This window comes from Gadus morhua, chromosome 23, assembly GCF_902167405.1.
Source record: "Gadus morhua chromosome 23, gadMor3.0, whole genome shotgun sequence".
In the NCBI taxonomy this organism is placed as follows: Eukaryota; Metazoa; Chordata; class Actinopteri; order Gadiformes; family Gadidae; genus Gadus; species Gadus morhua.
This window is the reverse complement of record NC_044070.1, coordinates 12,935,259-13,005,820: the sequence shown is the minus strand read 5'-3', so window position 1 is coordinate 13,005,820 and position 70,562 is coordinate 12,935,259. Positions and strand designations below refer to the sequence as shown.

The 70,562-nt window shown below is 47.0% G+C and overlaps 4 protein-coding genes across 7 annotated transcripts in view; 3 read left to right on the top strand and 1 right to left on the bottom strand.

Moving 5' to 3' along the window:
* map3k8 (mitogen-activated protein kinase kinase kinase 8) overlaps window positions 1–5,735 on the bottom strand; it is a 7,176-nt gene extending 1,441 nt beyond the window's left edge. Inside the window, exons 1-8 of one of the 2 annotated variants that reach the window (XM_030349103.1) lie at window positions 5,699–5,735; window positions 5,304–5,402; window positions 4,378–4,782; window positions 4,055–4,225; window positions 3,316–3,577; window positions 2,226–2,332; window positions 1,296–1,448; window positions 103–349 (exon numbers count right to left, since the gene is read on the bottom strand). In XM_030349103.1, the coding sequence (XP_030204963.1) occupies window positions 103–349; window positions 1,296–1,448; window positions 2,226–2,332; window positions 3,316–3,577; window positions 4,055–4,225; window positions 4,378–4,782; window positions 5,304–5,336 (1,378 nt within the window). In that variant the 5' untranslated portion in view covers window positions 5,337–5,402; window positions 5,699–5,735. Of the gene's footprint in view, window positions 1–102; window positions 350–1,295; window positions 1,449–2,225; window positions 2,333–3,315; window positions 3,578–4,054; window positions 4,226–4,377; window positions 4,783–5,303; window positions 5,630–5,698 lie in introns of those variants that run through there. The other variant, XM_030349102.1, reaches the window with a different exon arrangement.
* Window positions 5,736–5,744: 9 nt separating this feature from the next.
* Window positions 5,745–16,747, top strand: mtpap (mitochondrial poly(A) polymerase). 2 transcript variants are annotated; one of them, XM_030349100.1, is made up of 9 exons: window positions 5,745–5,992; window positions 6,378–6,544; window positions 6,696–6,929; window positions 7,234–7,458; window positions 9,032–9,243; window positions 11,448–11,674; window positions 13,513–13,605; window positions 13,712–13,785; window positions 16,018–16,747. In XM_030349100.1, the coding sequence occupies exons 1-9, from the start codon at window positions 5,845–5,847 to the stop codon at window positions 16,333–16,335; spliced, it is 1,698 nt and encodes a 565-aa protein (XP_030204960.1). In that variant the 5' UTR covers window positions 5,745–5,844; the 3' UTR covers window positions 16,336–16,747. The 2 variants fall into 2 exon arrangements, with proteins under 2 accessions (XP_030204960.1, XP_030204961.1); XM_030349101.1 differs by lacking the exon at window positions 6,378–6,544 and having other exon boundaries at window positions 5,852–5,992.
* A 13,960-nt stretch (window positions 16,748–30,707) lies between these two features.
* On the top strand, window positions 30,708–61,525 carry jcada (junctional cadherin 5 associated a). Its single transcript, XM_030348694.1, is given in 6 exon segments — window positions 30,708–30,840; window positions 49,780–50,366; window positions 52,518–53,429; window positions 54,638–56,776; window positions 56,778–58,828; window positions 59,111–61,525. Coding segments are annotated over 5 exon segments (5,568 nt in total). The 5' UTR covers window positions 30,708–30,840; window positions 49,780–49,935; the 3' UTR covers window positions 59,146–61,525.
* Window positions 61,526–62,249: 724 nt separating this feature from the next.
* LOC115537072 (uncharacterized) lies at window positions 62,250–68,639 on the top strand. 2 transcript variants are annotated; one of them, XM_030348695.1, is made up of 6 exons: window positions 62,250–62,351; window positions 63,288–63,460; window positions 64,098–64,374; window positions 64,844–65,021; window positions 65,429–65,606; window positions 65,961–68,639. In XM_030348695.1, exons 2-6 carry the CDS (start codon window positions 63,317–63,319, stop codon window positions 66,396–66,398), a joined length of 1,215 nt encoding a protein of 404 aa, XP_030204555.1. In that variant the 5' UTR covers window positions 62,250–62,351; window positions 63,288–63,316; the 3' UTR covers window positions 66,399–68,639. The 2 variants fall into 2 exon arrangements, with proteins under 2 accessions (XP_030204555.1, XP_030204556.1); XM_030348696.1 differs by having other exon boundaries at window positions 62,251–62,351; window positions 64,098–64,350.
* Window positions 68,640–70,562: the final 1,923 nt, after the last annotated feature.

Here is a 70,562-nt window from a genome sequence, read left to right as displayed (position 1 = left end):
CCTTTAAAATAACATACATAAAAATATACACGGAGCAGCCTATCCATTCATCCATCCCTCTGTTCTGCAATTCATTCATCTACACGTCTATTGTCCCCTCACCCAGGAGGGTGTCGCTGTGCTGGCTGTGCTGCCGGTGCATGAGCTGGTGGGCCTCCTCCATGGCCGAGTCCAGGCTCCAGCAGCGGGGCTGGTCCTCCCTGGGGGGGTGCAGCGCCTCGTGGGTCAGCAGCTCCGGGGCCGAGGCGCGCAGGGTGGGGTTCCTCTCCATCGCACGGCCCAGGAAGGAGCGCATGGCCGGGCTGCAGTCCTCCGCCACGTCCTCCATGGGCGGAGCCAGCTTGTGGATCTGGGGGGTGTGAGGAGGGGTTTGTTGTGTTATAGGGAGGGTCTCGACTCAGGACTGGAGAGGGGAGGGGAGGGCAGTGGTTAAGAGCGAGTTGAAGAAGCTACAGCAAGCAGGACTGAAAAACCTCCAAGCAAAGAAAATAAGATTTCCCAGAATGCATTGCTTATCATCCTATTTTATTTGATTATATTATTTAATCTCAAAAGCACATTATGGAACCATGCTCGTTCACGTCTGTACATGGTGTATGTGCGTACTGTGTCGCGGTTTACCGTTTTTAAAATTAAAAGGAACCAGCTTGAGGGGAAACAGACACATTGGTTTCATGTGGAAGTGAGCTGCTCTTTCAATCGCAATTCAGATAAGAGCGATAAAGCAGAAACATAGAGTGTCTGAACATTAATGACCCGTGTCATGGAAATCACAAAGCAGAACGGGAAGTTGTGAGGCTGTGTGACAAGCAGTGGCACCGTGTGCTGCAAGCTCACACTCTATCCTGCTGATCTCGGCTGGAAGGGGAAAAATGCGCTCATGGAAAATGTACCTGGCTGTTATTGTTAGATTGATGAATGAAAAAGGAAAAAAATACAGAAAATCCATGTTGAGCATAGCAAAAAAAGAAAAGGGGAAATCCTAAAATAATATTACTGTAAAAAGCTGAATGAAGATGCATGGTAAAGGGTACAAGTTAGAGTGACCAAAAGGTCAATACTGTTTAATGCAAATCACAGAAAAACGAATAATAAAGACGGCAAAATAACCTGCCACACTTCCAGCCCACAAACAAGTATTTTTGGTTGTTGAAATATTAAGTGTATGCTTGCCCTGTAAAAACTAACCAATTAGGACTCTAATCCTTAGTTGACAAAACTGTCAATTAACGAATCAGCTGCCACAGGTCTTAGGAGGCGTTGTGTGCAGGCAGCAGCCCGGCGTGTGTACTCACAATGTAAAGGTAGGAGGGGTAGGCCGTGCGGGGGAACCTGGTGGCCCAGGGCGGGCTGCCCGTCTGCATGTGTATGATGGTGGTGCCCAGGCTGTAGATGTCGATCTTGGTGTCGTGACCGCGACACAGCACCACCTCTGGGCTCATGTACATCTGGAAGAGGTGGAGGAGGGGTGGGTGGGGTGGAGTGTGTTATTGAAGTACTTGAAAGAAGTGAAAAGATAATGATCAAAGAAAAGAAAGATACTCAGATTGATGTGTTTTATTAGGTAGACTAGATTAGATAGATGATTCATCAAATTGTTCGTGAGAAAAAGAGGGCCTGAAGATTTATTTATTCTTTTAAGTGCAAAAGAGCAGTATTGTTCCAACACTGGAAACTCCAGCCTCTTCTGTCAATATTGGACGTGCAGTCTCTCTCTCATTCTATCTCTCTTTCCCGTTTACCCTGGGGGTTTCCACCGGCCCAGCCAAGGCATGTGTGTGTGTGTGTGTGTGTGTGTGTGTGTGTGTGTGTGTGTGTGTGTGTGTGTGTGTGTGTGTGTGTGTGTGTGTGTGTGTGTGTGTGTGTGTGTGTGTGTGTGTGTGTGTGTGTGTGCACAGAGTTAGGCTAGTTAGTAAGAAAGGCCCATTTTGAAGTCCTTGTAATTTTGGTACATTTTCAGGAGGTACACTGGGAGACATGAAAAAGCACGTTGGAAATTCGAAGCAGAAATGAAATACAAAATCTCAAATGTATTCTCGTAAATCTCGAGTCTTGCGTAAGTCATTCTGTTTCCCAGTGATATAAATCAAAATGTGCTGACGATGTTGCCAACCAAAAGATGTGAATGTTTGAAAGTATGTGTGTGTGCATATGTGTGTGTGTCTTTGGGTGTGTCTGTGTGTGTGTGTCTGTTTGTTTAGTGTGCGTGTAGGTGTGTTTCTCACCTCGGTTCCTCTCAGGTCTCTGGGAGTGTACATCTCCTCAGTCATCTGCACCGTCAGGCCAAAGTCCACCAGTACCGCCTTGTCCGACATCAGAACTATGTTGCTCGCTTTAATTAGAAAGGAATGAACACATTATAGAACAACAAACAGTATAAAACAAATGTCTGTTATAGGTTTCAGTTCAGAGAATGCAACAAAGTCAGAGTATTTGGAACTTGCATTTTCTAAGTGACTTCTTTAAAACTAGAAACCAAGTTCTGCAATATACCAACGATTTAGCCAACTCTCCAGTGAAACCCCAAAATGCCTTCGGATTCAATACAACGAGCTTGTGACATTCAAGTACGATTTGGAAGAAAATATGAAGTCAGGATTCCTGGCAGCAGTGTTTGCTTCATTACTTCACCGCGGATGCCAAAATAATTGCATCTCTTGACTTTTCAGACAGGAAGGGCCGGGCGCCCACAGGCACACCACACCACAGAGCAGATACAAAATGGTCGCCCTCGCACAACAGTGCACTTGACTCTTAGTACCATGCATTTAACCCTTCCTCGTGGGGGAACCGACCGAGCACAAAGCTGGAATTTCCAGACATCCAACCCGGGTTTAAGGTCATGGAAAGCTTAGTGAAGCCTTGAAAGGAATGCTTTGATCCCATGATGGGGATCTTTACACGGACTAGCTGAGTTAATTCTGCCACAATATCTCATCACATAATTATCATCCTGTGTGCCAAGAATCTGTGCGGCAGTCACTAGTTGTGACCTAGATACTTGTGAACCCTCAGGTTCCTCCCCGTCAACGGTCTATTGCCCATACTTACACCAGGAATAGTGTCACGCCTCACAGTTATTAATCTTTTTGTTCTTCGCTGCCTTTTTTTGTTTGTCTGTGGTTGGGTTGTTGACTGATTCATCTGCTACCCTAGCCCAAGAAGCTTCAAACTTCAAAACATTGCGGCAGCCAATTTCTTGAAATGTGTCAGCAAACGGACATCCCGGAACAGGAATCACTATATAAGGGCATGCAAGGGAAACCACCTGCCATGTGTTTTTGCTCATTATTTTCGAGGGCAGCGGCGGCTTACGTTTGATGTCGTGGTGGATGACTTTGTTGGCGTGGAGGTACTCCAGCCCCCGGAGGACCTGCCTGGTCACCCAGATGATCTCAAACTCCCTCATGGGCCCGCAGCTGTCCACCTTTTCCAGCACCGAGCCGCCCTCGCCCGCCTCCATGAAGAGGTGGATCTTCTGGTCCCAGAGCAAGGCGCCGTACAGCTCCGCTATGTTCTCGTGGCGGAACTTGGCCTGGATCTCCACGTCGGCCGCTCGGAAGTTCTCCATCGGAATCTACGGCCCGGGGAGGGAAGGAATGTTGGCGATGGTGAGGTGTGAACGTGGAATCCATTTTGACTCCCCCACACACACATATTATATGTTCTCAGATAGAAGAGAGTTGGAGACGAGACTGAATAACTAAGCGGAAGTTCAATCGCAACTTCAATGCATGCATATTGGTAATATGATATGCAACAAGTGAGATAAACCTACATGAGGAAAGGAAATCACGGTCTGACCGTCCCTTTTACACAAAAGGATCATCAGTTCAAAGACTTTTGCACACTCACAAGGATTGAAATAATAGTTTTTTTAAACGGCTCCTAAATTGGCAGAATATATGTTGTGCATTAGTCATGAGTTATTACCGGGATTACTAGAGCTCGGGGCTGATAGCTACGTCAAGAGAAGCTGCGTTATAGTGAGTCTCACATTCTCTTTTGCTCTCATTTCCTGACTGAATTCCGATCATTGCTTGGCAGGACTCACCAGTTTGCATGCCATTCTTTTTCGGGTCTTCGTGTCCTGTGCCAGATGGACTTTCCCAAAGGAGCCATTGGGCACAAGGCCAGTCCGGGGATTCTTATAAGTCAACTTCCAAGGAAACAGGACAAACTCTCTATTGATCTGATAACGGCCCTTTTGAACAGCCATCTCTTTCTGTAAACATGCAAACACAAAACGAAAATTAAAAAAAACACTACATGCAAAACACAAATTACCAAGAAAAATCTGTCGACGAATTGGAGGGGAGCAAGCAATAAAACAAGGACAATTAGGACCTGTTTAAACAATGGCATTCGGGCTCTCACCTTGTTGAGCACGACTCCCATCTCCTCCGGCAGGTGCTGCCGTTCGGCCAGGGCCATATCCGAGACGAGGTTGATGAAGTCCAGCAGATCCGTCGCTTTCCCGTACTTGACTCCGCCGGCGCCTCCGTCCACACCTTCCCCGCTCTCCTCCTCCGCCACCCCCCCCTCGCTGCGGCCCCCCGGCTCGCTCCCTGACTCCCCTGCCTCCTCGCTGTCATCCATCTCCTCGTTATCTCCTTCTCCGAATCCCAAGCCTTCCTTGCTTGCCTCCTCGGCCACTCCAACCTTGCTCTCGATCTGATAGAGACTCTCCACCGCATCGATGATGTCTTCAATGTTCATGTGATTGAGTAGAAGTTCTATTCCGTCATCATATTTGTAGTCCATCTTCTTGTCCTCCTTGACCTGTGTTGGTACATTGGAGGTTGGTTTGTTATGTGATTAACGTGTGATTGTTGTTCTGGACTGGGACAACCTCGCTAGAGCGGGGCAGAAATGCATACTGACACCAAAGCCTGTCAGTGGAGGATTATACAGAAGGGGAAGAGAGTCATCGTGGGCAAAACAGGGGGGGGGGGGAGAGAGTGAGAGAGGATGAGCGAGAGAGAGCGAGCGAGAGAGCGAGGGAGAGAGAGAGAGAGAGAGAGATGTGGGAGTGTACTAAGGTTATTTTTTCCAACAAGGAAGTTTTAACAGTATTCCGGGAAGCCCCTGGAAAGTTGTTACACAAATGACTATTGGTAAATGCAAAAAAACAAAAAAATCATGCTGACTTTGACCACCTGCATGCGAATTTTTTTTTTACCAATTGTGCAGAAATATTGCAACATCCAGGCACCAGACATAAACAGAAAGAGAGAAAGACAGACAGATAAAAAAAACAAACAGATAGTGGGACAGATGTTCAGACGAGTATTCCGTCATACCTGTGTCGATGTCAGTGTGCTCCTTTCATGCATAGACACTCTCTGTGTTACAACAAGTCATAGCGCTGAGCCCTTACACCCTGTAGGACAGTGATCCGTCTGTGGAAACATACAGGCAGGACTGACGCAGAGGAAGTAAACAGGGGAGGTTTTGTGCTGTGAGGTGAAGCGTAGGTGTATACTTGTACTACCCACATATCCCATTCGCCATCTAGCCTACGTCCACGGCTTTACGTAACGTTACGTTTCACTTTTACTTTCCACTTGGCTTTCATATGTGATAAAAAACCAAACCATACTTAAATCGAAAATGAGTTTTGGCTTTCTGGATTAAACTGTTCGTTTGCTCGGGTATGATGCTAGTATTACCAATAAATGCATTAAGACCTAATTACCATAGCATGTTGTCACAATTGATGGTGTCACTCACAACTTATGATGTATTCATGATATTTATATAACTTGTGTTTTCTATTTTGGCTTCACGTACTTGCCGTAGAATACTCATACGCGCCTGCGCAATTCATTGTTTAAAACAAGTATGGCGTCCTCCTTCAGGGTGTGTAGAATGCATATGAGGGGAACGGGCAGCCTTTTAAAGCGTATTCAAATTATTGATACGTGTCTACAGAGAAGAATTGTGACCAACGTGGTTGAACCGTCTAATGTGTTGAAGAATGAAGAGAACGGTTGGTGATAAAGCTATATTCGTCAGCATCAAGATCCTTGCCGGGCTACATGCTAGCAAGCCTATTCATTTCACTGACAGGCTAAAGTCAGAGATTTATGTTCGCTGAATACCCACTGTGTGACATTATGTAGCCATCACAATAAATAAACACAACAGTTTGGCGTTGCTTAAATATAACCTTACGTCTACAAACCAGTTCAGTTGCTTGATTTGAAATGACGTCACCTTAGACTAGCTGTGTACAACCTAACTTATTTTGATCAGCTGTCAAGGTTAAATGTATTATTTATAACCCAATATCAAGTCAAAGAGCTGAGATGGGTCAACTATTTCTTGACCGATGCACAAACTCGGTCAGCACTGAGAAGTTTTATTGTGTCCAGGTGAACAGGAAGGATGGAAGGCATTTGATGCTATTCAGCTAGAGAGACAAGAACAGGCTGAGAGATCTGTCCTCATCAGCTGTCATTCCAAGACAAATGAGAAAAAGTTTCTCAAGTATTTATCAATACACGGGGACATCAAGAACAGTTTCTTTTATGAAAGCTATGTAAGTAATAAAGAAAAAAATTCAATACAGTGTTTTGTCTTGTATCACACACACATTTCCATTACAATGACGGATCTGCACTTCACAATCTGCATTATCCCAGTTAAAAAGCACACACTGATCAATTATAAACACTGTTTTGAATCTGCAGGGCACATATGCGGTGGTGGAGTTTGCCAATCAGGAAAGCATCGCCTCTTTACATGAAGCGGTTAACCTCCCTGTGGTCAGCAATGAATCTGTGGTGCCTTTCAAGTCCAGACTGTTGTCACTGAGGAGCCTAGGGGCTGCAGTTGTGCCAAACAGTCAGACTGGCCCAAAGTGCAAACCACAGGCCACCATACCTCTCACCGAGCTCATCCAGAGACTGTCCAAAGAAGAGAGTGTAAGTTTTACCAAAGATGCTTTTCTAATGCTACACATGTTGCAAATAGTTGTATTACAAGGCTACAGTAGTAGATGGTCTCTAGTCTTATTGTCTAGTTTTGCCTTTAATATGTCCTAGTACTTGTCAGTAGTGGCTTTACTGTTTATATATTGTTTTCGGTGAATGCTATTAATGCTACAACAGTTTCTTTCTAATCATGTCTGTTTTCTAATTTCAGTGCTTGAACAATTTTGTGCTTAAAATGTATGCTTAAAATGCCTGTGTAAGTAAATGTTGTTGTCCATGAATATTTCCTTCTCAGATAGACCACCAGGTAACGTCTCTCATGAAAGCCTACCAGGTCACGGAGGAGAACACACGCCTGCGCTTCCTGGTCTGCTCCCTGCTGAAGGACATTGCTGCTGCCTATTTCCCAGAATGCAACGTCAGGCCCTTTGGTTCATCTGTGAACGGTTTTGGGAAGCTTGGCTGTGACCTGGACATGTTCTTGGACCTGGACGGTATCAGTGGGAGGAACGTTGCAATGGTACTACTCCCAAAAATCTCATTCTGTTCTATTCCGACCGTTGTTGATAGGTCTGTCACTGTACTAGCTAGCCTCTTTAGTGGGAACAACTAATGCTATGTGGTAAAGCATCGCTGCTTTGGATAGAGGAGAAACTCTGTTTCTAACCCTGCTTTTCAATGTGAGTACTGTGGGGCAGTACTGATGTTTCTAGAGCTGAGGTTGTGTTTCGCCTTGTGCTTGCTAACTGTCCCATATTTGGGAGATGTGTACAATGAGATATTCTGCATTCATCATATTTTTCACGTCTTCACAGCTTTCAAACTATATTATGTTTTTCCGTAGAAACTGCATATTTTTTGTGGAAGTGAGAAAGAATGAAACAAAGATGGATGTGTGGCTCAAGAGGTAGAGCGAAAGATAGGCAAGCACTTGAAGTGGCCACTGGTTAGAAAAGCGCTCTATAAATGCAGTCCATTTACCAATCTGATTTGCTGTACCAGCACATTTTGATGAGGCTGTTGCCACAGACACTCGATCACCTCGACATTCCATTGCCCATCATTAACACAATTTGAGACAATAATGACTGTGCAGAAAAACTTTAGCTAAACCTCTTTAGTACACCAAATGGTGGACAGTAGAGGAGTTGTATTACTTGTATTACATCATTTTGAAGATACATTTATTGAAAGAAAGAGGCGTTGGTCACCTGGATTGGGCCTAAAAAAATTTTTTGTTTGGTTCCGATTTCCGACCGAACCTGTCAATTTGTGTGCGACCCAAATTATTTTATGAGCTTTATAAAAAAAAAAAAAATAATAATAATAATAATTTTTTTTTTTGATGCAAACTATAATTACGTTCTGGTACAGCACCTCTTCATTCTGTACAAGGATGAGCGAATTTTCTCGTTTTTAAATGAAAACAACCTACCTATCATTCGCTGCCGCTGGAAAAAATAAAATAAAAAAATAAAATAAATTCCCTACCTACCCATGACCTCAACTGACCACCAACAGGAACCAAACTTTTTTTTTTTTTAGGCCTTGGAAACGGGAATAACGGTCATGGGGTGTCTTTTGTAGACCCTTGCTCGTAATCAACGAAATTCTTTGAACCCAATTGACGTACTTCAACTTGTGATGCTGAGCCACAGCGAACCTTAGGTTGAACCCCGGTTGAATTCTGGGTCAAATAACGCGTGTTGACTCAACACCATGTATAGTACTAGTGCCTTGCTGGGAAAGTTGTTAGCTATAGTTTATTGAGGACTGTGATTTGGAGTTATTTGTTGACGTCTACCAAATTGCATGTGTATTCTGGCATGTGCATGTTTAAACTTAGAAGTTTATGTTTGGTGACGGTTATCGAATCACCAAGCAGCAATGTTGATTAGGATTTTAGCCTTGCCAGTCGTTAGTTTAGTTATGCTCGTCAATTTCCATTGAAGTAATTACATAAAACTGTCTGTGGTGGGGGGGGTGGTATTTATATGCTGCAAGAAGAAAGGCATTTGTAATCCTTTATTTAGACCCATTCTTGTACCCCAGAACAGAACCTAAAGCTATGTATTCTTATTCTCTGTGATCAGCCAAAGGCAGGCCTGGTGCTGGAATACCAGATGAAGAGGTCCAACTCTGAGCGGGCCGTCACCCAGAGCATTCTCTCCGTGGTCGGGGAGTGCGTGGACCGCTTCGGGCCCGGCTGCGTTGGGGTGCAGAAGATCCTGAACGCCCGGTGCCCCCTGGTCCGGTTTTCCCACCAGCCCTCCAACTTTCAGTGTGACCTCACAGCCAACAACAGGTATGCCGTTAAAACAGCCTGTTGAGACATGCCAAGCATTATCAGAGTTTGTGCTGACAAAACAAAGATTGGGAGAAGGGACTGTTGTGGAAACAGTCATGGATTTGATATGGCGGGTTAGGGTTAATTTACAATATATAGTAGGGGGGGAAAGTAGTCTGAAGATGTCAGGGAAGCGAACAGGCAGTGTATGTAGATGCCATAAAAACATTCTTCACAATATATTTTAGGTTACTTGTATTTTTTTTAATTAGTGACTTTCTTTGAAATGAGGGATGACTATTTTTATTGGGCCAGCATACAAATAAATGATGAAATGAATACAACGTTTGGTGATAAGGTTGGAGGAGCCTTCTTGCCAGATTCTTGTTATACCAGTGTTCTACTGAACTACACTTACCCTGGTTAAAATAGCCTCGACTCGAATACACGACTGTAAATGAGCCCTTAAGAAATGATAATGTTGGATACGTACTGATACATGGACCCATAAACTATGAATGTAAAGTCTGACCTAACAGACGTTTAGGTTGGGTAGTTTAGATAATGAGGCGTTTTGAAGAGAAGGCTCATTGTGGTTCTAATGAGACACAGGAGAGTCAGTGAAGTAAATCTGAAAAAGAAAGTGTGTGAGGTCCTAATAACTGCTTTATATAAATGTGTCGGATATTACTGAAGCAATGAAATCTGACTATAGCAAGACAGGAAACTGAACAGTAAAGAAGACGATGTGACAACAAGTGTTGATACAAATGTTAATTTACGTGACACCTTTTAATTAGGTTATGGAAGGAAACTATCTCTGGCTGCAAGGGTCATTTATAAAAATACTTATGGGTTAACGCAAGGTTATAACATGACCTCGCATAACCTCAAGGTCATTTCACAAAGAGCAGTGTGAGCTGGCACAGAAATGTGCACGTTTTGTGTTGACCTGCTACCACAGTAGTGGTGCAATTACCCCGAAACAGAAACCGCAGTGGGCAGGAAATGCTTTGCAAGCTCTTGCTCAGCGAGACTCAGCAGGGGAGGAGGAGACAGGACACCACCGGGTGTTGTTTGCGTTTCACTTCCCGTATCCGGCCTGTGGTAAAAGCGTGTTCCCTGCGCGCGTGTCCGTGTGCGGCCACGTGGACGCGCACGCACACAAGAGCACGTACACCTGCTAACGTTTAGAAAAAGACTCGGGGAGGAAGTGGATCAGCCACCCACTGTTGTTGTTTTTTTCTCCTCAAAGAGAAGCATATCAGTTGTAGTAGCGGAAAATTGAGGCTTATTCTGACCTCCAGGTCAGATCGATTGAGAGACGGTTGATAGTCCCCCGCTGTTTGTTTCCACCAGAGCCATGTAGGGCCTCGCTCTGCTGCTGAAAGGGGTTCCCTCTCTCTCTATCTTGTTTGTCATAGTTTCACTGACCTTTGAGCCATGTCATGGCATTTATATTCTAGTTCCTCCTCTCAGCATCAGGCCAAACAGACATTTAAGGCGCAGGGAATGTTTGTTTTCTTTTTATCTGCACAAATAATTAGTAGGAAATCGATTTTCTGTTTAAATACACAAAGAGGTAAATTCCCTGTGTTGTTAAGCAGAGGAGTGGTTGAGAAAGCGGAGGGGAAAAGCTAATGAAAAGCTGTTCTTCAATAAGTTATGTTATATATAATGTCTGATGTTGAGCATAATAACTTTATTTTTTAACTGAGATTAAAGGTTTTTTTTCAGGGAGTTTTCTTACAAACTGAGCATCTTTTTATATGTGTTCAGAAAACGGGGCCGAACAGCATGATGCCACTCCGAGCCTCCGGTCGGTTGGCCCAGGGCGAAACATGCCAACCACTGACGTATGCCTGCTGTGCCACGGGAGACATTCCCTACCAGGGTTCACCACATGACGCTTGGCTGCATCTTTACAAACCATTTAAACCATTTTCACTCTCCCGAATTGGTACTCAGTTCACTGCATGGTGCATGCTGCTCCATGTACCGAAGCAAGCACTTTATCCAAATCCCATAGGGCTCTTCTGGCCAAAATGTGGTCAAACACCCGAAACACCGGACCCTTTAAAAAGGGCAGTGAAACCCTAGCGTACGGACCCTCAGAACGCAGACATCACATCCAGCTCCCGACTCCAGCACACCAGCATGCACGGCAAACCTGTTTGACGTCCTACTAAAACATCAGGGTGTCATCCCTCTTGCTCCCACAGGGTGGCGATGAAGACCTCTGAGCTGCTGTACCTGTACGGCTGCCTGGACGGGCGTGTGCGGGGCCTGGTGTTTGCCGTGCGCTGCTGGGCCCGGGTGCACAGCGTCACCAGCAGCATCCCCGGCGCCTGGATCAGCAACTTCTCCCTCACCGTCATGGTGCTGTTCTACCTGCAGCGCAGAGCCACGCCCCTCATCCCTACCCTGGACCACCTCCGCAGCCTGGCAGGTAGGGAGGCTAGCCGCCGCCGCCGCCGCCGCCGCTTTGAACAGTTTTGGATGTCGTTGTTTTTTATCTGGTATTGATAGTAATAATACATTTTATTTATAGTGCCCTTTTCATTCGAAGATCTCTAAGGGCTACGGGTAAAAAAACAACAAAGAGAAACAAAAACGGTGGCATTTTGGGGAAAGGAAGTAAAATCAAGATAAGTCATTTTGTTAGAAACAAAAAGGTTGAAAAAAAACATCCAAGAGGAGGAACCAAAAGTTTTGCTTCAAAGAAATTACTTAATGGGATATATTTCTTGAAATAATGCTAATTAATTCATTTGGGTTTTATATGAATGTAGGGAATCTATCCAAAAAGGTCTTCATTCCCATTTTTATATCTTAAAAGAACAAACACTGCCACTGCCAACCAATTAACAAGTAGTTAAGTTTGCATCTTGTCTTAATCATATTTAGATTGTGAAAAAAAACCTCTGCAATAACTGTTTTAATGTCACATCGCCCGGCACCACTCATAAGACTCGTATGTTAAAGTCAGACCTATCCTCAAGCAATTTCAATTTTAAGTGTCATTGGGACATGCAAGCACATAATAAATTCGGGCTTAATGCCCAAAGAGATGTTTCATTACTGGGGAAACTCTCAAAATATATGATGCCTGCTCATTGTTATGTATATATTTATGACTCTTGTCTAAAATTGGCTACACACTCATAATTCTCCCAAATGGCAGCCTTTAAATCTTTAGCTGAGGTTAGGGCTACGGCAGCACTCGGATACTTCATTTACTGTGTGCCCTGGAGTGACTGTTCATTGGAATGGTTGCAACAGCAATAAACGGCCAATGACCAGTGAGATGGGATGTTGAATGGGCAAGGTCATGTGCGGGATCCATTCATAATTCCTCGAGGGAGTTCGGGCCTTGAAGCCCCTCGTTGCCGTGCCTGCTATTAATGTTATAAAAGGACAAAATACATTGTAATTAACAGGGATTGCGTTGCGGTAATTGTTTCTTGGGACCACTGCCTACTCTGTTGAGTCGGCACTGCCTTTATTAGGTTCCCCGCACTCTGAAGCTCCCTCGCTCGCTCTCGCTCTCCCTCTCTCGCTCTCCCTCGCTCTCTCTCGCTCTCCCTCTCTCTCTCTCTCTCTCTCCCTCTCCCTCTCTCGCTCTCTCGCTCTCCCTCTCTCGCTCTCTCTCTTGCTCGCTCTCTCTCTCACTCTCACCCACTGTGTCACCTTGGCCACCTGATAATTGCCTTTCCAAAAGCAATTCATCCTATCTCCTGCAGCCCCACACACACTCACCCCCACCCCACCCCCACCCCTCTCCTGTCCCTCCTCATCTCCCCCCCGCTCCCCCTTCCCCAGCCTCGGCACAGACCCCAGCACACCCGGTACTAACGACACAATAAAAAGCCCCCCCACGCAGAGGGACCACTCATAAAGGCACGTGCACGTGCACAAAGGCCCACCTCATGACCAGGCACTTTTTTTTTGTTAAACAATCCCGTGTTAACCCACCATGTCGGGGAGGGGGTGCAAAGAGACGGGACGCATTGCAGGGCTTTGATGTACAACCCCAGCAGGCGCCCCCAATAAATGACAAAAAACAGTCATCTTTTTTTTCTTCATCACTTACTTTTTTTTCTCATCTCTTGTTACTCTCCCTCCCTCCCTCCCTCCCTCCCCGGTCCCCATGTTCCCTCCACGGTTGAGTTGACACCATCTGTCTGCATCTTGTTTATGGGGAACGCAGCCGCCGCGTAACAGGCAGTCATTTACCTTCTTCCCCCCCCCCCCCCCCCCCCTCCTGCTCTCATTGTTCTCCACAAGGCCCTGCGGACAAGAGCGTGATTGAGGGCAACGACTGCACGTTTGTCAGCGACCTCAGCAAGATCCAGCCCCAGGACAACACAGAGACGCTGGGTGAGACGACGTTGGCACAGCGGTGCCATCACTGCCACATCCAGGTTCACTTTTTGTGTGTTGTGCACATTAACACACTTTTTTCTTCGTCTTTTTTTTTTTTCAGAGCAACTTTTGTGTGGGTTCTTTCACTTCTACAGCACCTTTCCGTTTGCCAGGAAGTCCATCAATATCCGAAAGGTAAGATCTTTTTGAAAATTGTCATTCAAGGGGACTTATTGTTGTGGTTTGGGTGTAGTGCACACATGGCCGGCTCTCCTATCCGACAGAGGAGTTTCTAGTCGGGGGGGGGGGGGGGGGTGTGCGCTAACGGGTAAGAGGCCGTTTCTGCATCAGCTCCGGTAGCCTTGTGTCTACGGAGAAAAATCTACGGATTGGGTTTCCCTACCTTCCCCCTCCCCCGCCACTGGGCGGGTCTCCTGCCGAGCAGATCTGCAGTTGATTTCAGCAGTGTTGTGGTGAATGACGTCTACCCAGCCGGATCACAGCGTTTGGCCTGTCACGGGTGATGGATGCTGGCAGGCCCCGGCGCCCCAGTGTCCCACCATCACTCCTGGAAGCTCTTTGCTTGGAAGACGATGACAAACTGACGGAGTCGAAGGGAGGCCACTTGTTGATCGAGAACCTTCCATGGTTTTGGATTTGCATTGTATTTTCAGACACACACGCTTGCATACGGAGAGAGAGATGGAGAGAGAGAGAGAGAGCATGAGTGAGAGAGAGAGAGAGAGAGAGAGAGAGCGCATGAGTGAGAGAGAGCGAGCGCATGAGTGAGTGAGAGCATGAGTGAGAGCATGAGTGAGAGAGAGCATAAGTGAGTGATAGCATGAGTGAGAGCATGAGTGAGAGTGAGAGCATGAGTGAGAGAAAGCGCATGAGTGAGAGAGAGCATGAGTGAGTGAGAGCATGAGTGAGAGAGAGCGCATGAGTGAGAGAGAGCATGAGTGAGAGCATGAGTGAGAGAGAGCGCATGAGTGAGTGAGAGAGAGAGAGTATGAGTGAGTGAGAGAGAGAGCATGAGTGAGTGGGAGCATGAGTGAGTGAGAGCATCAGTGGGTGGGAGCATGAGTGAGAGAGCGCATGAGTGAGTGAGAGCATGAGTGAGTGGGAGCATGAGTGAGTGAGAGCATGAGTGAGAGAGCGTATGAAACTGTATAACCAGTCCAGGGTTGAAGAGGACGCCTCAGGTCAGGTGCACTCTGGCCGTGACCCTAGGCTCCCAGCGGTGAAGAAAAGGGCCATAAATCTGCTAAACGGTGCTACAATTCTCCTGTCTGCCTATGAGCGATGGCTTTATGATGCAGTCTTATAACACCCGGTGCAGCGACATCCTCTCCCCTTGTAATCCATCCATCTCATTTCATGCCTGGGTTTAAGCAGGCTTTAGGTATTACAGGTATCCCATCCCAAGGAGCCCAGGAGTTTCATTCAACATTCGGATTTGTAGCATTAATGCTGTTAATATCTTCAAATGTGTTTAAATCCAATATCAAATGGTATTCCTGCTTTTATTTCATTTTTTTTTCTTGTATTCCCTGTGTCAACCTTTACTGAATTATTATTTTTCTGAGACACAAGCGTTTTTATATTTTATCTTGCGAGAGGAATGTTACATAAGACATGAGTTACTGCCTCTGATTGCCAGTGCTGACCTGCAGGCTTGCTCCTCAAAGTGTGTGTGCGTGTGTGTGTGTGCGCACGCCTGTGTGTAACAACGCTTTTGTGTCTGTGTGTGTGTGTGTGTGTGTGTGTTAGAGAGCGCTTATGTGTCTTGAGAGAGTGCTCATGTGTGAGAGAGCGCTTGTGTGTGTGCATGTGTGTGAGGGAGCGCTTGCGCCCGCTTGTGCATGTATGCGTGTGAGCGTGTGCACAAAAACTCTTTCCCATCTGTTAGCCTGGGGTGTAATGTACTTTTCTGGCATAGGTGCCCCAGATCTCACTGCAAAAGTCCTGACGGCATGACCAATCAGAAGGATGGACGGGGGTAGCACGTGGTGCCCATGCATGAAGGAGACATTCGCAGGGTCTGCAGACATTGATCATGCAGAATATTTCCCTGTGATCAAGATCTGATGCCTGCATCAGACATCAGCTGTGTCCAGCATGTCGGATTTGAAAGAAATCCATCTGGGCCGTTTGAAACGTCTGTGAACGGGGAATATGTAATTCATGTCAATACTTAAAATGCCTTGGAAATGAAAAATGTGGAATTAATGTAAATGTTTTACCGCCTCAAACCACTTCTCTAGACGTATGAGTGTATACTGTTGAGGTCAAACTAGGGTCTGATTGATTTTTTCTTTGTACTTTCTGTTCAGACGTCACCGCCGCGTCCCTTGCACGCGCGTTTGCCTCCGTGCGTGTGTCTAACGGTTACCCCCCCACCCCCCTCCCCACCCTCCTTGTCTCCAGGGCAAGGAGCAGACCAAACCCGAGGTGGTGCCCCTGCACATCCAGAACCCCTTCGAGGTGTCGCTCAACGTCAGCAAGAACGTCAACGCCGCCCAGCTGGAGCGCTTTGTGGCGCTGTGCCAGGAGGGCGCATGGCAGCTGGAGCAGAGCGCCACGCTGACGCGCGGCACCGGCCACGCCCCTTCGCCGTGGGGGCTGGCGGCGCTCCTCGTCCCCGCCGCCGGGACCCCGGGGATCAAAGGTCGCAAGAAGAGGAAGCGGGAGCCGGCCAGCGAGAGGATCAAGAGCCTGTTGGAGTCGCTGAAGAACAAGATATAGAGGCCGGCATGTGTGGGAGGACTTGTTCCAGAGACCTTTCCTGTCCCCGTGCTTCGAGGAGGAGGTGGGGAGAGGCTGTTGTCCCTCGATACGTGATCATTCAACAGCACTGACACTGGGATGTATGGTTTTGAATGGGCTGCAGTTTCACATGTGAACACCAGAGGGGGTTGCAGTGCCCTGTTTGGGCATGCATGCATAGTTCCAGGCATGGGGAGGGATGTTTCACACATCACCGAAGCCCCCCTCTGTTAAGCCTCACTCCGGACTGAGGAAACTATTTGCTTATTATAGAGCAAAGAATACGCCTCTTGTTGTGTTTATCTTGTTTGTCTGTAACCTTGTGTACAGAGATATTATGGAAGCCACCCAATCTTGATCTTTTGCACAAATACAATCATGATTGTGGGTATTTGTTGTCACGTAGTGGTTTTATTGTGGTGGATCCCATTGCAAAGTCCCTCTTGCCCGAGCATCCCAAAAAAAAAAGATTTGTTAGAAAGATTTATTTTGTTGTTCGATTACACAACATTGGTGTGAGGGGAAAGCAACACGTCGGTTTAGTCTCTTGCTACATCTGGATTACGGTTTGCAGCCGTCTACCATGACGTAGCACGGCTGGCACGCATTACTCAAGTGTTGTATGGGAGTTCAGAGCCCGTTTAGCCGGTCACTCAATCCCCAGGAACACAGTGAGCCGGCAGGGCTGCGGCGGAGTGGAGTGCAGTCTGTAGAAAGCGCTGACCTCCCTCCTTCAGAACGCTACTGGTTAAGCCGACGTTGTCGAGTAAGTGGAAAATAAAAAAAATACTTATTCTATTTCGGTCCACTGTCTGGCTCCGAGACGGCGACACGTCAGTGAGCCGGGACACGACGCCTCTGCCCACGGCCCAAGGAATGCATCGGCCATCAGTTTGATAGACCGGGCCGGTTAGCCTGGGAGTTCAGTCCAGTTCCACTATCTGTGGGTGACTGACAGTATGTGGGTCGATGTATCCACAAACTGGCCTAATGGTCCTTTATCACAGAGCTATAATGGTATGGGTGAAAACAGGTGTCGCTGATTATGGTTATTATGGCTCTCCAGACGTGCCAGGGTCCATAAATTGTGTCATGAGATACACCGGTGATCACCCCCTACTGTTACACCTCTGTCACAAACGCCTGTGGTGTGTGTGTGTGAGAGAGATGGAGAGTGTCGCCCGCAGCTGTTTTTCCACTCAAGGGTCAGAGGAGGAGAAGGGAGGGGTAGTAGAATAGTCTTTAAAAGACCCCTCCTCTTCCCATCTGCCTTGGGGGCCTGAAGTGGGACAGAGAGGGAGAGCGCTTCCATCAGTATCCTACAAAAACACCCACACCGCTTTGTTTTTGAACTCCATGTGTGTGTTCCTCACGCAAAGAGCCAACATTCCTCCTCCAATCTTCATATTCATCTGCTTCTCTGTACTCTGAAGTGTGCTGTTCAGAACTGGGTGCCTTGTTTGTTTCCATGATAGTTTTATAAAAAGAAAAAAAATGTTTATTGCCGTTGCCGGGTGTGGTCCAGTGCCTCAGCCAAACGGTTATGAAATCCGGCGTTATGGGGAAATCGACACCTGCTGTGGATTTCTACAAAACATGGCTGTTGAACATAGTGCGGAGGCCTTCCCCAAAAATATATACACAAACATCGATTGCTTTAGAGGGAGTATCTTGGTGTCAGCGCAATGCGACGCCTTTCATTATGTATATCCAGGCGTCCTACTACCTCCCTTAATGGTATTGACCTCTCCCTTGCATTGGTTGAAGTGTTTATGGGGTCCTCGCCTATGGAACCGATAGAACGCGCGGCTTGCGCTGTCAAGGTTATGCAGCCCCCGTGGCAGCAGCTGAACCCGGGCGGTGCGGAGGAGGAGGAGGTTTTATGGCGAGTTGTCCGCGGCGTGATGGAGCACTTACTCTGAAAGAGGGACCAGGGGTGTGTTTGTCTACCCGTTCACCAGTGGCCCTCATCTCCTCCGTGTCTTCAGGCGGCACACCGTGGGCTATGATTTATTAGGCAAATTTGGCATCCCAAAAAAAGACATAGAAGAAGAGAGAGAAAGAGGGAGCGTGAAGATGGATTGGCTCTCTCTCCGGGGCCGGGGGGGGGGGGGGGTTCACTGGGCCGTGGCGACTGTGGTTCAGAGTTGATGTTGCTGCTATTACTTGGGCCCCCGAAGTTCCATCAGAGCCTTACCAGAATTTGAAATAGGTGACCCTAGGGTTACAAAAAACAAGCGGGAGGAATTCGGGGCGGTGGGGTTTTGGTAGCCTAGAGAATAGAGTGATAAGTGTGCAGTTGAATTCCTTTTCTGTTTTGTTTTTATTCTATTTCTTTTTTTTGTTATCCATAGCCTGAAAGTGTTCAACAACCTGCTCATGGCTCAGGGGTGCCATTCGCTGAAATCGCCCCATTCCCATTTTGCTTCGGAAAAAACTAAACATCACACACGTTAGCATGCACTTCAGCGAGTAGCGCAGCACTGAGGAGCCGTCGGCTTCCACTCCCCCCCCCCCCCCCCCCCCCCCCACGTGCGCACTTAGCTTTCCCCTGCCACTCTATAAAGGTGCCGCGGGGCCTTGTACGTGGAAAGTAATCTCCAAAAAGCAACTTCCCCTTCGAGTTCCTCTAATTGTTCCCAGCATCATTGTAAGAGGCCATTACGCTTGCTTCCATGTTTTAGGAACAAGTGACAAGAGGGCTGGGATGGGAACCTGACAAATTTTCCCTCAATGCAGATACCGATTCAACATGGCGCAGCTCTGTGCTGCTCCAAATGGAACCCGGCTAAAAAATTGCTGGTTGGGAAAGCAAGACTGCACCCATAATGCACGCCATCGCTCACCAGCCTATAACGAACAATACACACACTGCACGGGCAAAAAGAGTGGCTGGGGAACAAAGTTCACGTGAGACGTGAACTAATGACCTCTGACAACACCCACCACTGGGCTTTCCACTGACTCCCCTACCTCCCTCCTGCCCTCCCTCACCTCTATCGGCATAAACAACAAGGCCCAAGAGGCTAACCTCTGGGTCGGTCCACCTTCCAAGGCAATGAGCACAGACTGTGGACAATGTTGAGGGACGCCTGGAACAGAGCAGTCTCCACATGGAGAGCCATTGTTGTGGAGCAGGAAGCATGAGGGCCTAATTGGAGGCTGGCACCACGCTATTGGCAAGCCAGGGGCAGCGATAGTTCCGCCGTGGTGTTTTGCACATTCTTTTCCGCGCCGTCTCTCGTCAGGCCGCAGAAAGGACCCAGAAAACATAGTTCATGGTTTAGAAGGGCCTGTGTTGTTCTGTGCTGGCCACAGGGGCCGTCTCGGGACCTCTCTGTGTGTAAGTGCTTACACACACACGCACACGAACACACACAACAGGGGGGATGTGTTTTTAGAACATGCACTGTCAGTGCACGTGTGTTGTATGTTTTGCTTTGGTGCCTGTGTGCATTAAAAACAAGATGACTTCCCTAAATATCCGGAGTCCAGCTGCTGCTTCCTATGATCCACAGTGTTTGGAGGGACGATGAAGACCTCTAAATGGCTCTGCTGTAAACCAGGTGTGGCAGAAACAGTTGCAGTGAGTATAGTTATAAATATAGTAGAGTAATAAGATGCGTACATGGGCTAATAGCAGCCTTTTATCATAGTTGATAAAACGAAAAGAAAATTCATCCCCAAGTAGTTGTTTACTATCAAGCCCCCACAAGCACACTGCATTTTGTTCTTCCACTTCTATATTGCCATGGGGTATAAATATTTCAGTCAGTCATACTGCCTCCTCGTATCAATATTGATTAGGTATATTGTGCAGTCTTATCTCGTCTGGTGGTTCAAAGGCTCCAGGACCCTTAAGCGCTGTGCCGAGCAAGCAGCACACGCGCACGAGCACGTACACATACACATACACAAACAGATCCCGTTCCCTCCTTCCTGCCTGGCTTTCCCCACTTATCCGCTGTAAGGTCTGCAGCATCACAGGACAGCATGATGGGTCTTATCGGCTGTGAAGGACAGGCTGAACTATTGCCCTCTCCAATCCAACACTCGTCCCTACCGGACCGACCTGGCCTGCTCTTTCACATATGGACCCATAAGTCTCGTCGTTGCACACATGCAGCAATGTGGACGTTTATGTTCTTCAAACGCTCCCTTTCAGTTTCCACATCTGTTCAGTTCGCCGTCCGCGCGCAACCCCAGTCGTACATACATGCTCGGGTTTCCATGCATGGCCCGCAATTATTTATAACTCATGCGGGTCTTTCCAAGGAATCCCGAAGATACGATCCTGTTATTATAATCGGAAACTGTCGCCTCATTGGATTTTTTATTGTTTTTTTTCAATTCAAAGCCGCAGCAGCGTTTCATTCATTCCTCCTTAGTGTGAATGATTGGGAGGCTTTTCATTTTTTGGTTTTCTTGAGTAGTTATCCATACAGTACCGTAGACAGAGCACTCCACACTCACACAGTTCAACGGAAAACAATCCCCTCTGTGAAATTCCTTTTGTGGGCAATTAATTTCAGATGCCATTTGAAGGTGGTTGCTGAATTCCTATACTGCTGTCGTCGTCCCACCTCTCTCTCTCTCCCTGCACACCCCCCTCTTCCCCCTTGCTCAAACTTTCTCTATTCCCGTAAGTACAAATTGGATGTGTGTGTGTGTGTGTGTGTGTGTGTGTGTGTGTGTGTGTGTGTGTGTGTGTGTGTGTGTGTGTGTGTGTGTGTGTGTGTGTGTGTGTGTGGACGAGAAGGGAAGAGGGAAATTAAATCAGACAGATTCAAAACAAGCTGTGCCCACGCTGGGCGAGGTGCTACAAAGAAGAGCTTGTTTCCATCTCACCGGCTGCTACAAAACTGTGCAGGACCGGGATAACTGGACAGTATGAGGGGGGTTAAACACAGATCGAAACGAAGCCCTCGTCGGAATCAGATTAAAGAGCATGAATGACTCTAGACACGGGCTAAATATAGCAGTACAGCAATTGTGTCCGCACCAACTGACTGACGCACACGCTCTTCATACGTTGCTGAGCGCTGGTCCCCCACGCACGCGCCGCTGTCGTGCTCCGTGCACAGATGTTACTGAGTGCTGGGCTCACGTGCACGTGCACAAGTGCTTAGCCCAGGCCGCCTGTGAGTCACGGCTTTGTTCCAGGGTCTTTTTTTGTTTCAGAAGCGTCTGGAAGATGCAGATAGCGTACTAAAAAAAGGGGAAGGGATCCTCTCAGAGCTCACGGGCATGATGATGAAGGTGGTGGTGGTGGGCTCAGCTCAGGACAGTGTGTGTGTACAAGAAGGCGTGTTCCACAAAGAGCGCTCTGTGTCTGGGTGTGTCTGCGTGTGTGTTCAGATCCACTGGCAGGAACACAGAGGAGTATTGTGTCGTTGGATTGATGTTTGGGATGCTCCGTCTCACCCCCACATTGTCATGTGCGTCGTTCTAGTGCTCCGGATGAACAGAGAGGAACACAACGTAACGGGGGCGTGGTGCAGGTGCACACTCCAGGTTTGTTTTGTGTTCCTTATTCTTTCAAGGTCTATTACACACAGCTCTTGAAGGTACTGCAATATTATTCCTCCGTAATCCTGACGATTGTTTGCAAATGTGCATCGGCCTTGAATCTTACACGGAGAAGCTTATGAAATCTAGGACACCAGTTAGTTCAAACCAAATTCCCAAAGCAAACCAAAGGAAGAAAAGAAAATACATTTCCAAACAGTCTCTGGGCGTGCATCTGTGGATCATCACAACTGCTTGCCTCAATCATCTCCCGATGCAAAGCCATCGGCGGGAGCGGCATCGCGGTTCTCTTTTGCAGACCGCGGGAGAAGGGGAAGGGTACAAACGCAACCCGGATCTCGGGAGAACTATTCTACTTTCCCGGCACATTTTCCAGTCATCCTCTTGTCTCCTTCGCCTCCACCTCAGATCAGAGACGTAGAGACTCGATGTTCCACCAATCACAGCCTCCCTCCCCCCCCCACGCCGCAGCTCGCCTCCGTGTTCCTCCTCCTCCTCCTCCTCCTCTCCTCCCCACCTCTTCCTCTTCCCTAGCTCCCGCCTCGCTCGTTGGCTCCAATTAAAAAGCTGAACCCCACCACCCCCACCGGATTCTGTTGCGTAAGAGGAAAAAACACCTAATAACCCCCCCTCCTTCTCCTGTGGGCTTCCTGGTTCAGGTTCACACGGCGTGGTTAATGAAGCCCACCGTTATCATCTCTCTAGTGCTGGATCATGGGCTCCTGTTAGAGCCGGCCAGGTCCCAGCTGGGGGGGAGAGAGAGAGAGACGTCTGGCCAGATCGCTGGCGGAGTGGCAGTATGGCGGATGGCTGGATGGATGGATGGGTGGGTGGCTGGATGGAGGGGTTGGTTGGAGGGATGGATGGCTTGAGAGATGGAGGGATGGCTAGTTAGTTGGGGGGAGGGATGGCTGGTTCAAGGGATGGATGACGGGATGGCTTCTACCAGACGGTATGAATAGGGAAATGGGTGCTCTTTTTTTTTGACATATGTTTGAAATAAGGAGCTTCTGTTGTCCTAGCACGGTGCCTTGAAGCACAGTGCAAAGGTCACTGGTCTGCCTCTAAACAGATCAGGATGAAGACCCCAAGGGTTTCTTTGACCGTTTCGTCATCCTCTCTTTTCTTCTTTATGTTGTCAATCATTTCAGATCAAACTCTCCTACCACATGTCATTTTAATAAATGTGCATGCCTCATTAACGATGAATAATAATGAATAATGATGAAACAACAATGCTTCCTTGAAGCTTTTGAGGTAAGTCCATAGGATTGTTGAGGATGCATCGCCCGCTTCCAACAGACTCAGTCCTTCTCCTGTCATCTGCACAAGGAGGCTACGGTAAATAGAGCATTGTTGTTGTCAGGGGGCTTTCATGGAGGAGGCTGATGAGAGTTCAGATGCAGGATCTCCAGGTCCAGTGGGACTGAGTTCAGCTGGGATCCAGTGAGGTTAACTGGCCTCCCAAAGGCCAGGGAGGGAGGGAGAGAGAGAGAGAGAGAGAGAGAGAGAGAGAGAGAGAGAGAGAGAGAGAGAGAGAGAGAGAGAGAGAGAGAGAGAGAGAGAGAGAGAGAGAGAGAGAGAGAGAGAGAGAGAGAGAGAGAGAGAGAGAGAGAGAGAGAGAGAGAGAGAGAGAGAGAGAGAGACTCTAGTGTCCTTGCTCCAGATAGATAGATAGGAGGGTCCGAGTGTGTATGTTTTTGGGGGGGGACCTGTGTGTGTAAGAGACAGAGGGTTCTTCCACTAATGGCAGTCATTATGGTAACAGGATAGTCCTGTCTGGGTCCATGCAGAGTGTAGGGGGGAGACAGAGGAAGAGACCATGCAAGCCCCAAAGACTGAAGACCAACAAACCGTCGGTGCTGTTTTCCTGGACGGGGGGGGCCTTGCTCCACACAAATTCCCCCGTCCCCAAAGCGCAGGGTAACAGGAGCCGCGTTGTGGTCCACTGGAACCCCCAAAATGCTGTTGTGTTGGCATCAGGTTTGGGGGTGCTGGCATGACTCTAGATCCTGCTGAATTGTGATGTGGACGCGCGATAAGGTCCCTTCTGAAAACCCCTCGACACTGGAATGCTTTAGCTGGCTGAGAATAAGCTCCCCTAACAGGCCATTGAGCAAACACTGGACAGGACTACATCCTACGAGCCAAGCAGAAAAGCTGGAGCAATGTAAATAGATTGTTATGATTATATTTCATAACAATCCCCCAAACCCTGCACACACACACACACACACACACACACACACACACACACACACACACACACACACACACACACACACACACACACACACACACGTACAACAAACAACACAAGGTTATTCCGTTTTTATTTGGTTTGCGCTCGTGTTCTGTATTGATTCCAGATCCATCGATAAGAGTAAGCGAAGAACAATATTTCCATTTGACTTCATTTCCTCCAATAGAAAACCAAAACAAAAGGCCTGAGGTGGACCTTCTGTGTGCAGAGCGGGCGTTTCCTCCGGCTTTGGTGTCTGGGCAGCGGTGGGCTTACAGCCTTCTAGCATAATCAGGCTGCCAACAGCAGGTTCTACTTCTCCAGCGGCGGGGCAGGTTAACTTACACAGACACGGCAATAAGGGCCAGCGTGGTGGGGTTTATTTTCTTTTGATTAAAGGGGTATTTGGAGCATGTGTTGCCAGACCCGGGCTCCCCATAATGCCTTTTATTCTGCAGGCTGGGGGCTGTATGCTGGGGGCTTCTGCGGGGGAGGGGGGGGGGGGGGGATGGAAGGTAGCAGGAGGAAGAGGTGAAAAGAGAGGAGAGGGGCGGGGGGGTGTACCCCACCCACTTCTCTCTTCGCCCCCCCAACACCCCCTCTCTCCCTCTCTCTCTCTGTGTTTTCTCTCCCTCTCCTTCCATGTCAGAGCTTCGCCACGAAATTCCACACATGCCTTTAATTTGGGAGCGAGTCAGCTAGGAGGGGCAGGAGCCTGAGTTATCTTACTATTCTGGAATGTTCCACGCTCGCGTCCAACGTGAGCAATGAAGCGCGGGAACGGGCGGGATATAGACGCGAAACGAAAAAAGGAAGGGGGGGTGAAGGGGGGGAACAAGAGGGCGGCCGATGTGAACGTCGCCGGCAGGGGCCCCGTCGCGCTCGGGGCCCCCCGTGCTCACAGCAGGCCGGTGTGAGTGGGAGTGACACAAGAGAGAGAGATAACGATGAAGGGGCGAAAGGTGGCAGGGGGATAAATACCACAGCCCTTGTCGTTTTAACCCCAGCCCCCCTGTCCCCCCACCCCTCTCTAACACACACACACACACACACACACACACACACACACACACACACACACTCCTCACCCCCTTACGAATCTTGAAAACGACGGCCTGTGATGTAAAGAGGGGATAAGGGAGGTGGGGGGAGGCGAAAAAAGTAATCATGAAAGGAGAGGGGTTTAGTTATGGAGATCCTTCTACTTGTTACCTCCCTTAACCCTCCTTTTTGTTTTGTCTGTTTTCTTTGATCTCCGGCTCTCTCCACGAGGCCGTGTCAGACATTACATCATGCTTGTGATGCGGCAGATCCCAAGTTAATATCGGATCATAATGACAGACTTCCCTAATGCCCATAGTTTATAGTCTGCTATTACACAAAAGGATGCGAAGGACATCATTAAACCCATTATTTCCACTTCTCCTTTTTCTCTGAATCCCTTCTAGGGGGAATTGGCTCTGCTTAGGCCATAAGTAACCCCACCCTCCCTCCCACACACCCACCCACCCACCCACTCCAATCACTCTTGTGATGGATCCGGCAGACATGTTGGACACAGCGCTGTGCGTTCTGACCGCTATGGCCTGTTTTTGCACTCACATCCGAATCCGGTTTTGGTTTCTTGGCCTCCTTTTGTCTAACTGGTTATGGAAAAAGAGAACGGATCGAGTTATAAAAAGCACTGCGACACGGCTCCTTTGAAGTCCCGCGGCGTGGAGACGCTGGGAGAAGAGTGGGGAAATGTATGAGTCTCTTCGACTTGAAATAGTAATTATGGCAGCGCTTTGATATTTTTGGGGGGGATACTGGTAGCACGCGTCGAGCCTCCGTTCCTCACTGGTGGGGGAGAGAATGCCTCTCTCTCCCCCTGGATAACCACCAGCACTCTGATGTTCACAAAAAATTCTATTCCTGAACCGACTACAGAGTCAAAATCTGGGTGAACTAAAAATAAAAGAACAATAAAGGGGTTCTTGTCAAGCACTTATTGATATTCGGTTTAATGACCGGCTTTTTTCTCAGTCAGCGAGTGGCGCAAACGGGAGGCTGCAATCTGAATACAGAATAGTTACAGTGCAAAGCTGAATCGAGAGCAGTTACATCACCTGAATACAGAACAGTAACAGTGGAAATCTGATTTGGGAACAGTTCCATCGTTTGATTACAGGAACAGTTACAGTTCAACTATGAATTGAGAGCAGTTACATTGTCTGAATACAGAACAGTAACTGTGCAAATCATAATTAAGAACAATTACAATGTTTGAATTCTGAACGCTTACAATGCAAATCTGAATCGAGATTAGTTACATTGCAAGTAGGAGTACAGATCTGTGACAGAGCAAATCTGACTACAGATTAGTTACAGAGCAAATTGGAATAAAGAGGCTTCAGAAATAAGGTCAGGCTTAAATATTCTCAGTGTGTTTATAAATGAAAGGCGTCCACGGAGTACAATAAGAATATTTGGGTAAGAAGTCATCTGTCATAACATCAACCACTGTGTTATGATGCTATGATCAGAAAACCAAACATCTCTCTCGCCCTCCTGCTCTTTCACTCCTACTCCTTCCTATGCTCTCTCACACCCTGTCTCAGTCAATATTTTTCAAACCAGATTCCGTAGCATGAAAAACCCACCCTGCTGTCATGACTCCCGTACTCTCCGTAGTGTTCTGAGGAAGGAAAACATGGGTGTGTGCCGGGGAGTAAAGAGGGGAAAGAGGAAAGAAACAGACACCAAATACTTATCCGCTCGTCTCTCGAGCGTGTTCGGAAATAAAGAACCCTGATATGATCGTGACCGCAACTGATTGAGCCTGTAAATCACTTTGTATCGGCGGGGACCCTTGTTACAACCCTAGTTTGTCCTCCTCTCCCACACGGGACTAAAAAGCTCCAATTTCATGCATGGCGTTCCTCCCCTTTATTATGTTTTATGCTGATAAATCAAGTTAAAAATGAAATGGAGGAGAAAAAAGGCTAAAGAGATAATGTTCATTTAAGAGCAGAGAACCCGGGGGTAGGCTGCATCCAGAGTGCAAAAAAAAGCCCAAAGAAAAAAACAACATGAACTCGAAGTGGGGTATGGAATCCAGAAAGGCTGCTAGCGGTGGTTATGGTGATGCAAGGAGGGCCATCGAAGGGGCTATTTTGCCTGTCTCTGTCCTCTTGTTGAACTCAGACATAGGGAGGTGACACAGTCCGCCTCTCCACAGTGAGTATCAGTAACCACAGAAGACACATCACCTCCTCCACCCGAAGAGGGGTGGAGAAGGAAGCAGTCTAGTCGGGTGATTCCACAGCGGCTCTTGTGGTTTTCTTAACATCTTTCTGTCTATCTAAGGGCTTTCAGTCTACTTGTCTGGACTGTGTGTCTGTCTGTTGGACTGTCAGTCTGTTGTGCTGTCTATCTACCTTGGGCACTGTCAGACGTTTAGTTTTAGTTCAAATCTGTTATTCCAGGAAAGAGCGATAAAAAACGATAAGTCAGCTGGTGAACTTCAAGATGTGATAGATGGATTCATGGCATCCGATTGGTGCGGCTGCATTCTTGTCTCAAAAAGCAAAGGAGGAGACTAGGAGGGGACTATAAACTTGTACTTTACAAAAAGAGAAAACAGAGAAATCCTACACCTATAGGAAACCAAAGGTTAGAATAAATAAATGTGCAGCCCAACGCTGAATGAACCATAATATAAACCTTGTTACGGACAGAGACCGGCTCTTTTCATAGCCCTGACCAACAGTTTACAAAGTAGAGGGCGTGTCGCCAGGAAAAGTGCCAAGGTTTTGGAGACATAGCGGGGGAGAAAGAGAGAGAGAGAGAGAGAGAGAGAGAGATTGACCGGGTTTCAACCTTGTTATACCCCAATTTCAAACCTCACTGCTTGGGGGGACTGATTTGGCTTCACTGCTCCTTACGCCGGTCCACTCCCCATGCAGAACGGACCCCTTGCCACACACCTTCTCAACCGCCCCCGATACAGCACAGCAGCCAACCTCGCTGCCCGCCTGTCTGTCTGTCAGTCTGCTGGGCTTCCTGTGCCGGGGAGGGAGAAGGAGGTGGGTGGCAGGGAGCCAGGAGCATGTGTGAGCAATCTGTAGAGTCGGAGTAGCCCTTGAAGGGGGGATGGGTGCTTATGTGGTAGCTTGGACCCCTCTGTGTGAGGGTGTGTGTGTGTGTGTGTGTGTGTGCGTGTGTGTGTGTGTGTGTGTGTGTGTGTGTGTGTGTGTGTGTGTGTGTGTGTGTGTGTGTGTGTGTGTGTGCGCATGCATGTATTGAAGCGTGGGCATGCAAGTGTTTTCTCTTTAAATGTCTGTGAGTGTGTGTGTGTGTGTGTGTGTATGTTGGAGTGTGAGCACACGCACGTGTTTTCTCTTATGAATATGTTTTTGAAAAGTGACTTTGAAAGCGACTGTGTGTGGATCTTCTTTTATGTGTGTTTGTGTGTGTGTGGCAGTGGCAGTGGCAGTGGCGCCTCGCACATGCTTTGAAGCCTGAATATGCAGCCATACGGGTCTTTGTATGTCCACGCGTCAAGTGAGATATCATCCCTCTACCTGCTCCCTGTAATCCCATTTTAATCATATCCTTCACCCATCACATGTAATGGCTGTCTCAGAGTGGCTGAGGCTCGCCCAGGGGAGAGACTGGCTCCGAGGTATACAGCCCCCCTCCCCCTCCCTGCAGGCTTTGAAAGGTACCGGTGTGTACACACAAACACACACGCAGTCACGCGCACACACACACACACGCACGCCAGTTCATTGTTCTCCTATCTGTACTTGGAGAGGCTCTCCTATAAACAGCCATCGTGCGCTCATGTGGAACATGATAGGGATGGTCGTGTTTCTCCTGAGGACCTGTTTTGTTTCTATGTTTATTGGATTTCCCAATGGCCAGATTATTGTGATGAGAGCCAGAGCCAAAACGAGCAAACAGACTCGTGGAACTCCTTATCATCCAGACACACACACACCCAACAACGTCCCCTCCCTGACTCTGGAGGGGGGGGGGATCTAAGTACACTGACCTAGAAGACAGACCCTAAGGGTTACCCTTATGACCCCCCTGTGCGTCCCCCGCTTTCACTTAAATCTGACCCTAACGAGACTACACCACCACCCACCAGCCCCATCGCTGACCGCCCCCACCACTGTTTCTTTTTACTCTTGACCGTTTTAATGGGTGGCCTGATGAGTATATAGATGTAATGAGTCCCAATCAGTTAGACCACACATCTCCCTGTACAACAGACACTCTGCCCTCCAACATGGGCTGCGTTCAGCGAGGAGTGCCTGAGCCACGTGACGTGGTGCTGAGCAGGACTGGGCTCTGCCGCTCCCTGAGCACTTTATTAGCACATTTCTCCTCCACCTCTGGGACACGGGAAGAATGAAAAAGAATCCCCTTCATTTTCCTATTTCTTTTGGAGCTTGGATCAAAGCCGGTCGAGAAAACCCACTCCATGTCCATCCGAACAACAAACACAGACTGATTGTTGTTGTTGTATGGACGGTTTGCAAACAGCTTGCCTCACAGATCAGACGTTAGATCAGTAGATATTGATCTAACGTCTGATGGCAGAGGAACTCAATTCCGTTGCACTTTCTTTCGCTTCATATTTGTTTTGACCAATCATGATGCTGGACTGTAATTGGCGAACACAAACTCGGGCCAACAGCATTTAACTCTAAAAAACTGTCTGTAAAGGTTTCCAATCGGCCCTATGTAAGACGTAAAAAGATACTTAATAAATGCCCTTCTGCCTCATCCACTTGCGCAAAATAGTTTATTTATTGTATAATATCTATAAAAAAACAGGAAACAAGGCGTAACTCCGCCCCCCCTTTCTTGTATCCGGGCCCAGGCTCTGTCCCGCCTTCGCCTAGAAGTTCTGCTATAGCACCGTACGACTACTGGATTTGAGATTAGCATACAGCCAACCTGCTGCTAGGGTTTACCAGAATGGAAACATTACTGGTTCACTGGTCGGTTATCGCATGCTCAGCCTTGGCCCTCAGATGAACCCCTGTGCATGTTGCTCATTTTGTTCTTGAGTAAAAAAAAGAGAAACAGTTGTGTTGCGAAGGCTAATGATTAGCGTGTCAGTACACAGCAACAGGCCTCTGCAACCTCCTTGGTGGTCTATTCCAAAATGTACGTGACAAATGAACGAGTCTCCACTCTGTAATCATTTGGCTTGTACACTGCAAGTGAATATGCATGCTTGAAACCGTAATTATGATGGATGCTATTTTTCATTCCACCAATGGAAATAGCTGTTCCAGGAGCTACGACCTCACTCCCTTATAGTGCATGTTGATGGAGAACGTGCTGGGAAAGTCCTGTGTTTTCAAACCACCGTTATAACGTTTGCGATGGAATCCTAATCACCCAACGCTGATATCATTTTCTCTGCGGTTGTTGTGTTTCTTCCTCCTCTCCAGACGTTATCTGTTGGAATGTGTTGGTGGATTGGCAGCGTTCCCACAGAGCGAGGAACGGGCGTGTCCCCCATGGGAGATGATGTCCAGAACAAGTAAGGACGCAAGGAGACACACACACACACACACTTACTCCAACATAGACACACACTCACACGCGCACAAAAAGAGATCTGAGATGAGAAATTACCAATGTCCTTTTTTACAGTATAAGGTTGTTGTGTGTCTACAAATAACTGAGAAAGGAAAAGAGATATAATCGTAAGTAAAAAAATCTATCTTTGATGTGTGTGTTGTACAAGCTTTTAACAGCCTAATGCATGAGCCACTAAAACACCTGTTGCGATGTAAGGCTGTAGCCTAATGACTTTAGAGGAAAAAGAAAACAGGAAAACAAATTCTTTCTCAGCACACGTCGTTTAGCGTTTTAGCACCAACGGCTAGCTTGTAATCAAAGCACCAAACATACCAGTGTTTTCCTAGGTCGGTTTCAACCTGCTTTCTGTTCTGCCTGCCTCAGCAGCTCTTGAGCCCCTCTAGACAGTAAAACCTCATCATACCCATGTGTGTGGGTGTATGTGTGTGTGTGTGTGTGTGTGTGTGTTTGGAGGGGGTGAGTTCGGGACAGTAAAACGGGCCCTACAAAGGGCTCGGCTGCGTTGGTGGTCTCCCCTACTTTGGGCTTTATGGTCCAGTCTAGTCACAACGTTCAGGTCTTTTTGATGATTGGAAAAAGGGGCCGGGCTGGACTGATTGTGGACGATTTTAGTTTATTGCCTCGTTCGTTTATTGTGAATATATAAACCTATTGTTCTTCAACGTACATTCTTTTGGCCCTGAATCGTTAAGAAGGCTCTGTTTGTCCCTTGGTTTTTTGAGATTGTTGTTGTTGTTATTGCATAGTCTCCATAGTGGTACAATTGAAAGATATATGGTTTTGCTTGGTTTACAACCATTGGAATTGACCTTGACAAATCCAAATAGAAAACAAGCATTCCGATGTAAACGGAGAGTGGGTTTAATGGTAGAAAAGGAGAAAATAATAGCCTCTAAGGAAAGGAAGCGGTCTACGAATTACGACTACGATTACGAGATTTGGACTTGTGCTGTTGTAACTCTCATATGCATGTAAATGATACGCCAGTTATGTATGCATATATAACAATCTGCAAATCTGTATTTTCTGCATGCAAGGGATTAAAACATTATCCCAGCAAACCAAACACACACTTGCATCATTAGGGCAATTTGTGATGGCACTGTTAGTTAAATCAAGAGCAGCTGCATTTGCAACCTTAAGGCACCACTAACGAGCCCGGCCCCCCCATTAAACAGTCAATGCAAATGGAGTGGGAGGGAGAGGGAGGCGGAAACCAACAGTAGTTGAAGGACGATGAGTGCGACGAAAGCAAGTCATCTTCATGGTGGTGATGGAAGACGGGGAGTCACGGTAGAGGAGGAATAAGGCTGACGCAGATAGCCGTGACCGCCACGAGCTCTATCATGTGTCAAAAGTACCCCCTCCACCTCTCCGCCCCGCACCGCTGGCGGAGCGGCGCCTCATGGCCACCTCCTCTCCTTGACTTCCTCCAACCTGTCCCTGAGCTGCAGCTGGACTGCAGATTAGCTCTGTGTTTACACAGGGGGGAGGAGGAGGGGGAGGGGAAGGGGGGGAGGAGGAGGGGGAGGAGGAGGAGGAGGAGGGGAAGGGGGCGAGTAGGGGGGGGAGGAGGAGTAGGAGGAGGGGAAGGGGGGAGGGGGGAGGAGGAGGAGGAGGAGGAGGAGGAGGAGGAGGGGAAGGGGGCGAGGGGGAGGAGGAGTAGGAGGAGGGGAAGGGGGGAGGAGGGGGAGGAGGAGGAGGAGGGGAGGAGGAGGAGGAGGAGATGTGGGGGGTGGAGGAGGGGGAGGGAGAGGAGGGGGGGAGGAGGAGGAGGAGGAGGGGAAGGGGGGAGGGGGGAGGAGGAGGAGGAGGAGGAGGGGAGGAGGAGGAGGAGGAGATGTGGGGGGTGGAGGAGGGGGAGGGAGAGGAGGGGGGGAGGAGGAGGAGATGAGGGAGGTGGAGGAGGGGGAGGGAGGAGGATGAGAGGGAGGAGGAGGCCGAGGAGGAGGAAGAGATGGAGGAGGAGGCCGAGGAGGAGGAAGAGATGGAGGTGGAGGAGGGGGAGGGAGGAGGAAGAGATGGAGGAGGAGGCCGAGGAGGAGGATATGTAGGAGGTGGAGGAGGGGGGGAGGAAGAGGCGATGTGAGAGGTGGTGGAGGAGGATGAGATGTGGGGGAGGAGGAGGAGGGGGAGTCGGAGGAGGAGGGGATGTAGGGAGTAGGGGGAGGAGGAGATGTGGGAGATGGAGGAGATGGGGGAGGAGGTGGAGGATGAGATGTGGGAGATGGAGGAGGAGGTGCAGGGGGAGGAGGAGGTGCAGGAGGAGGACATGGGGATAGAGAAGAGGAGGAGGGGGGATCTTGGCTGCCAGTGGTCGGCTGGCTGCTGATCACAGGCTACGTGGGTCTCCAAACCTCCCGGCGAAGCCAGCCGCAGTGGGTAGATCCTGGTCAATCGCCTGGTAAATGCTGCCTTCCTAACCTCTCCCCCTACCCTGTGGTAGGAAACGTCCACTGTTTTGGCCGAGTGAGGAGTAACTCTGCTGGTCTGTAGCAAAAAATAAAAAAAAATCAGGTCAGAGAATGCTGGAGCAGCTAAAAGCTAAAAGAGATACTGTAGCACTCCTTGGGACTTCATTTCTTCATGGGTCAATGCGCAAGGCGTCCAACCGCTCCGCTGAATAAGTAATTAGTGCAGCAGAAATGCATCGTCACCAGACTAATACGGAATACATTACATCCTATCATGCTGTCAGAGAAGCATCTCGTCTCATCTCGTATCATCTTATCAGGAGTGCTCTTACAGCATCATACGTAGGGTTGCAGGTTTGGCGTCCCTCAGCCCTAAGTGTCCACCAATTCCTTGTAATAAACCAATCCATTTAGTTTCCCTGTAAGCCGAGCCAAGTAGGCCAACCCTTGAGTCAATATTGAACCCATTTACAATCTCCTAGCTCAAGTTACCTCTTCGCTTCCATTACAGGCAATTCAACAGGGAGAATGATCCAGGCATTACATTTTCTGTTGAATCATAATAAACATCGTTCAGACATCGTAAACAGGCAAATCATCATCAATTTAGTGGGAGACTACATCTTACACAGCGCCCCGGTTGGCACTGGGTGGAGACCGAGTTAAAACATTATTATGAAGTTAATGGATTCCTTCCCTTCAGTGGCAAGTCTTTGAAGAAGCCGTGCATGTATTCTGCTCTGACCCTCCAGCTGCACCAGGCGTGGCGACCGGTTGCCTCTTCAAAGCAGCGCTGAATCGGCGTATTTCAAAACAAATTCAGTGTCTCTCTGAATTAACCAGTTTCTCTAGTTCTGTGCCCAAAGTGAAGTAAGCAGTTCACCTTGAGGGGTGGCGCAGCAAGAGTAATATTAAAAGAGGGGCTTCTAAGACAGTAAGGTCTGTATTTCGACAGTACTGCAGTTATGTCCTTGAGAAAAACAGAAATATACTTTGTATCAGCGGTGTTGCACTGTGTATGGCCCCCAGCCCAGATCCCCATCTGCTACCGGTGGAGTGGGCAATGTCCCACCATGCTTTGCTGTGAACTACTTGTGTTTGTGCCATTGAAGACACTAGGAGTGTGCTCGGAGTGAGTGTGTGCACGAGCCTGTGTGCACATCATGCACGTTTCATGAGGGCTGTCATCGCACAGATGGGAAGGAGTCATCATTGGGCGGGGCAGGATACAACAATGGAGGCATCCCTATTTAGACCCCTGCTTCCCCCGCTCAGCCTCTTCACATTGTGTGCGCACACAACGACACCGACACACACACACACACACACACACACACAAACATACACACACACAGCCATGCACACACACTTACGCAACACACATGAAACACATACACACACACTCACGTAGGACTGCACACACACACACACACACACACACACACACACACACACACACACACACACACACACACACACACACACACACACACAGAAAAAAAAAAACACACACACACACACAACCTCACAAACGGCTGGAAAGCCACAGCTGAGCTAGAGACGCATGAATTATACATTTACAGAACCGACAGCCTCCCAACTTCATTCTACTGTACGGACCCACAGCTCTGGAAAAATGGTGGAGTGTTCTTTAACTTCCCCCCTGAGACCATCGCTTCACCACAGACCTCCACCATAGCAGAGCAACAACAATCCTAGCCGGAAAAGGTTTGATTCCACGCAGGAACAGTGTGCTGAATGATATAGCAAGCTTTTCTTCTACAATTCCTTGGCTAGACACGAGTACCAGACCCCCTCGGCTGAGTTTAGTTTAGTTTTGTTTTGGTTCTTTACCTTAAAGGAGCGCTCACACACACATTGGGAGCAGACGAAAAATGACGGTGTCATATTTTCCTTGCCTAAAGTGATTTATTGTTCAATTGAGCTTGAAAATGTGCCGGGGTGGTTTGGTTTAGCTACGCTCGCGCGGTTTCTCTCCCACTCACTCCCCAGTAAGTACTTCTATGTACCCCCCCCTTCCCCCCCCCCCCCCGCCCCCCCATCGCTCACTCAGCCTCACTCTCTGTCTCACTCAACGTTTTACGCTTCTTGCCCTCCTTCCTCTGCCATTATCTGCTTTTAGTTCTACAATTCGGTCAAGTGATGTACAGTAAGTACAACATTCATATCATTCAACAGAAAAATCACTTAATGTGATGTCTTAAGAGTGATCACTGGCGGTAGAGGAAAAAACCCAAGCAGGGGCCCTGCGCATGTTGCACTGCATGGCTCCAGTCAATATTATCCAGAAAACCCATCAGTGGGGGAAGAAAAGGCTGAGTCTGGTGTATTCCCATCTGCAGCGAGCGCTGCATGCATGCCGAACAGCCCAATGTGGGCCGGGAGGCTGGACGTGGAGATAGTGGGCGCAGGAATGGGTGCCCACGGGCTGACACTACGATTACTCACCAAACAAGTACTCTGGGAAGGAGAAAACTGCAACAGCGTGTCAGTGCTGGAGGTCTGGTCCCGAAAAAAAACGAGAAGGAACCCCAACCGTTTCTGGTGGTTTATGCGCATGTGTTTACTCTGTGGGAGTGTGTGCGTGTGTAAGTTGTATGTTCACGCATACACTTCATCATCCGATGTCACTCATCTATCTCTCACGCTAGTTTGACCCCGTGGAGCAAAGAACATTGTTTGATGTCTTCTCCGTGAAGGATGGCTGTGTTTGTGTGTGTGTGTGTGTGTGTGTGTGTGTGTGTGTGTTTATGTGGAGTGTGTGTGTGTGTGTGTGTGTGTGTGTGTGTGTGTGTGTGTGTGTGTGTGTGTGTGTGTGTGTGTGTGTATGCACATGTGACGGATGGGGGAACCATGTTTCCTACCACTCATTTGACAAGTTGCATGTGTATGTGGCATTTGTACGAGTGTGTCGAGTGTATGAGGGAGTAAGTGATATAGAACCCCCATGACTCCCGCTTTTCAGGATAAATCATTACCTCTGCAAATGCACGCACACACACACACACACACACGTACACCCCCCCAACACGCACACACACACACACACACACACACACACACACACACACACACACACACACACACACACACACACACACACACACACACACACACACACACTGTGTGTAAAACGCAGACCTACTCCCCTAGAGGTCCCAGGTTTTGGACAGAAACAAACATGTTATCATCACCCTCAGCTATGTTGGAATTCCACTTGAGTTTTGATAGGCAGGCTCTGGAGAGGCTCTTTAGCAATCCTGTGGCTTTTCTGGTCAGTTATTTCTTTATTTTCTCTCCTCTTTATTGCTCTCCCCTCACCTCCTGAGCCGGCCTGTGCTCACTTCTCCATGCAGGAAGTGAATCGAGAGGCAGGCTGCGACATCCAGGAATTGAACGGAGGGGCAGTGTTGGAGGCAGCGTGGCTGAACAACAACATCTTGTTGGGCTGTGAGAGACGGTCCGGAGGCTGTACTTTAGAGCTGTTAGTGCTCCGGAGAGCGAGAGCTGCGAGAGCGAGGGAGAGACAGTGCCAGCGTGAGGGTCTGGCTCGAGGGGCCCCTCTCATCTGTGCCTTTGGAGACTCTGGCCCCCACTCGGGTGCTGAATGGAGGCCCCTGTTGTGGCTCCAGATGTAACTTATCTCATCCTATGTCAGTCCTCCGGCATGCTCATCGTCACCACCCCCCCCCCCCCCTCCCCTTCTTTCCCCTTCTATCCCCCCCCCCCCCCCCCCCCCCCCACCCCACACACACACACACACACCACTATCCAGGGTGTAGGTGGACAGCGGGATGTGATGAGGATGGTTCATTTTGACATGGTTGCTATGTGTGTGTGTGTGTGTGTGTGCTTGCATGCGTGTGAGTGTGCATTTGTGTGTAGGTAAAGGGGTAGTGATTGCGGGGGTTTGTGCATGGTACTGGCCAGAGATAGACCTGCGTCACCATCGCAGCCTCTCGGAGCAAATGCCCCTGCAAACTATTGATCGTGTTCAGTCTTTGAATTGGTCTGGTGCGCCTGCAAATAATAGTAATACAAAAAACGAAAATCAAATTACCTTCAATTTTCATAATGATTTTTTTTTATATCATCCACCAAATAGGATAGCGGCCCAAAACAAATATAATTATATTGTGCAGTCGATGTACCATTATAGAGGAGCAATTATGTGTGCTGGCATGACTACAGTGCTGCTCTAACTATGTGTAGGCAGCATTTTTTTCCCTCTTATTTACTGTTCCCTATGCTTTATGTTCTAAGATCAACAATGCGCATGTGTATACGTGGGATTTTCCTTTTTGTTTGTTGTTTGTGTGTGTGTGTGTGTGTGTGTGTGTGTGTGTGTGTGTGTGTGTGTGTGTGTGTGTGTGTGTGTGTGTGTGTGTGTGTGTGTGTGTGTGTGTGTGTGTGTGTGTGTGTGCATGTGCATAACTATAATAAGCAATGGGAAACTGGCTACATTCTTCCTAGTGATCATCATGTGCATTACTGGAAATGTGTATTTTGCCACATAACAACCCTGTGATAGTGGGAGGAGCAGGGGGGAGGGCAAACAACACACCGGGATGGCAAAATACACACAGTCATTCACCAAATCGTCTGGAAGAGAGGAGTCCTTCTGGAGAGCACATTATGTGTGTGTGTGTCGGCCGGGATACCATCCCACATGCTTGGAGACAGACTTGTCGACTTCGAGACATGACATGTTGTGCACAGATATAAATCAAACCAATTGATTTAAGAGGCACTGTTTTTTGCATTGAGATGAATTTGTCGTGGCTGGAGAACGTTAATGCGCAGTGAATTGCCATAACTCTTGAATGAGGCATAAGTCTTCATCTAGTGGCCCATCAGCAGACAGCCATTGGTCACAGAGCCAGTGTCTTGTGTCATTTCTCTCTTGAGTTTACTGATACCATCACTGGCATGAGGGGACCATGGTTCAGGTGTGTTGGGCACATCGAGCTGGCCAGGTTTTCTTACGCATGAAGGCATTTATTGCCGATCTTTTTTTCTTCTTTGTGATTCATTCACCAAACAGACAGAGTTCTAGCATGTTTTGCTCTGGGGAAACACGTCATTTGGGGCAAGATAACAAATTAATTTAATTCAAATGCGAGAGATCATCGGAGGTCTCACAATTAGTATTTGCATTTACATTTACATAGTGGCCAGTTGCAATGTTCTATAAACTCTGCAACATGCGCTGACCTGCTTGTGTTCATAATTGGTCCCTGAACAATTATAATCAGAAAGGGTTGCGGGTTTAACCCTGGCTAAAATCCATGCATTATTGCACACATCACCGGCCCCAAACGTATGTGGTTCATACATACTACATCGCGTTCACATACGACCCCGATGTAGCGTAAGTCACTGTGGTCTAAAATGTTAACCAACGGCAAGTAGCCGCTGAAATTGCAGTGCCCTTCAAGATATCCCAGAGGGCCAATGGCCTAATCCAAATGTCTGGCTGTTCTCTTCAGTCAGCAATTAGCGCGAGGAGAAAATGAGTCAATTTCCACCCCATTGGTTCTACTCTCCCAATCATTATTTGTATGCCTAAGATGCAGCCCACTAGGTCCACAGCCAAAGGGCTACATTTCAGTGATTGGTCAGTGATTTTCTCGGTCTGAAAAGACCATGTAGGCCACAGGGTTTATCTGCATAACCTTGCGAGATGCAAAGCCCACAACAAATATCCCTGTGTGACTCCTATCTAGGCAAACAGATGGATAACGCAAAGTGCCATGAATGGGCAGTATACTGTGTTTTCCCAAAAATCAACTCTCCCACAGTATATGAAACGAACCAGTGGTTCAAGGTGGATCAAAGTGAATCCCAGCATCAACACCAGGCAGCTGTTTACACCCACGGTTCAAAGGTGAGACGGGGATTTGCATGAGCCTACTGTGTTTAGAGTTACCCCCTTTACCCCTGCTCTTGCTGATCTCTCACCTTAGAGCAACAACCAAAACCCTTAGCACCATCCGCAGCAAATTAAAAACACAAATAAAAGACAACACAAAAAAATAAAGGGCAGCGAATACTCCTGGGCTGAGCCTCAGATCTCCTGAGCAGATGCCCTCTGGGTGGGAGAATTTCCCCGACACTGGGGGAGTGTCGGACTCGGAGCCTCTCCACATCTGTTACGAGTTACAGTAGGCCCTTTACTCCGTCAAAACCAAATCTTCAGGGCATTCACTTTGTTGACGTACAGCTGGGTTAAGCAGGGTTTTTGTTGTGCGGTAGGGGCCTGAAAATTCTATCTGAAAAGCGTTGAGTTCTCTAGCCCTGTTTACAATAAAGAGAACTACTCTATTGATCGAGCACTGGACACGTTCCCCCCCCTGCTCTTTTTTCCCCAACTGCTTTTTTGAGCTAGCCAGTGGCCAGTTGCACTGAGATCAGGTTTTAAGAAAATAAAAGCTTTCCGGGAGGAAGAAACTGAGTCGATTAGATAACCAGAGTTAGGATATGATGAGGTAACTTCCATGGTCTCTCGAGACTTCCTATAACCAAAAAAGTTGCCAACTCCGAACGATGGGGCGATCAACAGATTTTGCTGGCTTTCTCCAGTAAGCTCAGTATACATAACATTTTGTGTCAGACAGAACACACCGCATGGTTGGTGAGTAAAGAAGACATGGCAACAGTCCCAGTCCCAACAATACATCAAATGTTTGGGATGGTTATACACACTGCAGATTCAAATGTGCGCTTGCGGAGGCAATTGTCCTACAATCAGACAATGCAACTTAAAAACAGTTTTGCATTCTTGTGACATTGTGGTGGGATTGTTTGGGTTTGGCTGAGCCCCAGTGGTTCTGAGAGGTAGATGGAGAGGTTGCAGTGGTCACTGAGTCGTCTCAAGATCCTAAAATAGAGATAATTACAGTTCTCGGATAGATTCTGATAGGAAATGTCCGTAGATGAGGCCAGTTTTAAGTTATTATCGCTGAGTGCAGCTTGGCAAATCCTAAAGCTTGAAAAGCATCAAACCTTTGTTATAAGTGGTCATAGATACTTTTCAATCAGTCTGGCGATTTTGTTTTTGTTTTAAAGACAATGTGTTCTGGGTAAGATACTGTTACAATAAATTATACAACAAAATTAAAAAATAGCACACTCTGCCATCCTCTATCTATCCTATCCTTACTGTACTGCAGTGTGCACAACGTTGTCTTTTTGCCATGGAGATTAATGTAATCCGTATCTAACAAAATGGCCTTCAAAACAAAAGTTAAATCGCTGCTGGCCAGCTCTGAGATGATCGCTGGCCGCGTATTAACAGGAGGGCACCGGCATGACCACGCTTGCCAGGTGGCACTTTACCTACGATGTTAATCTCTGCTGTCCCTTGCCAAGCAGTGAGAAGTGGCACAGCCAGCTTTGTTAGCTACAATTGTAGATGGCTAACATTATGGCCGCCCAAAACCAATTACCTGCTCTGTTTAAATCTGGGTAGCTTCTTTCAACGTTTTCAAGGCTTTGATGTGCGACTTGTCCTGAGTGAACTTGCACTGAAACATTCATTTCTACAAAAAAAATGAAGGATTTCACCCCAGACATAAAATAACCAAAGACTTAGCTATACTCCTAAGTTCCTGTGTTTAAGCAAGCCAGCTGCTCTACCGCACATTGTGCGAATGTACAAAAAGGACGGATTGGGTATTTTGGGTTAAATATAGGCACGGTATAAACCCGGATGGAAAAACTACGCTCCACTCACAAGAACGATGGAGATGGCGACTGCCGCCACCACCCAGGCTCCCCTCGAACATTCAACCCTCAAAACCTCAACGAGTGAACGGAGTGATGACATCAGCGTCTCAACGCCACATTTCAATGCGTTGCACATGAGCAGCATGTGCATCTGCTTCGCTGCACAATAGAAAACAGACACCAGTGAGACTGCTTGGTACAGTGGAGACAGAGTATACTCTGGAAACACAAGGAGGAGACGCAGAGTGGTTGTAGTCGTAGTAGAAGTAACAGAGGTAGTATTCCTACTAGTGGTAGTGCTAGTAAATAGTAGTAAAGGTAGTAGTAGCAGTCATAGTAGTAGTACTAGTAGTACGGCTGACCTTGAGTTTTAATGAGCAGATGCCATTACAGTACAGGCCACGCTGGAATTTCACTCAGACACGTCAGTCGGTATATATGCTGGACCTTGTCCAAAAAAGTATACAGAGTGATGCCAGATACATTACTGTATCCCGTACCTCTTATCGTGTCCCATCGTGTTTTTTTTATTTTCACCTAATTCCCTACATACAACACTTTAACTTACTTATAAATGGTTTGCCTGCATATACTCTCTTAGCCACAGCCAATGTTAAGCAAACAGCCTGGAAAAAAAATAGACAGAGTCGATTTACAGGAAAAGAGATAAGCATCGAGCAGGTCATTTGATATTAGGCTGACTTGCTGTAAACACAAGTTTCATGATTGTGGGTCGGCTGCAGCCGGGGGGGGGGGGGCACATATTACCAGCTGTTAAATGTGAACTGGCAAAGTGGCCATTACAAACAAATTATGGGATGTATTTAAACGTAGGATGAGCAACTTCTTGACAGTCCTCGCTGAAATTATTTCCGCTGTGGGAATACAATAGCCATTTATGTGCTAGACGCCTACCAGCCTCTTGCAAATGAATCCGGTTATATGCAACATCTGTGTCAATATTATCTGGGGTTTTGAGGTCCTCTGTTGTTTTTAAGTAGAGAAAATATAACTGCAGCTTCAACTACATATGTTAACGTTCACTGAAGAAGGAAAGCAGAGAGCAGGGTGTGGAGATCATTAGCCCTACATTTATAGGGTTTTACCCCATGCAATCAAAATACTCCCAAAAATAATTACGTGTTCTTTATCTATTCATAAATCACAATCCAAACATCGCCTCAGCCAATCAGCTCCATGCCCGAAGCCTCTCTAAACATGTATTTGTAAAAGTTGAATCACTTTTTACATTAAACGATAGGATGACCTTATATTTGGCTCAACAGTAAACGCACATCTACCAACACACACAGCGCTGATCTTGAGAAAGAAAAAAAAGATCTTCCCCATTTGTGGAGTTGAGAGGGGCTGTGCTCCGCGCCCCCCGAGCTGCCGCCGCCCCAGAAGAGGCACGCTCAGCACAACTCGGCAGCCCACTGCGCGTTCAGAGCAGAGGATGAGCGCTGGATACTAGACGGCAACGCAACGACGCAGTTCCCAGGTAAAAGTGTCTCTACGTCGTTTATATACACGCAGTGCATGGGTTTGCGTTTCATATGTGCTGATGTTTATACGTCTATTTGATCCGTGTCCGTTGACTATCGACAGTCCTGTTGAGACCTGATATTATCTCAAGTAAACAGAGGTTGAGAGAGACGCATCTGCTTTGCGTAGCCGACGTTACAGCGGTCCCTTCAACTTGCAGCCAGCCTATTCCCATTCTCCTCTCCCTCGTCTCCTTCCTTTGGTGGATTGCGATGCAAGATGTAGGACAACACAGTGTCACTTTAATGACACGGCGCTAAAAAGGTGGAAGCGATATGCGGGCAATGATTATTTTCAACTTGAAGCAGTGGGACCAGACTGGCACTGTTACTGGCTAGCTTATATCAGTTGAAGGTTAAAAGATTGTGATGGAGCCTAGCTGTATGCTAGCATGCTACAGCGGCTACCTGACTGCAACAGCGCCAGCCATCAAGGCTAGCCTTCTGACATGCTTGTCAATCAATCTGTGCATGACATAATGACCATACACAAAAGTCTAGGAGTATATTTTGACTCTTTTCTAGAAGGGCGAATAGCGCTGAACGACAAACGGTTTGGGTGATGAAGTTGAAAACAGCCCAGGGCAAACGGTCTGCCAAGTTTAGGCGGCTTGCTTTGATGTTGTCACTTTGTCACACCTGCAGCGTGTTTGCATAATGAGGGACGCTCGCTTGACCTCCTCTGTTGCTCCTTTGAATTCGGGAATACAGAGCTCACACATTCCTGCCTTCAGTCGTTGTCTTTAAAGGCTTTTTATTAACCCCCAAGGACTTAATTTAATATTAAACATAAGGAAATATAGGAATGATTGTTATCCATGAGAAAAGTCGCATGTTGTAGTGGAGTGCATTGTGAGAAAAATTCTTGGCATCTGAAAAATACTTATTTTTTATATGTCTTGGCTTATTTTTGTGTTTCTTTCCGAGTCCTTGACATGTGGAGAATCTCGACACTTATATCCAGGTAATCTTGTCCTGTCATCCAGAGACTTCTAGAGGGCATACCCTTTTTTTTTATCGAAAAGCTCATCTGCCCTTATAGAATCATGATGAAGCAACATGTTGTTGCACATTATCTTACTACATTGTCATATCGTATTTACTTTATACTTTTATTTATTCTTGTGAGATTCCTGTGTCATGTTCATGTTTGTTACTTATTTCCTACTAGATTTAAGTGTGTGCGTTTGTAAGTGGGTGTGTGTGTGTTTTTTGCACATGTGCTCTGGCATGCACACGCTCTTTTAACACATCTGTGAGATAGGGAAAGTTGATGTGAGTCTTCGACTGTTGTGTTAATGTAAATCCCAGTTGGATGCCTGTAAAGACGGAGGGAGGGAGAGAAAGGGAGAGTGGTGGGGGTGCAGTAAGGGTTTGGGAGGAGGGGGAGGTGGAGGGGGTCATTGGTGTGGGATCTATTAGGATGGAAGCGGCTCATTAATTCTTTCCAGCAGCAGAGGAAAGGGTGGGTCAGCGATACGCAGCAGTGCTGTGATACGTGCCCCTGAAGTGAGTCATTCCAGTTCAATGTTCAGAAGTGGTCTGATAAGTCAGGCCTTCGCTCTTCATGTTCCCCTCTTGGTCGTCTGGTCCCCTAGGGCTCGCCTGTTCTTTTCGGAGCGCTTCCTTTCTATTGGCTAATTCACCTGACTCACTGGTTGGCTGCACAGTTGTCCTCTGTAGCGTCATGACTCTAGTCATCCCCAGTGTGGTATCTTTCCTCCAGATATAGCTCGCTAAATGCATCTTCCAGCCAATGAACGGAGATCGCGGTTCCCATCGTTGTTCCCGAGCATCGGTAGCTGTGGTCGAGTGTCGGGGTACGCCAGTAGGCATTGACCGTCTCCAAAAACAACAGGTTTCTCTGCCATTGGGCGCAAGAAGGAGGCATCCTATCACGCCTCTCTGAAAAGGCTCCCAACGTTTGCCTGGCTACAGGGATCCCCTCGGAGATCCTGTGTGACATCACGCGTGATGTCAGAGCCGGGGTGACGTAAGCGAGCGAGAGGCAGCAGGACGGAGCCGAGCGGGAACGTGTGAAAGCTGCCGACATCTGCCAGCCCGCCTCTGGAGAATGTAGGGCAGTGAAGTGTGTTCTGAAGGATAAAATGGAATGCACGTTTGGTTTATGTTGCCGCGTTTCGTCGGCATGGCGGTCGGTAGCCATATGGGAGGCAGATGGGGGGGTCTGCCTGCTTAGATTTATATAGAGGTTTCTCTTCGGTTTCATGTGAATTTAATGAATGAAGACCCATTAGTCTCTCCCGGCCATTCAGGATTACAGTTTCCCAAACTCAGCCCATAACGCTCTATGATCACCATTGTATTGCTAAGCTTCAGTATGACACTAGGCAGTTTTCTTTGCAAATAATACATTGTGGAATACATAGCCTGCTTCCTTGTTTTGTCTTTCAACATTGCATATTCCCGTCCATCCCTAGAAGCACTCTCAGAGTATTAATAATAATAAGTCACTACTGTAATCTAAGCCTAGCCTAATTGTTTTTGCCCTTCCTTTCCCCTTATCCTGCTACACTGCTGAGCAAGTGGCATGCAGCAGACTCCCGACCCGATTAGCAGAGAGCCAGGGCATGCTTACTCTTTGATCAGGGCGCTTTCTGCTTGATAAACCGCGCCACTGTCATCTCCAGCGAGCCCTGCACCTTGATGGACACTAATTACCACAGGGCTAAATAACCATGCTCAGAAACAACATGGCTGACGCTCGTAAGGTTTACTGCAGGTAAAAGCTTTGCATGCAAACCAGCGCCATGTTTCCTGAGTAGATAAGCATTCCTATTAGAGTGGAATCTCCTTTAATGGCAATATTAATTTACGAAGAAGGATCATTTGTCAACAGTGTTTAATGAGTTTACACTCCAGTTGTGTTTAGTGCTTCTTGTTGACATTGCACACGGAATAAACAAAGTGCATGCATTAACAAGCTTTTAAACGTCAGTGAGGTTATCAATGTTGACATTGTAGAAGTCGTAAAATTCCACATTGATATTATATTTGCATTACGAGAGGGACAATCCTTCTGAGGTTGGTTAAAACGGTCCTTAACAGCCCCCTATCACTTCCTGTGTGGGGTTGTGGTGCCCCACTAAAGTACCCTTTGGATTGGTGGAGCTCAGACAGAACATCGGGCTGTTGTCTTGAAGCTGAGACACACTAAAGCAAAAACAATAGTTGCCATTGGAGATGCTGTAGAAAATAAAGTTGAGGTCGTTTTTTGGCTTGATCTCGGCTGATGAGCTAATGGACGTACAATGCACAGTCTCGGGCCTTCTCCTATTCCCTTTAGGGGTGTGTGTAGCCTGCATGCTGCAATATGCTCCTGGTCAGTCGTCATTATTCAATCCCAAGTTCTACTGAAAAAGGCGGTGGCCCCCTGATTGTGTGCATGTTACAGACCTGCATGCTCTGATTTAAACATTGCACCCACATTGTAAGCCAAATCCCGTCATAATGGACGTTTTAGCAACACTAATGTTTTTTGCATAGTCCGATTGGACATGCGTTTAGTAACATATTGAATGGGGTTGGCGTCCTGTACAGTCTCATCCATGCGACGCACCACAGAGTAACATGTGAGTCTGGTTCTAGCTAGGGTCAAAGCTTGTTTCAATGCTCTCTCCTCTGGCCTCCAGAGAGGGCGGGGTTGATTGGAAACACTTGCGACGTCAGTGCGTCTACTCCTCGGGTCTCGGTGCTGACTTCCTCAGGAAGTGTGACGTTTTTTTTCCTCTCCCCCGGGACCATGCGAAGGTAAAGAACACAAACAAACAAGTGGATGCTGGTCCGCGCCTTGATGTCATCCCGAGATGGCCTTGCATTGCGTGCACAGTCAAAAGCCAGGCAAAAGCCACACCGTGTGTGCACATGCACTCCGGCCATCGCATGTTAGATACAAAAGGCGCAGTTCTTTTTTTTTTTTTTTTAGGGTGGGGGTGTTATCGTTCTCATAAAGGTCTCCGGCATTACGAGGATGAGACATCATTTACTTTGGTTTCATCATGCGTTAATAATAGATTCAAGAGCCAGTCGTTTTCTGTTATTTATCGCATTTCTATGAGTTTATAGCTCTGTTTATAGCTCTGTAACAGCTGCACATTTTTTAAACATATTGTAGTCGCCAAGATATGCAAATGCGAATGATCTTGTAACTGGTATTCCCTTCGGTGAAAGGATATACTCATAGACCAACTACCCGTGCTTGGACTCCCTGTCTATTCCTAAGGCGTTATCTAGGTCTCCGTCCTGCATCGCCGGCCATCCATGCTGCCCCTGTGGCCTCCCTCTCCCACCCCCACTCCACACCTCACTCTGCCCACATCCCAGTTTGGCCCGGAATAAGGAGCTGACACCAAACTGTCAACCTGGAGACCGTCACCTCTGTGTCGCCTGTCTGCCACCGGCGGTGCTGAAGTGCACACACACACACACACACACACACACACACACACACACACACACACACACACACACACACACACACACACACACACACACACACACACACACACACACACACACACTCTAAAAGCTCTTGGATCGGGATTTTAATAAAACAACAACTGTGGCCTTTGCCAAAGAGCTCACTTGCGTAGCTCACCGGTGGCCTTGCATCTTTCAGACTGTCGTAAATGTCATTGATAGCCGTACAGTAGTGCACCGCAAGTATTAAAGGTTTCTTTATGGGTGCCACAGTCAGCAGCCGTGTGATTTTGTTTTTATTATGCTTACTGAGCTATATGTGCTATCCAGAAAAAGAAACGGGTTAATTTTGTCCAGTTTTTGGGGGATTGATCCAGGATATCGCGCTGTTAAAAATACTGCAGATTCACCCGTTTGTGTTTGGTTTTCACGATTTCCACGGCTGAGTGGTGCGGTCCCGGGATGCCAATTGTTGCCACAGAAGACGGCATTGTAGCGAAACACAATGTTGTTGTGTTGTGGGCAATGAAAGCTGCCCATTGTTGCCTGCCGCAGCCTGAATCAGGGGTTTTATTTGATATGAAGTGGGTAATTCCATTGCATAAGGGAATTAGTCGTGTTTAAAGTGAGCCTGTCATGGGAAAGAAGGATGTGCGTGGGCGGGGGGCAGCTTGATATGAGGGCAGGTCACTTAAAAGGGAAATCCTAAATGTTGTTGATAATGGAGATAAGCCCCTCAGAGTGGAGGAACATACTGTTTGTAGAGTCATGGGTAGATTAGGCCTTGGCAGCATATGGACCCCTCAGCTCATTCTGTATATTCTGTTGGCTCATCTTGTATTTGCTATTAGCGTGTCGTTCCAAGAGTGAATTACTATGTTGTTTAGCATCTGAACCATAACTCTTTGCCGTGGTCTGGGTGACAGGATTGATCTAGAGGAAGGAAGGGGAGGAGAGGCACATCTGATTTACATCTAGCGATTGTGTTGTGGCCTTTATGTCACGGTGTTGTGAATGTGGTCACCGGCCAAGACGTTTAGCCTCAGTTTGTTAAGAAAAGGCTTATGTATTTGAAACAGAGAAACTATTGTGACTTTAATGTATTGACGGCGGTATCATTAACAATTGATGTTTGCATGTTGTTGTTACTGGCTGTTTGGAAATAGGAGTTGGTGGATGATTTGGCAAGTAAAAATGTAACCAGCCTATTGCACGATGCTGGGTCAAACAGAGGTTATAAAATCAACCTCACTGATGACTAAAGCCCTGGTTTTGGTCCAACATTGTTCATCATGAAATCCCCATCTATATAAACAACTGGTAGTCTGTACATGAGGGATTACTCTGACAACAAATGGGCAGAGTTAACTCCCCTGCTCTTATAAAAAAGAAGTATGAAAGTATTAACTGGGTAAGCGCCAAGAGTCAATCCTCCAAAACTAACAGGTTTAGGGTTTTAAATGAGGAAGATAATCGTATTAGAGCGGCCATACATACAAAGAGAGCCGCATTTCACGGCCCCGGAACCCGCTAATCACCTAGCGGGCTATCTGAGGGCTCAGGTGGTGAGCAGGGAAAGGAGGGATAGGAATAGAGAGAGGCAGGAGAAAAGTGAAAAGGCAGATGGCGGTGATGATGGTGGATCCTAATTAAATGCCATCTTCGAGGAACTCCTGGTGTTAACCACATGCAGAAAGAGAGACTGGTGTGGTATTCATACTCCAAAAATGCCCTTTCTTTTCTATTACAGCATATGACTTTAAAAGTCACTCATAGGGAACTTAAAAAGTGTGGATGGGAGTTTATCACTGGCAACGTGTCATTTACTCCAGTTCTCGGTGCTATTCATCATGAGGCCAGCCAAGCCGTTGGCATTGATTTCTGTTGAGCTTTTCAAGTACGTAACACCTGTTCCATTGACATGGCTACATGGAAGACTGTACCAAGGGCATTACATAACAACCTGTATAATTGACCTTGCGGTTGCATACATTGTCATTGATTGGATTTATCTTCCATTTTGCGTGCCAAAACATAGCGTGGCAACATTTCGCCTCGATCAAACTCCTTGAGTTCCACTACCAAATATGTGTGTACAAAAAATGACAATGTTATGAGCACCAGTATCCACCATCAATCACCCTACTGGAAGAGAACTTTAAAGAAATGAGTAAAAATAATAAGAAACATGAGTCAGAGAATGACGAATGACACATCGTAAACATCGACGTAGTGACCGCTCACCACATCGTTTGTATCAAATATAGAAAACGGCAATGTTGTTGTCAACACAGATTCTCTCCAGGAACTTATAACAACAGACTCCATTGATGTGTACCGCCGTAGCGTCGTTGTGTGCCCATCGCAAAAAACTGGGGCTTGCGTTAGTGCCCCCCCCTCCCCCTGCTAGCTCAAGGCGCGATGGCTTTCTGTGCCGGCGCTTGGGAAGAGACGGACGCTGTTGCTAGGAGGACTGGAAAAGGCAGGGTAGAGAGAGAACGGGGAGAGAGGGAGAGAGAGAGAGAGAGAGAGAGAGGATAGGATAGGCAGTGAGAGGAGGCGGTCTGTCGCCCTGCTTTACTGCTGTGGCTCACAAATAGAGGGGTGGGCGGGTGTATGCTGTTGTGGGTGGGAGGGAGGGAGGGAGGGAGGGAGGGAGGGTGGGAGGGAGGGGAGGAGGGGGGTCGGGGGAGCCGTTTGTGTTGTTCTGTTTGTGTTGTGCTTTGTGGCTTCATGATTATCCATTCCTCTGCGGATCTCTGGACCATAACCGGCCACGTCTAAAGTCAGACTGGGAAACGTCTTTAATGAAGTCTTTCTCTCTCTCTCTCTCTCCCCCTCTCCCCACTTCTCCCTCTACCACCGTCCGTACGTCACTCTCCGTCGCGTTCCCCAGTGATGGCCTCAGCTGCGCAGCGGTGTGGGGAATCTGGCCGCTGGGCGTAGGAGAGCAGCGGATCCCTCTGGAACGCCCCGGTCCGCCTCCCGTCTCCCGTCCAGACCAAGCGATAACGGCGAGGGAGAGGAAACGGCGGCTGTAGCCGATGCCACCATGTACAGCGTGGACGACCTCCTCATCTCTCATGGATACAAGCTGCCCCAGCACTCCTCCTCGTCCTCGGCCCCCACCCCGGCCCCTACCCCGGCCCCTACCCCTACCCCGGGCCAGGCTCCCTCCAGCCGCCCCACTCCCTCCCCCTTACCCCCGTCCTACGGCAAGCACGCCCAGGTGCCAGAGGGCCGAGCCGCCGGGTCCCAGTGGACGGTGAACGGCTACGAGAGAGAGGCGGGGCCGGCCGGAAGGGGCGGCGGCTGGATGGGCGGCGGCGGCGGCGGCGATTTCCAACAGCCGCCGGTGGGCCGCATCGGCTGTCCCAACAACAACAACATGGAGCACCCCAGGGACAAGGGCCCGCTGAGACACGACGGGGAGGTCCAGGGTCACGGGGACTCCCGCTCTGAGTCCCTGACGTCAGACAGCGGGTAAGATGAGGCCCACCGCACCCGGAATTATCCGCCCCATAAAAGTGTGATGAGAGAGAGAAAGGTTCGGATAAAAAAGTCTGTTAAGTGCAACCGTGGCGAGAGGAACAGAGTCAGACTCACTGCCTGATTCTACATGGTTCAAATGGTTTGTATTAAAATGAATTGTAACACTGTTATCTTTGAGGACGGTTTTAGTGGATCTTTAGCCCAAGACCTTTCAGCCCCGCCCTGTGAGCCGACCGTCATTGGACTCTTGTTAGTCAGCAGTACTGCCCTGACTAGCTTTCTTAGGTCACTCTCCCTCCTCTGCCTCCTGCTCTCATGTCATCCCTCATGGTGTTGACTACCAACCCCTACACCCTATAAAGTCAGGCAATGGCTTGGAGGTACATGTGGTGTATGTATATACTGTAGCTATGGATATTTTGCCATTCAGGGACCTAGAAGCTGCTATTGGGCAAACCTCTGTCTTGCGTTACACAAACACACAAACACTGGCGTTTAGCCAGAGGTTTGCAGTTGGGTCACATGTTCCCAAGGAGGCAATACCTTATATAATGCATTGCCCATCAATAATGGAGGCTTCACATAGACCTTATTTAACTGGGTATGAGGCTATATATATATAGTTCTGTCAGTATTTATGCAATTGAAGGCCTCCTGGGAAAGGAGTGTTGAAATATGATATTGCTTTCCCAGTTTTCCCCCTCTGTGTTTAGGTTGTTTTTCTACTTACGCCAGCACTGATGGTGTGCGTTCTGTTGCTGAGATATCAGTCAATACAGCTGTTCCGTTGTCCATGCAATTAGCCAGGCCTGTCAGATTTCCCCCCTATTTATTTACAGTTTGTTTGGGCGGGTTTTCAATTTATTCTGCCCTAATCTTCCTCTGCCGACAGCCAGTGACAGAGCATCCGAAAATAGTCATATGACCTTGAGTAATGTCAAAAAAAAAAGAAAACGATTTTTCCCGTTTCCTTCGCCGGGAGACCGGCTAATCCGCACACTTGCGTCCCTGCTCCGCGAGCGCTATCAGTGCGCTCCTCTGGGAATGTGGGAATTTGCTCAGACATATGTTCAATTTCTATCTGTTGTTTGTTGATCCCTCTTTCTCTCCCCCCAACTCGTCCAAATCCACTTTGCCCGGCAGCTTTAAGTTTAAGATAAGGAGCAGGCCGATCTCAGCAGTCCCTCTCGGCGCCGGGACTAAGACTTAATTAGGCTAATGATGGCAACTCACCCTCGTTGAGAAGCTCCTCCCCCTACCCCCTTCCCTCTGCATAGGACGTCACAGACTGGCATGGCTAACTTCCACCCCCACCCCCCCAGCCCCAAACACCACCACCGCCGTCTCCCACCCCCCCCCACCCCCAGCACACAGCTCTGACCAATCATGATCATGGATGGAAATGTCAAGGACTCTGGGCAGACTTGCCGGCCGCAGGCGTACGCATGTGCATGCATCTTGTTTAGCCTGTCAGTCCGCCAGTCAGTCAGTCAGTCAGTCAGTCAGTCACCCAGGCAGCGTGCAAATAGGCTGGAATAAACAGCTAAATCTAGAGCAAGGCTGAGCCCGGACGAGCTATGTGCTCTCCGTCCTTAGTGTCCCTCACAGACACTGCCGCGGTTGCAGTGAGCCAAGGAAGCGTCGCACATCAAGCTGACGGGATTGAAAATCACCTCGTTGATGTTGACGTTGTCTTGAAGGACATCGAGGACGAACAGCCACGGTGTATCCTTGTGTAATGTTTTCATCCTGCCCCAGAGACGAGTATGGCTCTTCCTATTGCAAGCGCGGTCGTTTGGCGCCATCTAGAGGTGGGATTGTTGCATGGTCGTTTGCTCCAATTCGGGACTGCCTGTGCCTGTGTTGGTTTTAGTTTTGTGTTTTTGCATATTTTATGCATGTAATTAATATATGTCAAATACATTTTTCTCTTGCATATTAACTCTAGTAGCTAACTACCTTTTTATACTACTCGACTCATGTGTTATTAATTGATTGTGTTTTACATATTTGGGAATGGTTCTAAAACATAGACTACCAAATAACTCTCCTTCTACATGACACCCAAATGGTATGAAACCATCACTATTGTAATCATTCCGCCGTTGATCCTAACTTCCCCTCCTGCCCGTTTCCCCTCAGGTTCTGCGAGGGGCCCAAAGGGGCACAACCCCAGTCTAAAGACGTGGCCTACTGGCGGCGGAGAGGCCAAGACTTCACCGTGCTGATGGACTACGCCGACTTCAGAGAGCACCACGGAGGGGGGGCGCCGGCCGGCTACTGCAGGGCCGAGGCGCCGCAGCAGCCCCGGGGCCAGGAGGCGGCCAGCGACGAGCGGCAGCGGGCGGCCCAGGAGCGGCAGCGCTGGGCGGCCCAGGCCCAGGCCCGCGCCCGCGAGAGGGAGGCGGCGCTGCACCGCTGGCGGCTGGCCAACGAGAGGAAGTGCCAGAGCCTGGGGACCGACGAGTGGCGCCCGGCCGTGGGGTTCGGGCGCCAGCTCTCGGAGAGCGAGGCGGAGCGGTGGGCGCACGAGCAGCAGCGGCTCCACGCCAGGACCCCCGACGGCCTGGGGGCGCACCCCAGGACCAAAGCCAAGTCCCAGTCGCTGCCCCGCATGCTGCCCCCCGACGGCCCGCAGTACGTGGACGTGGCCTCCGCCGGCCTGGAGCCGCACCGGAGGCTCAACGGCCACCCGCCCTCGCCCCACGACTTCCACAGGGCTCCCGCCCGCTGGCCGGAGAACGGCCGGCCGGCGAGCGCCAACCAGCTGTCCATGACCCCGAAGGCCCGCTTCACACGGCCCCCCCGGCCGCCCTCCTACGAGGTGCACCAGCAGATCCGGGGGAGCTGCGAGGTGCTGTCGGGCCGGGACTCGGTGATGTCCCACGGCAGAGACCGCACCCCGCTGCCCCTGTCCAGGGCCGGGGACCCACAGCTCGACTATTTTGCACAGGATTCTGGCCCCCCAGGATACATCCCTCCCCCGTCGTACAAGAGAGCCCCCGTGATGAGAGGAGGTCGGCGAGGCTATGGGGAGATCATTGTGGACTATAGGTAACTGCGCTTTCATTTTGTGCATTCTTTATTGTTTGTGGCTTTCCCAGTAGCGTCTTTTCTTAGTAATATGTCGTCATTTGCTATTTGTGCCATGATTTACGTTATTTATTTAGGATATAAAATATAGTGTATTTTTGTATTTACTGATCTTTTGATAACATGATCTGACTTATGGTACTTATGATGACTTTTTTTATTATGTTAAATTGACCTTAACTAGCCTGAATTAAACGTTTAACGGATCATTAGACAATCTTTAGACCCCTGTGAGTGTGAGTGTACTGAATAGTACACGTGAGGAATAGCCACAATGAAAACGATGCTGTTTACGTGTTACAGATGTCATGGAACGCTACAATGGCAGCAGACTGCTATAAGCCTAACTGTTCTTAGCTGTTAGTTATATCCAACCTAAGAGGACATAACAAGATGCATACAGCCCAACAAATAGTATTTGGTGCTGGATTGGACTGAGCAGGTGTTTAAAGGTCATTGTGCATCCCAACACATCTGACATTGTTTTGGCAATCGCCTTTAAAACTGTACTAAAACTGACAGTGTTGACTCATAACCTCATGGTTATGAGGGCTGTTGGTAGGATTGTGTAAGGGTGATTTTCGCTTGCATATTTTAACTCAAACGAACATAATAAGGTGCTTTGTTGTTTGGAGGATATGGTTGTAGCTTTTGATTGTTTCATAGCTTTATGGTGGACTTGTTTCCAACAGATTCACTCACTCTGTTGCCCCCTCTCCTTCCTTTGCTTTAGTTGAATTGGGTCGGGAGATGGATATCCGTCTAACCCCGCCACTGTCTCTGATTTCCATTTCTGCTGTAACACTTTAATGATGCATATGGAGTGGAATGCTTAGTTGATTTTTCGTAGAATTTGAATAAGATTATCTTATCCTTTCTTACACTGAAGTGGAGGAAGTGGCACATAAAACTGTAGTGGTTAGCTTCAGAATATCGTAGTGATATTGATAACAAAATCTTTTAAGCTGCAATTACCTAGTGTATTAGTTGTATTAGCGCTACGTACACTACAAATACAATCAGAAGTTAGTGGAGGCTGTGGCATCTATGTTTCCTGATGGGGAGCACACAGTCTTCCTATATGAACCCCTGAGGCAGGATCTGTCTGTCACGTGTTCTCTGTCGTTTACATGCTTGTGAGACCCACACTGTGTCGTCTTGATTCCCAGGTACAGAGGCGACATGTACCAGCAGATGCAGATGGCCCCGGACGGCTCCCACTGGTTCGGCGTGCACCCGGCGTGCTCCTGGCCCGACCCCCAGAGGGAGCGGAGCACCCCCATCCAGAGGCAGCTGTACCCCGTCTACACCAGCCAACAGCTCCCCGGCGGCGGGGTCCAGTACATCCCCTTCGACGACCCCCGCGTCCGTCACATCTCCTCAGCCCTGGGCGGCAACTCCCTGACGGACGCGGACAAGATCCGCCACATACGCAACGAACTCCCCGGTGTCACGGCACCGGAGACGGGCCCCGACGACAGTGCCTTCCTGCCCCCGCCGCTCGGGCCCTTCGTTGCCGCCAAGCCCAAACAGAGCTCCCACCAGGCGTCTTCTCACAAGTTGGACAATGACAACAACCGGTGGCACAGCGATTTGCACAAAGAAACCGTCGACAACTTCCCAGCAACAGACCAAAACTGCAACAACCGATACCCCAAAAGTCATCGTCCGCCCCCCTCGCCCTCCTCGGTCTTCCAGGTCTCGGCTCTGACAGCCTGCTCATCCCGCCAGGGCTCCAGCTCGGAGCACGCCTTCACGGAAACCATCACCCAGGTCAAGAAGATTGTCCCGGACTCGGGGCCGGACGGCAACAGGAACAGTAAGAGGAGGGTGAGCGAGACCATCTTCTGCCTGGTGTCCGTCCCCATTCACTCTACGGCTAACATAAACAAAGACACGGCGGCGGACCAGAACAACAACGAGACCATCCCGCGGCTGACCATCACCAACACGGACAGCGTCACCGTGCGCCACTCAGAGAACCAGAACATGCGCAGTCAGTCTGTGAACGAGACGCCCATCAGGTCCCACCACTCCCAGTACCACACCAGCAGCCCGTCCTCTCTGAGGAACTACAAGAGAGCTCCTCTCAGGAAGGAGATCATCGATGCATGGGCCCTCCAGGCCAACGAAGACAAAGAGCGGTGCTACGCTGGCTCCTGGCCTGGGAACCAGTACCGCAACCAGGAGACCCAGACCACTTCCCCACCGACCGTCATTAAGAGCGTGGAACCCCAGAGCACCCCCTCCGACGGGCAGCCTTCTTGCAGGGCGTCCTCAGACCCAGCCGTGGAGAGCAGCGCAGGCACAGACGGCAGCAGCTGCTATGGCTACCCCATGGCAGGCCAGAAGGACCTCCACCCTTCTAGCAACAGCGCCTTTTCCCGTCTCAGCCTCACCCTCAGCCAGCCCCCATCGCCGCCGCCCTCACACCCCGCCCCATGCTCCCCATCCAAGGAGCAGAAGGATGAGAAGGAGCAGGGTGCCCAGCCGCCAGCCTCCCCGAAAAAGAATGGCTCCCTCCCGCTGGACGCAGCGGAGCAAGTGGCCTTCGGTCAATTCCTTCTGAAGCCGGTGGACAGGCGCCCCTGGGACGCCATAGGGGAGCTGGAATGTATCAACAAGGAGCTGGAAATCACCATTAGCAAGAGGCCAAATGCGGAGCGGTGCAGCGTGAGCCTAGATGACGTGCATAATCACACTTCAGCGCGCACAAAGTCACATCCGCCACAGAGCCTCAGAACCACTGAATCTCAATTGCCGCCGTCCCATTCTGGTCGAGAACCAATGAGTCTTTCACTCATGCAGGGAAACAAACCCAATGGCGGGCGAATTAGATCGGAGTCCTGCGGCCCTACCACAGACCGGGACTTTAGGGAGGCGGGGAGGACGTTTTCCAGGCCTCAGAGCGCCCGAGCCCACAGCCATCCACATCAACCCCCCCTATCCCTTCAGGCCGACCCAACACTGGCCTACAGACAGGACATCCCGGTTCCTCAAGAGTCCCTTTTGAGGGATGTCGGGCTTACGGTTTACACAGAGACGCCAGGTGGTCCTGGAGAACCTATCCAACGCTCCCTCTCATCACCATCTCCCATCCATCCCCATGACTTCGGCCAGCCTGCACAAGAGAGGAGGTCGACACTGGTTCAAAACAGCAGCATCTCCAAGCACAACTCAAGTAGAGAGCTACAGGCTGACGAGGAGACGGACAGAAAAGCCAAAGAAAACTTGCCACAGCCAAGGGGTGAGAAGAATGTCCGAATGTATAGAACTAGAAGTGAAAGTGGCCGATCGACAAGGGGTCAGGGCCACCCCCAGGCTGAACAGGGAGGCAGTACGCTCTTTTGAGGACGACGTGTTTGAGGAGAGGTTTGTCATCACCGAGCCGCTGAGATATAAAAACACGGCCACGGTGACCGACAAGCATCTGGAGAACCTCCTGATCCAGGAGAAGGCCAATGCTCTGCCCACCGTGGACCTCAGCAAACTCTACGAGGTGAAAAGCGCAAAAGGCATCCCCGAGAACGAGTCCATGGCGCAGAGGGCCGCCAGGATCCTGGGCATATCGGTGCCTGCCGAGGCCTTGGGTGGGGGGGACGGAGAGGAAGAAGACCCGCCTCACAACTCTTTCGAGGATACGAAGAGCGTCTCAGTGGAGATGGGAATACACAGCGCACGTGGAGAGACAAAGCAGGTGGTAGTACAGTGTGAGGAAGTGAAGGAGCCTTCGCCAACTGTCCTGGAGCAGGAGACGGCGGAGAGCAAGGAGATGGGATCAGATACGGAGCCCACCGAAAGAAGATGGAGGGAAAAGCCCGATGAGGTCCACAGCAGCTTGATGAATAACGGCAGCTTTGACCAGCAACAGATGCCTGTGCTTGACGTCGTCAGCGGGAACATCCCAGAGTTCCCCCGGAGCAAGCTGACCCTGTCCTTGCCCGCTACCCCCGTTGAGAAGCTGCCAACGTGTGGTGCGGAAAAGAGGAACCGCGGAGCAGCCTCCAAGCTCATCGAGTCCCTCCAGGACAAGCTGAGCTCATCTGCCTCCTCGTCGTCCACGCCTTCGGGCCGGTCGGCCACCGAGCGAATGGCCCGGCTGAAGGAACGGGACTCTGTGTCGCGGATCAGGCGCCTCAGTCTCAAAGGCTCGGAGTCCGGGGGAGAGACGGAGGAAAGAGACGGGAACCAAGAAGAAGATGGAGAAAAGGCTGTGCTGAGATGGGACAGTACAGAAGGGCAGCAAAAGGAGGAGGAGGAGGAGAGAAATTCAAAGGACGATGCGGTGCTGGTCTGTCGAGCTGAAAAAGCACACAAAAAACACAATTTAAGAATGGATCCCAAAGAAGTAGGGAAGGAAGTAGTAAGTAACGAAAAAGAGCAAAGAAAAGGAGAGCACACAGAAGTAGTGCTGCACATTGACATAGAAAAGCAAAGACTAGAAGAGTGTGCGGATCAAATCAACGTAGAAGAGAAAACACTAGAAGAGAAACCACTAGAAGAGCATGCCAAAGTAGAGCTTCAAATCAATGTAGAAGAGAAAATACTAGAAGGGAAAACACTAGAAGAGCATGCAGAAGTAGAGCTCCAAATCAACGTAGAACAGAAAGCGCTAGAAGAGCATGAAGAAACAGAGCTCCAACTCAATTTAGAAGGGAAAATACTAGAAGAGCATGCAGAAGTAGAGCTCCAAATCAATGTAGAAGAGAAAATACTAGAAGAGAAAGCATTAGAAGAGCATGCAGGAATAGAGCTCCAAATCAACGTAGAACAGAAAAAAATAGAAGAGAAAACACTAGAAAAGTGTGTAGAAGTAGAGCTACAAATCAACGTAGAAGACAAAACGCTAGAAGAGCATGCCAAAGTAGAGCTCCAAATCAAGGTAGAAGAGAAAAAACTTGAAGAGAAATCCCTAGGAGAGCATGCAGAAGTAGAGCCCCAAATCAACGTAGAAGAGAAGTCACTAGAAGAGCATGCCGAAGTAGAGCTACAAATCAATGAAGGTCAGTTGAAAAACGAGATTGCACTTGGAGCCGCCGAGGAAGCCGAGGGGAAGAAAGACGCGGTCCAATCGCAGAGCGAAGAGGTGGCCGAACCGCGGCAAACGGGGGAGGAGGAGGCAGAACCGAGGGGGAGGGAGTCCGGGGCGGGCGGGACCCGGCCGGAGCCGGGGGAGCGGGGAGCGGCGGGCCCGGACCAGCAGGCGATGCGGCCCAAGCCTCGGCAGCGAACCAGCAGACCCCAGAAGCCGCCGCTGCTGCCCAAACCGCGCAGCGTGCCCAAGAGGGAGATCACCCTGCCGCTCAGCTTCAGCACTGTGACCTCCGCCATGGAGGACAAGGAGGCCCTGTCCGTCTCAGGTGAGGCCCTTGACCACCCGTACAAATGTGTCTCTCTCGCCGGCTTGCGTTGCGGTATACCAGTTCTAGGCAGAAGTACGGCAATACTGTGTGAAGGCAGTGTATCCGGAGTGCGATGTGACAATGTTGTCACGTTTTATCTGAAAGTACAGCTATTCTCTATTGTCTGTCTATTCATTCAAAGATATTTCAACCGCGTCGCAATTGCATGGCAGGATTACTCGTATCACAATGCATAATACATTGTTTCTCTACTTATACACTGTTCTGTTCTGTCGGCAGACTCGTACGACCCCAGTCGAGTGGAGAGAGTGTGACCTCCGACGTGGCCTTCACCACTGTGAAAATTGATTCCAGCTTACGTTAACAGCTTTTTACCCAACGACAAAGCCCCAACCCCCCTCACGAGTACTGTTAATACAATAATCCTGCCAACCGTGTCTGTCCTGATGCTGCAAGAGTATTTTCTACAGCTAAATCAAGGTTCCAGCGGTATCTATTCTACAGACCCCTACCAAACCCCATCGACCTCCGTCCTATACAGTCGCAACGTCAAAAAGTTTATTATCATCTCATCCGGTTTTTAACACAGATTCTCTTCTGTTCCTTTTCCTTTCTCCTTTTCTTATTTTTCGCCTGATGCATGACATTTATCCCCACCACACTGGGCTCCTAGCGAGCATTAGTGCAGGAATATGAATGTAAAAGTGCTTCTGCTTCTCACACAAAAGACTAATTAAATGAAACAAAATATATATTAAATAGGTAAAAAAAGAGGTATTGCGTTACAATCAGTGTTAAACCTACACCAAATGTAAATAACATAGAGGTCTAAGATTTATGAAGAAAAAAATGAATCAAACTTTTCATTGCTGACGAAATGTATATTTTCTTATCGATGTTTAGATATAAATAGATATTTTGGGGAAATGTAGTCTAGGGGTGTATTATTAATAACTGCCCCCCTCCCCCCCTCTGTTCTTTATTCTTATACTTGTGTGATAGAGAATGTACCAAGAGATTGTGGGTTAGAACAAGAAACACTGTGGTCTTTGAATCGTCTCACTTAAGAGCAATATTGTTGCATGGGAACTTTTGTTACAACTGCCCCGCGTAGCAGAGGGTCTGTGGTGCGGGGAGCGGAGTCCAATTTAAACGGCCGCTCTAAAGCTGTACATTTTGGTACAGCTGTCAGGGAAGTTGCAACCCTATGATTGCTAGCTTTATGTTAGTCGCGGTCATTTCTTGAAGTAGCAGATAAAATTTGGTTGACTGTTGTTCAGTTTTACCAAACACACACAAACACACACACACAAACACACACACACACACACACACACACACACACACACACACACACACACACACACACACACACACACACACACACACACACACACACACACAGTGAGGTTATATCACATTGAGTTTATATCCCCTCTGCAATCACGTCGTGTAGCCAAAACATATTTTATTGTTAAGAATCATTAAAATGTACAAAACGAAATATATATTTTAAATTGTTAACAAAAGTTTATATTTAACCGTGCATTTTCTTTGACCACATCAAGGACAGGATTGAGTTATGAGAAGGTATCATTTTTGAAAAAGTGCTTTATGCAAGATACGATAGATGTAGCTATGTTGATCGCTGTGTGCCTTGTACACACTACTGGTTCTGCGGAGGAATTCATTTGTAAGATACAATGGGTCCAGTGTACACATTTTAGTTTAACAGATTTAAAATGGACATTATAAGTCCAATTTACTTTCATGGATAGATATATACCGTTTGTATCATTTGGCATTCTTTTGGCAATAATATTGAATACCAAGCTAACGATGCTTTATATTCATGCTGTGCAGAACCATGTCATTTGGATACATATGTAGAGCTCAATTAGCAATACATATGAAGGGATTAGCAATACGTGATAAGTTTCAATACCATACCAAACAAAATACACTATGCATCGGGCATCAATTTTCTCTTGCTTAACACTAAATTCAAAGCGAATACTGGATTTTCCACATTATAATAAGCTTGTATGACCATATCACTCGCAAACCTTTGTCACGTCTTGAGTCATCATAATGTGTCCGTATTTGGTGTTGAACTTGGTGGATCTGATACTAGTCATGTGATGAGAGTAGCTTTGACTTTAGTTGAACGTTGAACGGTCTGCTTATCGTCCTGTTATCGACCGTGTACCTGTACCTCTGTACATCAGGTAGTCTAACGTTACATGGCCATTCACATAGATGTTTTTGTACTGAAAGTTATTTGTACATAAACTATTGGTGCACATCTTGCTTTGATATTTTCTATTTTCATACCCAAGTCTGTAAAGTTTTTTGTGTATGATCAAACATCGATTTTTTTTTTGTTGCATGAAATGCATAAGACATATGAGAGCAAATGGTGCATTTGCATATAATTGCATTTGGTACGATACAGTTTAGCTGATAAGCAAGTTATATTTCATATAATGCCTATTTTATTTTCCAAAATGAAGCAACATATTTAACAGAACAAGGTATTTTTTAGATTGTTGTCTAAAGGGAGTTGTTTTTGAGTAACCAATTGGTCTATATTTATGATGCAATCTTTGAGGTTGATCATGAATGCAGGCCGATGTGTTTTACTGTTGTAAATTACTGAAGACTATTAATAAATGAAAGTCTTTGCATGTAAAATGTTTGCCTTGGTTTTATTGAGTCTGTTCAGTCAGATTTGTTCATGTTTGGGGGGTGGGGGGGGGGTATGGAGTCCACACTGACGTGCACTTAGAGGGACCAAACCAAGATACAGATATGGGAGCTGCCTTACCCTCGTTTTTGATATAATGGCTGTCAATAGGTAAGTAAATAAGTGTGTGTGTGTGTGTGTGTGTGTGTGTGTGTGTGTGTGTGTGTGTGTGTGTGTGTGTGTGTGTGTGCAACTCGACAGTGAGTTACAATTAATAATGAGGAAACCTACCTGTGACCAGAAAATGTCACATTAAAAATAGATTTAATCTGAACCTACGTTTCACACATAAACCCTTCTGTTCTTTTGTCCTCAGCTGTGGTGAACTGGAACACATTTTCAGAGAAGTATAGAAGGGTCTACAAAACTTGTCTATTTATGTTTGATTGTCTAACTCTTGGTTCACGTCGAAATTCATTTTTCCAGAATTGATTTCTCTTGATTAGTTTTATCCCCCCAATGTAGTATTCTTCTGAGCTTATCTTCTGAGATTGTCTTCATAATTTTGACAATTTAGCAGGAAGAGAACTAATCCCCTTCCGTACAACGTCATATCTTATTCTTCAAAGTCTTTCAATCTTGGTAGTTATAATATTTGAGATATGAAAGCTATAATTCATTAGAACTATGAGGTGTATACGCCTTTAAGAAAAAGGGGGCGTAACTTGTATTCTTGCCTTCCGCAGACACCATTGGCTGTACCATGCGCCCTCTAAATTTGAACATAAGAAGCGCCAAAGAGAAAGTATGAACAGAATGGCGCCAGTTTAAAAGGTAAACAGTTGTGCTATGCAACAATATTAATGGTACAAAACACTTACTGTAATTGCATAGGCAAAGAATTATGTGATTGGCTATTAATGAACAATGCCAAGTTAAATACGACGCATATTTTAGGTTTCAAAGTTTGTGTCCAGTCGATGTTTTGCTGCCAAACATTTTGATCGCCAGTTAATTTATATCGACGGCCCAAAATGGTGGCCGTTACACGGAAATTTCGCGCTTATTGCGTTAAAGACCGATCAAATATAGATACTGTGTGTGTGTGTGTGTGTGTGTGTGTGTGTGTGTGTGTGTGTGTGTGTGTGTGTGTGTGTGTGTGTGTGTGTGAATAAGAGGAAAGACATTTCTGGGTTTTGTTAGATCAACTACAGTTGAAGTCGTGGCTTAACGTGGAGCAAAGAGGAGACGGAACGTCTATCCAATAGACGGAACGTCCATTGGATATCGGACCCAAATATCCAATAGACGTTCCGTCTCCTCTTTGCTCCATGTTGAGCTACGACTCATTTTAACCCGACGGACCGACAATGTGCTACCAATCTTGAAGTTAACACTTCAAACAATAATTCCCATAATGCGCGCGGCCGAGCGGGTGCCTGTTACGTCCAAAGAGGCGTATGATTTACATTCACACCAGCTGAAAAGATCCGCACCAGCGATTTTTTTGGTTTGGTTCGAACCAAACATGGCAGATGTCAATAAGGGACGGTTCCGAGAGGCAACGGAGGCATCGCCTCCTCGTGATTTAGAAAACTAAAAAGATTTACGTGATAATGAAATTATTATTAAAATATATATATATTTTTTATTATCTATGTGCAATGTGTGTTTATTACTGAGTAATTACATGAAAATGTCGAAAACCCTTTATTAAAATAACTAATCTGTGTGTGTCTGTGTGTGCACTTGACTCTTCTCATTTTTCAGAAACCGCTCCTGTCACCTAGCAAATCAGGATGAATACATATTGTGAGCCAGACCATGTTAAGTTTGTCAAGAGTAACCGGATGCAATTTGCTGATATTCTCTACGACCATCAATTTATACTGGATGTATTCCATGCGAAATACGACCTACCGGACAGGGAGACCAGAAACTTGGTACAGCTCCCTTTTCATCCCTCTCTCCCCCCTCTACCTCCGTCCACCCTTTACATATGCATATTGTGGCGACTGCAAAAGAGGAACCAGCCCGGAGCCCAGGTCAAAGGAGGTTGCAACTCTCGTGCTCCCTACACCACACAACCCCGAGAGTTGCCTTTATTTAACACACACAAAGACACAAAACACGAATCATATTATTCGCAACCACGACTGCCTTGGCGGCAGTGTCTCTTCCCCCGACCCTCCCAGGATCCTTTGTAGCACCCGGTCAAGGCGACCACGGCAATGATCGCCACAATATATATTAGGGCTGTCAGGCGATTCAAATATTTAATTGATCTATGCAAACGTATGTCTATTTTTGGAACCTACCAGCTGTATGCACGTGTTCTTTTTGGCAGTTAGTTAATATTTAGCTACTATATACACCCCAATGAGCGTGTTATAGCAACGGTTAAGTGTCTATGTATATATATACAGTGTCTATGTATATACCGGTATATACATTATATTTTTGCGTGTATGGGTTATTTGTGTGTATATATTGTTATACTGTTTTTATTTGATTTTATGTATGCATATTTGTTTGTATACTGTGTATTTGTGTGTGTGTGTGTGTGTTTGTGTATATTAGGAAGCCAAGGAGAACAAGTTGGAGGCTCTGTTGGATCTGGTTCAGAAAAAAGGAAAGAGTGCATGCAAAGTGTTTATCTCTCTGCTGCGGGAGAACCTTGAGGTGAAGAAGACCTTCCCCCGGCTCACTGAAATTGACTTCAACCCGCTGGACCCCGCATCCCCATCTCCACCTCTTAGTCCTCAAATCCCAAACTCAGCCAAGAGAGCGGGACCTTCACGAGGGTCAGGAGCCAGAGGTTTACCGACCCAAGGTTTGCCCCAGACCAACCCTTCTTGTAGGTGCTACATGAACACTAGAAACAGCCATGTAAAAAACCAAAGTCTGACTGTACAGTCAGACTTCATCCGATGTCATGTTACGCAAACAGCGTAACCCAAATTTAGGTCTGAATAAGTTTGGCCAGATAATCAAGTTACACCCATTACACAATCGACATGCTTTCAGACTGTCTAGTAGAAGCCTTTTATGTTTCCAAGATCTAATCATCTTGAAAATCCTTGATGGGAGAAAGTCTCGCAGTCGCAACGATCATCTTAAAAAAAAAAAGTATCAGATCGAGAGGTGCATGTAAACACAATCACTGTTTTAATTTCTTGTTAGATATTCTGTTATGAGTATCTTCAATGTAACAAAGCATAACGTAAATCAAAACCATACAAGACCTTTTGAGTTCTTGCAATAAATTGTGATGAATTTAATTATTTATTTTTATTATTGTTTGTATTTATTTATTGTATTATTAGGCTCAACCAGAAAGGGGCAGATTTCTCTGCAAGGCTACCTTCAACAGGTCTCAGAGCTCATCCAGAATAAGAAGTGCCAGTTCTTCAGAACCAACATGAGGATCAAAGACCAGACCTTGGTTGTCATGGTCTTCAACACTGGACTACGACAAGAATTCATCAACATGGAAAAAAACAAGTAAACATGCATACCTGCCGCATAGCACAACACTGGCTTACAAAATGTAAACTTGATAAGAAAATGAACATGACAAACATTGAGAATATGCAGGGATTATAGTTTTATGACACCACAATGTATTTCCGCCTTTTGTGGTCAAGAAAGGCTATTCTTTTGATTGGTCTAGAAACTGCAAAAAAAAAGGGTCAGTTTCCACTCCTTAAAGTCAGTTGTCTGCGGAACCTTCACACTGGAGCCCTGCCTTCTCCTACTATGTAATTCACCTGTTGTGTAGGAATATAGACAAAACGATGGCTCTATAGAAAGCCATCTACCAGACTACCAGACCATAGTGGGAATTTAGTGTGTGTGTGTTTTATCATTGGGGGTGTGGTGATAACAGATGCTAATGTTGTGTCTTTTAGGAGTCTTGTTGTCCTGGAGAGACTGAAACGGGGCTGGTCGGATAGTGTACTCTTCACAGACTCCTCCAGGTTCAAGGTTCTGGACGATCGGCTGTTCACAGGTAACCCGCACTTCGGCGTACCATTGGCCACCTCGGACGAGATGCTGCCCAATAAGAAGAACTATGGACAAAGAAAGGTACAGCAGTCTTCTCAGAATACATCCCTTGCTTTGAACAATGGAACGTTCCTCATTCTGGAGATATTTTGCATGCAGATGGGTATGATTTTCTAGGTGATTGACTGCATCATACGCAGCCTGCAACATTAACTCGGCTTCAACTCAAAATTTGGACCTTTGACCATTGGCTGATAGGTAGAGGATTCGTGTCCTCCATCGGTCCTAATAGGACCACTTACGTCAATAGTCCAACTTTTCCGCAATTATTTTGCGGCTTCAGAGTTGGTTTTGCCGTCCATGATTTTTGTGAAGCAGGTCTCTCTCCGAGCCTGACGGTTCCCCACTAATGTGAATGTCCCCTCTAACATCCAGTCCACCAAGACGAGCACCCCTTTTCCACCTTACGATCCGCAACCCCCCCTGAGGACCGTCACCATGGAGATCCTCGGCGTCCGTCTGAAGGAAAAGTTCTCCTGCCCACGGGACCACCTGCTGGAGGACCTCCCCCCTAGCCAGTACGTGGACTGTGGGCTCTGCGATATGAAGTACGGCAAGGCGGCCTTAAAACGGGTTCTGAATGGGAAGGTGTTTGTCAGGGAGTCTGACCAGTTCTTGGAGCTGACAGATGACCATGTCAGGAACCTGCTGAAGGAGGCAATGGACGAGGGCTGCGACACCATCGACAAATTGGAGATAGCCCTGAAAGAAGTCTGCTTTCTTAAAGTCACCTTAAGCAACAATATTGTCATCTCTGTGTCCAGAGCGAGCCCTGATGCCTCTCAGTGCAGGGCTACTCATATTGTTTGTTAGGGATGGGGGAAAATCCATTTATCTGGCATTTTCTCCAACCATTCTCAGGTTTATTTTGTAAAAAAGAATCGTTCAGAATGCTGAGAGTTGTTGTTGTTAGAGTTCTAACAAATACCCCAAAATTTGAACGTAATACAACAATTCTTAAGGCGAGACACTGCAGGCAAAATCATCGATTTTTCAGTCACTGGTCAATTTTGATATTTTGGGCTATTTTGCACCACTAACATGTAATGTTTCACACAAAAGAAAAAAAAAAGTCAAAACAAAACATTTAGGTGATTGTTTTGTTATAGTTTGTCAACTTCCGCCTCTGAATTTTACAGAATATTACAATTTTACACATATTACAACCGGTCTCTGTCATATGTGTTCCGTGGTATCGTTGGAAAGCACTCGATCTGCTGCACAACATAAAACTGATATCTGATTGGCTGTACTCGATTTCCGACAAGACGATTGGTTCCAATGTATCACGTGGTATGCTCTCAAGCTTCCTGGTTAGCTTTTGCCATAAGAATCTTTAAAGGCCGTTTTCTCAAAATGAGTTTTTCCTCGCACGCCAAGCAAGGAATCTCCACTTCTGTAGCACCTACATGCACCAAACTTTAGAATCTTATTCTCAGCTACTATATGAAGATTGTTACCGTGGGATTTGATATATCATTCTTGGCCTGATTTACATGACATTTTATACATAAATAAAGCAATACATTTTTTAAGGCATTGGCAGTATTTTCAGATTAACTGGATAACGAAAGGAGATATCTATAATCCCCTTTGTAAATATTTTTCTATTTAATATAGAAACAACATGAAAAAATAATTTTAAGCCTGGCTTTTTCCAATGGTCCGATTCTTCGTATCAAAATATATACACATTTGCGCATATTTTATTAGATATAGCCTAATTAGCATATCTTAACATACATTTACAGAAAACTTCCAATGCATTTTCTTCTTGTAATCATGTGGTTAATCAACCGGTAAAGTTTCATAAAGATATCTGTAAGTTAAAAAAAAAATCCTATTCACCTGCCGTGTCTCGCCTTAAATCACTACATTGGCTCCCTGAATGTCAGAGAATTGATTTTAATCAGCAATTTTTGTTGATCTCTACATGGTTTAGGGTCAAAAATATTTAACTGATTTACTTCCACTACGTAAGCATCCTAGACCTTTACGATCTTCTTAAATTGTCCCCCTCTGTATCTTTTTTTAAATCAAATCTTAAACCTCATCACTACTCTATTGCCTTTAATTCTGTTTAACCTTTCTTTTACCTCCTCTTTATTTCATATTTTAGTCTTTTGATCATGATTGGACATTGATTCTTTGCAACGTCTAGCCAACATTATCATCATACTGTCATAGGTGAGTGCTGCATGCAGCGCTCAACTATTGTTCTTCATAAGTTTTATTCTTTCTTTCTTTCCTCTTTATTATTCTCCACAAACTTTGGGACCTATCTCCTTCCTCAATTTTTCACCTAGAGTTTTAAGTTTTAAACTTTCAGAGTAGCTTATTTTTCAGATTTTATAAGTATTTTATACTTTCTAAGATAATCTACTTTTAAAATACTGTCTTTTTTTAACATGGGAGGCCTCCCTACTCTGGTACTTCATCTGTTTAAGACGTAACTAACTTGCATTATCAATAATATCTAAAGGGAATTTCGCTATAATTTAAAATTTCTTCGGAATCAGTTTTAGTTTCCTACCGGCTTTGTTTTCAGCTGTTTTCATTGAAGATGTCTGCCCATTCTGACACACCTACTTTTTAAGACATCGTAACTCAATAGATTTCAGTTGGTCTCAATGATTTACGTTGACGCTGGATCGTGCAGACGTTTAGCAGTGTTGCAAGATTGGGCGGTTTTTCTCGCCGGATTGGGCGACTTTTGGAGGACGTTCCGGCAGTTTTGCCAGATTGGGCGATTTTTCCCGCTCTATTGGGCTACTTTTAATCACACACCGACATTTCAGCATTTTTTGCAATGCTTTGCGCTTTTCATTCTGCTGCACTTTATTTGTTTCCAACTATTTACATTTCTTAAATGGTTTGCATGTTTACATCATTTAGACTTTTGAACTAACTGTATTTTTCTGCAGGAAATGCATTTTCTAGTTATTACTATTTTACTGTTATTATGGTTGTCTCAAAAATATGATTGTTACTTGTTTAATTGTTATATTGTAATAGTGTATACACTATTCGCAGAATAAACAATGTTTGTTTTAAGTTGTTGTCTACTTACAGTCATTTACTCCTAATTTTGTTTAAACTAACACTAGATAACCATTGTGTTCATTGAAACCATCTTTTTTTTTTACCATGGTTGCATAGTTTACGTTAAGATAAGGCCTGGAAATAATGTATAACAATAATATTTAAATATTCCCCCAACTGTAAAATAAAGCTACTGGAGGCAATAAGTTAAAAAAAATCGCCTTTGCAATAATAAATATAAAGCAGGCAGTTATTCCAAATGCAACCTAGTTAGACATAATCAAAGAATCGCCGATTAATTTTAAGGTAGAAAGAGGCTCTACTACGCCACCCTGTGGAACTATAGAGAACACCATACACTACAGAATATGAGCGTTATAGAAATTATTAAATTATAGATGTGTTCGATTCGGAAATAATTCAGTGTGTATTATGACAATTTATTTCAGCTTGCTGAGAATCCAACTGTGCTATCTAGCAATAAAAAAAAGGGTCCTTTTCTGGCTGCAGCATGCAAAGAAGTATAAACATAAGGGGTAACACTGTTGTTTTTTATTGGTCGTCATGAAAAAAAACATAAGGGGTAACAGTGTTGTCTTTGTCAAATAAAATATAAGGGGTAACACTGTCATTTTTTTATCAGTCGTCATGAAAAAACCATAAGGGGTAACACTGTCGTTTTTTATTGGTCGTCATGAAAAAAAACATAAGGGGTAACACTGTTGTTTTTTATTGGTCGTCATGAAAAAATACAAGGGGTAACACAGTTGTTTTTTATTGGTCGCTCAATTTCTGTGGAAAACACAATATCTTTAAACGTAACGCTATCATTTCTATTGCACATTGTCATATATAACCTCCGACAAAACTAATTTACAAATCTCAGTGGGAGGTGGAGAGAGCTGTGAGATAACCCCCTGGAGACCGGGGTTCAAGTCTGGTTGATGTCCTCCGTTGGAATGCTCTTATTTCTATTTCATGCGAATTATAAAGTCAAGTATAACCAATGTGATGACTTTATTCAGTGTCTCGATGGTGCATTGATAAGTTCGGAGGTTAACACTCTAAATAGCTCAGGTTCGGATCCCCGCAAAAACGTCGGCAGGGGTACCACTGTCGTTTTTTATTGGTCAACATGGAAAAAACATGAGGGGTAACTCGTGTCGTTTTTTATCGGCCGTCATGAAATAAACATAAAGGATAACACCGTCGATATTTATCAATTAAAACATAGGGGGTAACACTGTCGTTTTTATCTAATGAAACATGAGGGTTGACACTGTCGTATTTCTTTGGTCGTCATGAAAAAAAACATAAGGTGTAACACTGTTGTTTTTTATTGGTCGTCATGAAAAAAAACATAAGGGGTAACACTGTCATTTTTTATCAGTCGTCATGATAAAACCATAAGGGGTAACACTGTCGTTTTTTATTGGTCGTCATGAAAAAAAACATAAGGGGTAACACTGTTGTTTTTTATTGGTCGTCATGAAAAAAAACATAAGGGGTAACACAGTTGTTTTTTATTGGTCGTCATGAAAAAAAACATCAGGGGTAACACTGTTGTTTTTTATTGGTCGCCATGAAAAAAAACATAAGGGGTAACACTTGTTTTTTATTGGTCGTCATGAAAAAAAACATAAGGGGTAACACAGTTGTTTTTTATTGGTCGTCATGAAAAAAAACATAAGGGGTAACACTGTTGTTTTTTATTGCTCGTCATGAAAAAAAACATAAGGGGTAACACTGTTGTTTTTTATTGGTCGTCATGAAAAAAAACATAAGGGGTAACAGTGTTGTCTTTGTCAAATAAAATATAAGAGGTAACACTGTCATTTTTTTATCAGTCGTCATGAAAAAACCATAAGGGGTAACACTGTCGTTTTTTATTGGTCGTCATGAAAAAAAACATAAGGGGTAACACTGTCATTTTTT

Bases quoted from the DNA above. Each gene is read 5' to 3' on its own strand.
- mtpap (XM_030349100.1), top strand. From the start codon at position 5,845: ATGGCGTCCTCCTTCAGGGTGTGTAGAATGCATATGAGGGGAACGGGC. The intron at 9,244-11,447 runs GTATGCCGTTAA...TTGCTCCCACAG, and splicing joins GACCTCACAGCCAACAACAG to GGTGGCGATGAAGACCTCTG. The intron at 13,606-13,711 runs GTGAGACGACGT...TTTTTTTTTCAG, and splicing joins GGACAACACAGAGACGCTGG to AGCAACTTTTGTGTGGGTTC.
- LOC115537072 (XM_030348695.1), top strand. From the start codon at position 63,317: ATGAATACATATTGTGAGCCAGACCATGTTAAGTTTGTCAAGAGTAAC. The intron at 64,375-64,843 runs GTAGGTGCTACA...TTGTATTATTAG, and splicing joins GCCCCAGACCAACCCTTCTT to GCTCAACCAGAAAGGGGCAG. The intron at 65,022-65,428 runs GTAAACATGCAT...TGTGTCTTTTAG, and splicing joins ATCAACATGGAAAAAAACAA to GAGTCTTGTTGTCCTGGAGA.